A 55241-nucleotide genomic window follows, 5' to 3' on the forward strand; every position below is an offset into this window, starting at 1 on the left:
AATACCATCCATATATTGGATGTGTACATGGAACAGCAGACTTTCTTCAAAAACATCATTACAGCTCGGTTAAAGGCCATACTTCAATTGATATTGACTTCCTAGAGCAGTTGTTCAATGATTCGATCCTGCCATCTCAGGAAGAGTGCGCTGTTATTGAGCCACTAACATCTCGTCGAAAGTATTGTGGTATGTGGTCTTTTAACTGTTTGGAAACTGCTTGCGTAGTACTTATGAAATACTTAGATTTTGACCATATTCAAGGACCTGGCAGATTAGAACATCTCAAATGTGATGTCACTTTTACTGCACTGGTACCAGTTGATCCTCAAGATTGTCCTTATGTTGTCTTCACATCTCAGGGAATCCATAAACATCCTCCTCCTCCTCCACATAAGCCACCAGAGCTTATTCTAAGAGGGGTTCAGAACATAATTAGGCAGATGAGAAACCCAAGCCTAACTCGAGGTATATGTTAAATGATTCTTAACCACCATTAAACTGGTTACTAACCAGTTAATAGCTCAATTTCTGCGAAGTCCAGAACTAGAGGCTTTTTGTTCTCAGTATAATGCCTCTACACCTGCGGAAATACACACATCTTTTTCAAATCTAGATCGCATCTCTGCTATCATACAGAAACAACGACTGCTGTCATACCCAGCTGGTCAGGGCTACAATGGGGTCTTGTATATATATAATACAAATCCATTTATCAGGGTAAGTGCTTGCGAACCAGTTGTAAACTAGTTACTAACTCATTATAGGAATACATTCAAGAGAAGTATTTTGATAGTGAGGGTATAATGATTCTGTGTGCTTTTAAAGAGCAAATCCAGCTCTTGAGTCAATTATCTTCTTTTGAAGTTGACATGTCATACAAACGAATTCGAGAAAAAGAGATAAATGAAGTTGTATTTGCAACTTATCTTCATGAACATGGAAAAAGTAGGTATCCAATAATCAATTACTAGCTAACTAGTTACTTACTAGTTGTAATAGTCATCACCCTTTTCCGAGTTTTCACAAATCAGGAAACAACTGAGGGCTATTATCTCCTGTTTAAGAGAGTATTCTCTCTTATTCAAAAGGTCACTGGAGATGCTATTAAGTTTAGTTCTATACATTCCACTGGAATATATGGTATTGTTGTGGACATGGATACTAAACAGTATACTGGTAAGTAACTAGGTAACTAGTTACAAAGCATTTGCAAAGTACTCACTAACTGCGTAGGCCTTGGGCGCTTCCTTCAAGAAATTGATCCTCTCCGCCGACCGATACTCTGGCAATTAAAGGGAATAATTATTTTTTGCCGTGTTCATTTTTTTCGAACTATCACTGAAGCAGTGGGGAATAATAATAGAGGGTCAGGAATATGGAATCGAATGGCAGCTCTGATTGACTGCAAGTCTGAAGATGATTATGATCAGTTGTGTGATTTATTGATCAGTAAGTATTCCCCAACTGGTTTCAAACCAGTTAACAACCAGTCACTAACTGCCTTAGTTCATGAAGAGCCAAAGGTACAGGCTTGGGCAGAGCATAAGAGGCAACCAATTATTAAAGCTGGCCTTAATAAAAGCTGCTCTAATATTCCTGCCTCTATCTATGATTCAATTCGGAATCATACTAATTCAGCTGAACAATCTCATCACAAGGCTAATGCAGCAGGAAAGCGATTGACATTAGTAGCAGCAATCCAAAAGTAAGTAGTTGAGAACTAGTTTACAACCAGTTGAAGACTACATCTTGAGTGGTTGCTAATGATTTCTAGTTCTGCAAAACTTGATAAACATGATGTTCTTCAATATATAAATCGGACTCGCTTTGGGATTCACCATTCATATCGAACAGCAAATATGGAAGTTAATTATTTACGACACATGGCACGGGAAGGTAATATATATATATATCCACCATTTATGATGGCAATCTTTGCTAATGACTTGGAAATTGCCTAGAATCTCAAAAGCGTCGTCGCTCATCCTCAGCTCATTTATCAATGGACTCTCAACAAGAACCACAACCTCAAAGATTTCGATCCCAATCACGGGTTTCAGGGTACGCATTTTCTAATCAATCGATAACCAGTTACTAACCAGTTACAAACTAGTTCTGCCTCATCCACTTCACAAAGCCTTCGTCGGATCTCCTCGCAGAATATATTGAATATTGAGCAACAACGGCAAGCTTTAGAGCTCCGTGAGTTTGAGCTTCAATTGAAGGATAAAGAGGAAGAAATACGAGAGAAACAGCTCCAAAACCAGGCAAAACAACTTCTAAATGAAGAAAAAGAGTTGGAACTTATGGAACGGCGAGCAAAACTACAGCAAATAGATAATGATATCTAATGGTCAGGAATCTGTAAAACTCAGATGCCGGGTAATTAAAACATGGTATTGTAAGTGCCGGAAGCCGCTAAATGAGTCATGTGACTTACTAGCGCGGCACCGCACCTCTAGAACGATGCCACCCGACCTGTAACCTGGTCATCGACCCCAGCTGACCTGCGACCACTTTCCGCATTCGCCAACTACAACCGCCATTTTCGACACAACCATGCCCTCTAGAACAGCATACACAATTCTCGCCTTCGGCGCAGTCTCCCTACTCACAGGGATATATATCCTCCTCTCTCCTGAATCCATGTTATCCATGCTATCATTACCAAGCGCATCGCTCCCATCAATACGAGCAAATGCGTCAGCCGCCATTGCAATGGGTATATATTACACCCTAGCGTTTGTTCAGGATGATCGAACTTTCTTTGCGGCGACTATTCCGATAAGGATGCTTACTGCAGCTGTGCTTGGCATGCAGGGGGGAGCGTGGTTGTATGTGGCCCTTTGGGAAGGGATTGGGGCAAGTTTTACTGGTGTTATATTGGCGCTTGAGGGATTCCAATCGAGAAAGATTGAAGGGACTAAACAATATTAGAAGAATGGTGACAAATTACTCAAATCATGGCAAACGCATGCCTTCTGATTTAGGTGCGGCTGGCTTTTGTTTGCCATGATGATCTTTGCCACGGTGGGGATCTGAATTCCAACCAGGATGATTGGACCTTCTAAAAACACCTTGCTGGCGTCTGAATCTCCATGTGCGGTCTAAAAGTTATATACCAGCTAATAACAATCCGTTACCATAGAAGTGCAGACTATTAGATGGAGGGCTATATTCATGGCCATGAGTACCATGAGGCCAAAGAGCCACAAAGAGGTCCCTCACGATCAGTGACTGACCTTTTTTGTGGAAAAGTGCATGATCATCGGTATGCCCATCTTTTTTCTCTAGGTTGATTAACAAAGCTAAGTTGTATTTTCTAGTCACTGGTGCCGGAGATTGGACCATAGTCATCATCGACGCGATCCTCGAAAGGGGCGGGGATGTTGATTCGTCTTGATGCTAAAACTGAATTTAGAACGGGAAACTAAGGTATGTCGATACTGTCATACTGTGCGTTTTGATCTGGTCGACAATGCTAACACCGTGCTACCACAGAGAATTATGCCCGAAGAGTCGCGTATTACCCCTTGGATGTGACGGATGACAAGACACTGGATAAGATGTTCTCCAAATTTATCCCAACCCTCCGCCATTCCGTAAGAAGACTGGTCTCTGCTGCTGGAATGGCTTGTTTGGGGTCGGCTGCTATGTTTGAAGTGGCCAAATTTCGGCAAGTGCTGGATACCAATACCACCTGGACATTTCTCGTTGCTCAGGCGGCAGCCCAAGTGATAAGGAAGGATAATGTTTCGGTAGTATGATGTTTATCTCAAACATCGAGGGGCACAGTGTCTATAAAGTAGATACATTCTTGTCCCTCTTCTGCTTCATGAGTTCCATACTCACTACTCAATTATCGTAGACGTTTGACAGCCCGTGCTGGAACACTTCCAATGCAGCTTCTCACCAACTGGCCCACTCTCTCGTCGCCGAATAGGGATCCCGCTTGGAGATGCCGTTGATCCGAGTCAACACGCTGTCGTCTGGGAATATGCGGAAATCACCTACTGATAAAACACCAAGGATACCGGGCTTGGAGTCAGCGTGGTCAAACGAGAACATGTTGAACCGGTTGAGCACTCCGGGTGAGTATCGGGTTCCGGTGGTCTTTCCGTTAGGTGATGGCAGCAACTTTATGACCAGTGCGGATTTAAAGGTTGACGGAGGACATTGCACGTGGTGAGGGCTGATAGGGCTTACTTCACTGTTCTATAGTTTACTCTGTATTAAGCTTATCTTAACTCCATAATTAAAGGGGAAAGAAACACGAAAAATGGCTAGCATGCAAGACTTCGGTATCTGTAGGTGCTCTTTCGGAGATTACGCGGATACCTTGCCATATGCGACATTCAGATCCGTGCACGCTTGCCGGCGTCTGAAATTGAGTCTATCTGCTGCAGTATCATTCCACGACCGGCATATGGATTATATTTCCTTTCATGTCGAGTCCGGGGTATCTTGCTCTATGTCGGACTTTATTACTTTCAAAATTGTTCGAAGGAATGATTCTAGAATTATCTCATTCGGGCTCCAATATGATATCACCGAAATGGCAAAATCCCCGATCCTGATTGATAAGTTTATATCCGTAAATCCGCCATCAACTGCCATCGCCGAATCAGACTCGACAGTCAGGGGGCCGGCGGGGCTTTCTAGAACTGTCGTTAAAAGTTTCTGCTGCAAATATCACAGGACCCACGATAGCTTAGATGGCTCGAAGCCCGATAACGGGCCACTACTTGGATTCCCTTCTTACAAGAACCAACTCCCCGAAGCATGCACAAACAACCTACTTGTCACTCATCCAGCGCAGATGATGGCCTCTTCATCAGTGACGCACCATCTTGAATCCGAGGTCCCATACGATGAATCGAAGCTTAACCACGAGCAAGACGCCAATGAGAATGAGCCACAGCCCCTGGCTCGCGCGGAAACGTCACAATCAAACATCGGGCCTCCCGAGTCACTATGGCATGAGATTATCTTCATTACAATCGTGTGCATGGCACAGTTCATGACCCAGGCAGCTCTCGGCATGGGTATCGTCCCGGCGCACATCATCGGCGCCAGTTTCGGCACAACAGACCCCGGCGAGCTCTCCTGGTTCCCAGCCGCATATAGTTTGACAGTTGGCACGTTCATTTTGGTTTCTGGGCGCATGGGCGATATGTGGGGTCACCGGCTTATGTTCGTCGCTGGATTCCTTTGGTTTGCACTGTGGTCGTTGCTCGCGGGGTTCAGTGTGTATTCGAACCGGATCTTCTTCGACTGCTGCCGCGCATTTCAGGGTATTGGGCCGGCGATGCTGCTTCCAAACGCGGTGGCAATTTTTGGGAGGACATACCCGCCGGGGTTGAGGAAAGCTATGGCGTTTAGTTTGTTCGGTGCAACGGCTCCTGGAGGATATATCGTGGGTGCGGCATTTTCGTCGATCTTCGCGCAGCTTGTTTGGTGGCCGTGGGGATACTGGGTGTTGGCGATCGTATGCGTGGCATTTGCTGGGCTGGGATATATCATTATTCCCTTTTTGCCACATTCGAAATCTGAAGATGACCATTTGCCTGTGATGGTCCGGTTGGACGTCCTGGGCGCCACGGCGGGTGTTATCGGTCTGGTCCTGATCAACTTTGCATGGAACCAGGCGCCGTTGGTTGGATGGAGTAACCCATATGTATACGTCTTGCTCATTATTGGGTTTCTTTTCTTGTTTGCATTCGCCTTCGTCGAACGCTCTGCAAAGTGCCCTCTGCTTCCTCGCTCGATATTCACAGGTGATCTTGCCTGGGTACTCAGTTGTATTGCGGCAGGCTGGTCCAGCATGGGTATTATTGTCTACTACTTTTACCAGTTCATGCTGGTCATTAAGGGAGATACGCCGCTTCTTGCGACGGCTAAGTTCTCGGGTGCTGCAATTTCGGGTGCTATCGCGTCTGTCACGACTGGTATTCTGCTTGGCTATCTTCCACCGAGTGTCATTATGTTCTGCTCTATGAGCGCATACACAGTTGGTCTTTGCCTCGTTGCAACCTTGCCTGTTGACCAGATCTACTGGGGTCAAGCGTTCTTTGCCAGTTTGATTACCCCATGGGGAATGTGAGTTTTCCAATCTCTTCGCAAATCATAAACAGATGATCTAATGGCAAACAGGGACATGTCCTTCCCCTCGGGTACTCTTCTTCTGAGCAACGCCATGCCCCGCAAACACCAAGGTCTAGCCGCTTCTCTCGTCAGCACGACCGTTAATTACTCCATTTCCATCGGGCTCGGTTTTGCGGGTACGGTGGAATCGCATGTCAACGACGGTGGCGCAAACACATTGAAGGGATATCGTGGAGCGCTCTATATGGGTGTTGGCCTTGCGGCTGGGGGACTGGTGATCTCCAGTTGTTATATGCTCGTGAATTGGTTGAAGTATCGAAAAGAGAAGGGAGAGAAAGAGAAAGAGCAGGGTGCTAGTCCATGAGGTTTTTATTCTCTCTAATGCGTTGTTTAGTTACAAAATAATACCCATATATAACACCTTTGGATAGATTTAGATGTATAGATAGACAAAATAATGTTTTCTGCTTTTCTATATATCGAAAGTCAACCCTAAGCATGGACCCTTCTGGACTTGTCTCGAAACGACAGCTGCTCCGTGAGCTGACTACCTATGCTTCCTCTTGCTTCAATGCCTCCCGTCGACTTGTACTCTTCGGATCAAAATAGGGCTTCTCCCCTAGACCAACTACGCGATGGCCGGTTCTCGGACCAAGGTTATCGTAGTCGAACGTCGCCGCATGGTAGACGCTGCGGTTATCCCAGATAGCTGTACAAAAGTATTACGTCAGCCCCAGCTTCAATAAAATGAAGGAAATAGTGCTACTTACCCAAATCATTCGGATCCTGCCACCTCAGACGAGCCTGCAAATCATGATTCTCGACGATTAAAGTCACAAACCACCTCAGTAAATGATTGCTTTCCTCCTCAGAAAGATCATTGATTTTGGCAACATGATGTCCCACAGCAAACACGCTCTTCCAGCCCGTTACGGGGTTAGTACGGATAACAGGATGAATAGCTTTCAACACCTCCCCGACATTCTCTGGCGCTCCCCGAGGACCAGTGAAGATATCAAAGTTATTCTCCTTGGCAACCTGGTTGAACTCGGGCTGGGAGTATGTTGCCGTCAAACTATCCAAGAACTTTTGGTATGGCTTCGAAATACGATCATAGACCTCATATCCAGAAGCCCAGAGTGTATCTGACCCATTTGATCAGTACCAAATCCCCCACTCGCGATACTCAGTTTGACTTGACTTACCACCACCAGTCTTGGGCAGCTGCGTCAGGCGCAAAACGGTATAATCGCTAGGAATAGGCTCAAAGGTGATATCACTGTGCCATTGCTTTCTGCCACTCTGTGTTATCTTACTATAACGATCCCTATACAGTTTCTCGTTATCCTTAGAGGTGATAACACTAATCTCGTCGTCTTTGGCAGCATGTTCACGGCTTGCGTTGTGGATTGGGTGCACATGAAGACCGGATGTACTGGGTTTACCGGCGAGAAGGCCCAGGCGCTGGATGAGTTCTTTCTGTAACTCGTCGTCTAGGTCATCTTGTTTGCGAAAGAAGACAACACCGCGCTGAGAAACTAGAGTAACGTTAGTTGTGGGTTTTTTTTCAATTGATGTGGTACCGAGCGCATTTGATTACTGGTGATGGCAAGATCCCTGAGTAATTCATCGGAATTAGGGGCATGTAGCCACTCTTTCAAGTTGACTGTTGGAAATTCCCGGCCAATGACGGTGGTAACGTCGAAGGAATCGAAAGGTTCTAGGGCGCCGCTCAACTCCAAAGGCTTCCTATGGGGCGACTCCACTGCCGGGACAGTATCTTTCGCGATTGGAACCACTGGGGTTGGAGCGCTGTCGGCAATAGAGGGGGCCATTGTGAAAGTACTCTGTATCTGGGGTCTTCGTCTATCTTTGGTTGACTGGATATGTTGAGCAGTATATGGAGTTCTGACAGCCCTTACTTATATGCACTGTCTGTTTATAAAGTTGGCATTTGAATTGTGCCGTACTTCCGGACCCCTCATTGCAAGAATTTGTATCTCGCAATGCATACTCAATGACCATCTGAAGCACAAAGTGTGAAGTTGCAACCCTGACTTGGAATTATGCAATATCTCGCCATTGCATACTGTTGCCCGATAGCCGATCATATCATTTGCAGGCCCAGTTACGCAACCCTTGGCAGCTCTCACATGACTGGAAGCCTCCTAACAACTGTAATCCAAAGTATTTCACCATGTTTTAGTTGAATTGTGAGATTGGGTTCAAGGGTCGAGGGCAAAGTGAACATTTAAGCTGCCCTAATTGCATGGTCGCTCGTGCCCGCCAATCTAACTCGACATTAGCCGCCCCCTCTCCCCCAAATTTAGTCGTTATCTCTGTTCAATCAAATTAATCGAATACTACAAATTTGGATCTTATCTGCGGGGTGGATGTATACCGCCGTGCTTCAGTGTCACGTCTGGTATCGCCTATCCCAGCCACATGTATGAATCAAAGTCTTCCGGATGATGCAAGAGCTTGCCAAGAACGTGCAAGAAGCTAGTATGGGCTAGATCACCCTCAGTGAGGTGCCTCAGTTCTGAATGCAATAAACTCTCGAGTATATAGCTGTATGCCATTGTCCAATATAGATCATTTACACATAGTCTCCAGGAACAAGATTTTGTCTATCAGACCTTCCGAAGATGCCTACAGTTTACATCCCAAGCGCATCTAAGAAGGCAGCCACCCAAACGGTCACATCTCTACCGAATGAGGCAGACCAATCCAGCGACCGAGATATTCCAGCTCTAGGAGAGCAAGGAAGCGGGCGCAGATTCTGGTTTCAGAAAGGCAAGAAGTACGACCCTAACGCCATCGCAACTCAGCCATCAGTCTACGACAATCCGGATATTGCGAAGGAATACCTGCCAAGGGACGACTGGGAGAACTTACATCGGTTTGACCCATCTGCAAGATGGACCTGGGGAGAAGAACACAAACTAGTCCGCAAGATTGATCTTCGGATCATGGTGTTTACCTGTATTATGTTCATGGCTTTAGAATTGGATCGCTCAAATCTTCAACAAGCATTGACCGATAATTTTCTCGACGACTTGGGTCTCACTACCAATGGTTAGACAACATCAGTCTTCGTTATGGTCGACTGCTGACTCCATCCAGATTACAACTTGGGAAACACTGTCTTTAAGCTCTCCTTCCTTTGCGCTGAATTGCCTTCGCAACTCGTCAGCAAGTGGATGGGGCCAGACAGGTGGATTCCTATGCAAATGACTCTTTGGTCAGTGGTTAGTATGGCCCAATACGGCCTCAAGGGAAGGTCATCCTATCTTGCTTGTCGGTCTCTTCTCGCGATTATACAGGGGGGATTCATACCCGACGTAGGTTTCGCAATCCACCTTCACACATCCACCTTGCTAACTTACCACGATAGGTGATCTTGTATCTATCGTACTTTTACAAGTCTCATGAACTCTCCATTCGGCTTAGCTTTTTCTGGACAGCTTTACATCTGGCCGACATCCTATCAAGCTTTCTAGCCTTTGGGTTGTTGCATCTACGTGGTGTCAATGGCCAGTCAGGTTGGCGGTGGCTATTCCTCATTGAGGTAAGTTATGAGGTCTAACGTTATCGATTGGAACTAACAGAAACTCAAAGGGTCTCATAACGTTGGTGATTGGCCTTTCTGCATTTATCCTCATGCCCCCTGGACCCTGCCAAACTGCCAGCTGGGGCCGGGGCAAGAAAGGTTGGTTCAGTCCACGGTGAGTCTTTGCTTATACCTTATCCTATTTTCACTATGCGATAATCTAACACCTACCAGCGAAGAAACGATAATGATCAACCGCGTAATTCGCGACGACCCAAGCAAAGGAACAATGCACAACCGCGAGCCAATAACACCTAAGCTCCTGTGGAAGAGTTTATGTGACTTCGACCTGTGGCCACTATATGCCCTGGGCCTCACGTTCCAGATTCCTCACCAGACACCCTCGCAATACTTGACACTAACATTGAAGGGCATGGGCTTTGGCACGTTTGTCACTAACCTTCTCACCATTCCTAGTCAAGCTGCGCAAATCTTCACCATGCTGGCATTGACGTGCGTGTCTGAAATACTCGGCGAGCTGACCCTGACCGCCATGTTTCCTCAAATCTGGTCTTTGCCGTTTGTCGTATACTTGTATGCGGTTGATATTAATTCTATCAATAAATGGGTTGCATGGGTTATCATGACATTGTTTTTGTCGCTTCCTTACTGTAAGTTCTGATCTAGCACAGCCTTAGTTGACGAAATTGGGTACTAAAACAATTGATGGCAACAGCACATCCGATTCAGGTCGCGTGGAATTCAAGGAACTCAAACACTGTTCGTTCGCGCACCGTTTCTGCCGCCATGTATAACATGTGTGTGCAGGCGTCGGGTATCATTTCTTCGAATATTTATCGAGCAGGTAGAGACCTCATTTCTATCCTATCACTTTACCCTGATCTAACTTAGAATAGATGATTCACCTCGTTATAAGAGAGGAAACCGCGTTCTTGTTGGCTTGGTGGTTATGAATATCTTCATTTACTTGTTGACCAAGGTATACTATGTCTGGCGTAATGCCAGCCGCGATAAGAAGTGGAACGCCATGTCAAAGGATGAGAAGATTATTTACTTGGCTACGACGAAGGATGAAGGGAATAAACGGTTAGACTTTAGATTTGCACATTAAAAATATATTTTTATATATGTCATTTTGGGGATTATTGTGATAAATCGCATTGGCAGTAAGCTGAATTGAAGTACGAAGCCACACTATCTCTTTTTAGCAACCCTCGGTGCCTCTCCTGTTGTTTCCATCCAGTAAACCGGACGGTTGAATTGGTCGTAGATGACTGGCTGTGACAGGAAGGATGTCGTTATGGTGCTCTTTTCCCAAACGCAAGCCATCTTTCCTGGGTCTTTTTGAGGAACATTTTCAACGCCATGCAATGTCTCAACGCAGTTGGATTATTTTCCAGGATATGTATGGCTCACTAGACTGTCGACTGGCAAGTTTATTTAGTCTCCCTTTGAGCTGTAGAAACCACATGATCGATCTCGGATCACGCTCTGCCTGGCGCCTCTCATTTTTTATATCGTGTGTTCAATATGGAGTCACGAGGCCTGGCCGTTGGAGAATGAACAGTTATATCAAATATTGAGGGATTATCAGGAGCTTATTTCGGTATAGATGAAACAATTTCCCAGATCAAACAGGTAATGTTGAGCATTCTGTAAGCAACAATCGTTGTTGACTCATTCCAGCCCCCCTTACTCAGGTGCGTAGATATTACGTTGACAAAGGGTGCAAAGAAATACAGTTGAAGTGGATAAAAATATTATTCTCTTCCATAAGAGGTAACACTTCTGGTTGCGAATACGGCCTGGGTGAGGCATTGAATACTCTCACACGGTCACTGGCAGCATTCGGACTCTGGCTTTTGTACCTCCTATCTGGGAGGTTTACTCAAGCTCTTTCTGGCACTTGAAAAGCTTAGAGAGCGCCTTCGCAAAGTAGCCCTTTGCAGAATATCCCTCAGCTATACCATGCCCACAATTCAAAGCACTTGGTTCCTGCAATCTATTACATATGACGCCCATGATGTATATTCAATTGCAAGGGAGTGCAGTATGGTGTCCTATAACGGCGAAGTGCACATTAAAGACATTTCGTCCAAGCTCAATTTGGCCACGATGGACATGCGGATGACAGGGTCGGAGTTAATCAGGGCTGGTATGATTTCGCCAATGGGGGCAAAGAAATGGGCTTTCAATGATGTAATCTAAAAATAATGGTTCTATTTGTTTCGTTTTGAAATTGCTCCACGTGGTGACATGAGTATTTACAATTGTGGTAAGCCATCGTATCTTGCATGGTAGTGTAGTGTGTAATCTCATTCTCATAAAAATCACTTTCAGTACACCTGGGATAAAGCAATATATAAAAAGCCATATTTATTACCTGTCAATGCCACGATGGACAACTCAGGCAGCCTCGCATCTGATTTTGCTCTCGAATCATGGGTACATCAATATCAATATACGACTATCCATATTACATACCCAAGTCTATTTGTCTTACATAGGCGATATATAGTTTCTTAGCATGGCCTCATAAATCCGAGTGTTCACTATCGACCACCTACCTGTATATCTATCTTCTGCATATTCACAGTTTTGGCCTATTGGATTTTAATTCATCAGTAAATTGTTAGTAATTTATTTCTGCCTTTGACTATGGTAACCTTGAGCCATCTTCATGTATTAAGGACTTGTGAGAAGGCCAAACTTGATTATTGGTGTCTGGGTGTTTCATGAGCACAAAGCAAATAAGTCATGTAAGAGAATATCAAATCAGGGCCATGCAAGACCACGTGGATAGTGCATGATCTGACATCTGAGTCAGGTACATGGCCTATTACCAAGGCGCTTGAAGAAATGCAGGTTAATTTCCAGTTACAACATATATGTACCACAAGGTCGTTTCTCCATGCGCTACAACAATGTCCTCTTAATTCCATTATTCGTCTTTAACGCCCGCAAAACCTCTTCATTCCAAAAGACTACTGTTATTATCATTCTACAGTCTTTTCTAGCACTTCTCATCATGCCTGAGAATTTCGGTGACCACATTCTCGAATTTTATGGGAAGAAAAACGTCTCGCATCAAGAGAAACCCTATATTCTCAGGCGTGCTACCATGCATCCAGATACTAAAAATCCCTTCTTCGCGCAAAAACTCCGACGAGGTAATGCAAGCCATCATCATGTACGAGCACCTTGCCAAGTATGAATCAATTGAACATGTAATTACAGCTTGATTCCTACACACAATTTTTGTTTCTGATATATATCTAGGCATGGGCTTGAAAAGTTCCCCCTGATGGATACACTGAGCAAGGACATATATCTGCCGGGCAAGTCTAACTGAGATGGGCTTAAGAGGTAACGACAGATGTTCCCAGGCATAACGCGTAATTCGTACAAGTGAATATCCCGTTTGTATTCATCGTCTCCTTAGCGGTGACCGAATGAAACAAGAACTTATTCAAATAGGGGAAATGGTCAGTGTAACCTCAATCTTGGCCCTGAGCGAAATGAGTATTAATTTTCACCACCGTGACCACGTTGGTTACCGAAATATCGGGCCCTGCATCCTTGTTACACATACAAATGTAGTACAGTTCACAGTCAGTCTTCACCGGCATACCTAACATCTTATCACAGCCTCGTTCGGCTCGGCGTCAACTTCGGGCCAGTTGCCGGTAAGCATATTGGATCCCGGCAACTTTTGCATGTTTAAGGTTTCTCACGATATCTATCTGAAACTAATATAAGTGAACTTAGATCACTCGATACCGTTTGCACTCTGACAAGGACTTTTGTGTTGCGGCAACTTCCGTTCTTTCGCATCTAGTGCCTAACGTTAGCAAAAGCAAACATGTCCGATACGGAATCGGATCCAATCATTATATATCCTACATGAACCGGGCAAACAAATTTGAATGCTCGGAAGGCCGTCTGGTCTGATTGTATATCTGGAGTTTTACTTTTGCAAGAATCCTAGAACAATGCGCATTCAGTCTGACATTTGAACTAATTCAATCGATTATTACGGGGCTTTCTGGAATTGAGATGGCGTCAAATGCAGGTTCCCGAGAGTCAGTTATCATGAATTCATTGCTCGCCCCGTGATACGTTTATATAACGAACCTTCTTCTTCACTCGTTAATTCCTTCCTCTTCGAACCATCATACATTTCATTGCTCATCACCATATTCAGTCTGCTACACTACCGAGCCAAACCAGTTTATACTACGGGTCAGTCATATCTTTGCTCAACTACTCTCACCATGCCTTCAAGTGAAAGCAATGAAGCACCTTCCGCACGAATTCTCCGAGAGTTCGGCAAAGAGAATGCCACGCTTGAACAAAGACTCGGTGTTCTAGTGCGAGCTAATCGACACCCCGAGATATATCATTTATCATCCCTTCAACTCAGAGAGATTCGGGAGACAATCAAGCAATACGAAAGGCTCTTAGTGAATCCTTGATGCTTACTGTAAGTGAGGTTTGCTCGCTACTTCCTTTCTTGATTTCTTTTTTTTTCTTCTTCCTAGCTAACCTGAAAGATCATATCTGTCTAGGATTCGGATCCATCTGATGGGCGATCTAATCTGAGATCCGGCATTGGCACCAACCACCGCGCCGCAGGGACCGCATGGCGTGTCTGACAATCGGATTATGCATGTATATTGAGGGCGAGGGAAAAGGAGGTGGTGGGGTTGTAGCCTCGTCAGGTAGCTTGGGTTACTTTTCTGGAGTGAAGGAGATATTTAGGTCATCCTTGCGACCTTGTATGATAGACTGGAGTTCATGTATTTAGATTGCGTTAAGCTTAAATTTAGATGAACCACTAGTTCGGTACTGAACTTTCTTTTTGTTTTTTATTCTCTTAAGTCTAAAATTTCCCCTTTAGCTATATTGTTTAACTTAGTCTATACTTAGTGTCTTGAGCTTCCGGCCTCCATCCATACTTGCACGCGATATCAACAATCAGCGTCCTCTCATCTCCCTTCCTTCCTTCAATGCTTCCCCCACCGGATTCTCAGCTCTAATAATACTATTCGTTTTAAACCTGTCCATGTTAGCCTACGCAATAAAACTAAATGGCTAATACTCACCTTTGAAAAAGAACAAACAACCTCTGCCTCACGATCCATCTCTTCATCTGTCATCTCAGGAACATCTTCATTATTTTCCGCACTCCTTCACTGCCCATCACAGAATTTACATTATTCGAAATGCTCACGCTCGATATGTCCGAAGTAAGTGACATACCGAGAACCCACGAGAAACCAGACGCAAACCCATATCCAACATTATACATGAGCAATTGCGGGTTATTATCCGACAACTCAAACGGGAGAGCAGGGATAAGCACCTTAAACCGATCTGCCGCCATTGATATGGTAAGCCTCAGCAAACTTGCTGATAACAAGGCACCCGTGCCAAGTATGTCCTCGCGATCTTCATTTATTAATAAAAGGACGTTTTGCAGACGTGCTCTAGCGTGTGGGGTTGCGTTCTACGCAGCTTGGAGAAGAAGCCTGACGAGTGGCAGGCCGTGAGACTACATCACATTTCTGAAACATGGTGATCGCGAATTACGCCTCATAGCTAGTGTTTACGATTTCAAAGGTGATAACACAGGACGACTTGGGGAAAAAGGGAGGCTCCGGGTGGAGGTTTTGTGTTACTTGGCTTCTATTTGTTATTCCTATCCCTGCATCTGCGCGTGGCTCAACTCATGCAATCCGCGTAATTAGATCTAGTGTAATAGAGTATATTATGACAAACATAAAAATATAAGGAGCACATTTACATCCTATGCGACCCCTGCAACTCCGGAATAGGCCGCTGGCGCTGTTCCAGCTCCACCGGCACCGATACTGGCACATTCTGAATCACAGGCATATAAGAGTCAGGCTTCATGACCGGCTGATACGCCGGAGCCGCAGCAGCTCCGGTACCCGCACCCAACGCCTTCTTCCTCTGTAACCTCTCCCAGATAGCCCAGGCAATAGCGGACGCCGCAATGACACCCAGCGGAACCCCGACCCCGACACCAATGGCGACTTCTCTCTTGTTTGATGATGACTTTGGAGCGGTCGTCGTGGTGTTCTCCAACGCTGCGTAGCCGTACAGCATCTCGCCACTCTCCACAGTAAAGGGGGTACGACCTCCATCACAGCCTATGGTTCCATTCTCGGCGACCACCGGCTCGCCACAGCAGTAGGTAAAATAGTTGTTATCGCCATCTTCAGTGGCGAGGGATATTGTGCTGCCGCCGTTTGGATTATCTATTTTCGCCGAGGCAGAAAGTCAGCTTGACCAGTATCAGTACCCAAGGCATGCTTGACTGCATACTATAATGGCACTTATTTGTGCAGGAACTACCTGTTTGCCAGGCTTTATCTGTGCAGCTTCGTCTTGCCAGCACGTATGGTTGATGGCCGGTGTTCATGCATAACCCGTTCGATAGGCAGACTTCGTTTTTGGCACAGCAGTGGGTGTAATATTTGCCGCTGCAGGGCACGTCGTCTGGTGCTAGACGATCGTTGAAAAACCAACATTGCCGGTCTTCTTCTGTTGTTGCTGCCAAGGCGATCGGGTTTGCGAAGTGTAGGAATATTCCTAGCAAGATTAAGTAACGCATCATCACGAAGCTGCTGGATCTTGAAAGCAAGTATCACGATATTCCACGACAGATATGGCTGGAGAAAGGAGGAGAATGCACAGAATAACAGAAGAACAAAAAAGATGTTCATTTCAGGCTGACGGTATTTTTCAGCATCACGGAGGAAAGACGGGAAAAGACATTGTCGATCCCTCGTATACGAACCTCTATGCCATATCACGAACAGATATGATCACCTGATCACCCGCGGTGGCAGTACGAGGCAGACAGCGAAAGTGGAGATAACTACACGCAGCGCCAAAATTCGTGAGTACCTGCTCATGAATTCCACGCCAGCCACCGAGTACAGAAGCATTGCAATTGCCAACCCTATGCATGGTATCAATATGGGGGAAGCCCCGGGCGCCCGCGAATCCCCGGCTGCTTCCCCCCGGGAATCCACCACCCCGAAGCGACCGCCCAAACGACTGAGACCAGAAACACCAAAGGGGACCACACAACCTGCTCCTACCCTCGGGAACTGGCAATTACCTGGCCAGTCTGTTCAGGACACACCCCCAGCATCCCCTTCCCATGAAACCCCCCAGTGCCAATTGGGCCTCGAGCTCCGAAGCCACATTGCAGCAGTGGTAGCATCCCGCACAGCGGAGATAAAAACTACAGGAGATGAGGTCCTGGACCTTGTGTCTATGATCAGTCAGAAAGTTTCCAGTTGGGAGGAAAAAGGCCTTAGGAGCACAGTAGCTTTGGGCAAAGACTTTAGGACCCTGGTCCTCAATTTAAGCAAGAACTTGGCAACCGGGGACACCACCAAAGGGGAAGAGAAACACCAGTGATTTCCCTCTGCGCACAGTGGCTATGCCGAAGCTGCTAGAAAAGCCCCAGCTAGCATCCCTAAAACACAACCAAAACTACATGAGACTCCTCACAAGTCACCACAACTGGAGAAGCCCCCCTGGATTTTCCTCTGCTTCCTCAACCATGCTAGAGAGACTATCTCATTTACAGATCCTCCAACTCAACGTTGGCTGTAACTGGGAAGCGCATGAAACCGCACCTCAACTGGCTTTTGAAAACAACTGTCATGCAGTGCTAATTCAGGAGCCCTGGACCTTTACAGACCGCTCCCGTCAAATATCTAAACACACACCATCCTTTCACCAACTCGCCCTGATTGAAGATTGGTTAGCTAGACCTTGGGTTCTCACATACATACGGAAACACCCACACCTGAAAGCTGAACTAGTTCATTTCGGACCATTATCTAGAGACTTCCTAGCTGTCCAAATCAACACCCCCCAGAAGACAGCATTCTTGGTCAACATCTATAACGCTTCACGTGGAGCAGTTGATGAGGGACAAGGTTTGGAGTCTCTCATATCAGACTACCCCATCTCTCCCCAGCCTGTGATAGTCTCGAACAATATAAATTCATTGGTAGACTCTGTCGAAATACTAACATGGAGAAGGAAAGAAAGAAGCTGGGCCTGCCAGCGCTGCGCTATCTAGTGTGCGAAGGGGATTCTTGCCCTGTGTTCAAACAGGTCAAAGTATACAAACGTCTTGCGTTGTTGGTGAATGCCCGTACTCCGTGACAGAACACAAAACCCTGGCTGCAAAAGCCAAGCAGACAGCGGCTGGTGTCAGAGCATTAGCCAACACAGTTAGAGGGACTAGGGCACACCTACTGCAACAAGCTACAGTCACCTGTGTTATCTCAGTCCTATGCTATGGAGCAGAGGCCTGGTGGCCAAGTCGACACAGGCCCTGGAATCAACACATGATGTGACGACTCATATATGACGGCTCAACATTGCAGCAATGAATAATACATCGCAAATGCTGCTACTCACTCATGTCACCAACAACCTCTATAAAACCCCTTCATTATCTAGATAGACTTCCTCTTCTCTTTTCTTCTCCAGATTCGATAATCTCGTTGATGGTTACAATAGATAGGAATATTGGTTCATTGTCATCTACCATCCGAGCCCGTGACACATGGTTTCAAACCAAGTTGACTCCTCCCTTTTGTCACGGCGCTCTACTATGATAATGGAACAACCAACTCATGGGTTCTACCTATGTAGCTATCGACGAGAATAATCAACACGAGGAAGGAAGAAAGAAGGTGACGCCGTATTTATCAACAAAGCAAACAACTGCATCTCACGTGTGGCCAGCCAACGTGACCAGACCGTCACACCTTTCTCACCTTAACCGGGTACTCAGAGAAGCCCTCCGGGGAACTCTTCCAGTATACCGCACTACCCCTATCTCAGCTCTTCTCCGGGAAATTGTCATTCCCCCGATGGAGATCATTCTCGACCAGAAACGCGCCGTCGCCAGGCTGTGAGCCTCCAGGTTAGACAACCATCACCCTGTTTCCAGGCATTTATTCCAACATGACCCTTTCCTGCAAACACACGCCTAATCCAAAATCACCTGACATGGCTAGAGGGGGTAGAACAGACTGACCCTCTGATATATCCCCCTCTGGCAAGCTGAGGACCTTGGAACTAGCCAAAAAATTTGCTCTACCCGAGACAGGCCAGGTATGACCTTACAACAGTGGGCTAATACATGCCCTCCACTCCCATGTTCCTCTTCACTGATGGCGGCCGCTTGAGCAGCTCTGATGTTGTGGCTGGTGTTGGATGGTATGGACACTGGGCTGCTTGGAAGCTAGAGTCCACCTGCGGCCACCTCTGCCTCCCCCGGCATGAAGTTTTTGATGCAGAAGCCACTACAGCTACTGAGGGGCTGAAAGCTGTCCTCAATAGTGTCCAGGCCCCCTGCACACAGAACTTATACATCCTTCTCAATAACCAGGAGGTAACACGACAGCTAACAACAGGCTCTCCCACAGGCTCTAGCCAAAGCACCATCCTGACCTTCCAAGAAATCGCGAACACCTGGCCCAATCGGCCCCTCAGATATGAGACTATCCTTCCTGGACAAGTGCATGTCTGCTGAATCCCTGGGCATGCTGGTATTACAGGAAATGAACAGGCCGATGAACAAGCGAAGAAAGGAGCTAGGTCAACCCCACAGACCAACACGCCCCCAACAAGATATGCCTGGGCACACCAGGCTCTGAAGGAGGTCTTTTGGCGATGATTCCAATCACACTGGACTGAGAATGCGCTGCAGAAATATCAGGACCTCTCCATTGGCCTAGATAAACGACCCATGAACTATCTCTCCCCAGAGCCACCCTCGGTCGACTCCTTGCTGTCCGGTCAGGCCATGGGGACTTTGCCTCATATCATGAGCGCTTCGGGCATGAAGATGCCAAGTGAGAGTGGTCATGTGGGCGCCTAAAGAACCCCAACCACTTCTACTACTGCCGGAAAGGCCATAAGACCTCCCCACAGCCATGGGGTAACCGACAGTTGGATGAGATTCTGCGCTCTAAGTCAGGAACAAGGGATCTCTATGAATGGTTATAGAGGTCTCAACCTTACAGCAAAATATGCCCAGCACATTGACCTCAAACCCCCTCCCCCTAAAAAAATCTCTCTTCCTCTCCCTTCTTCACATCTTTCTCTCCCCTTCCCCCCCCCCCCCCCGAATGAATGTATAGTGCTGTGTGACGCAGCCCAAGAATTTTCAGCAGGCTCCTGCGAGGGAGGCTCCGCCAGCGTGTATGATAGAATTAGCTTAGCTACCAGATAGGCGGTTTACGCTCCGCCCGTCGTATGTTCCGTCTCAGGACCCCGCGTATAGAGCAAGCATCTTTTGGGTGTCTCAACTCCTTTTCGCAGAAGATGTCGTGGCCTTAGCCATATGCTGTGTCATAGGACAGGACTGGTCTCCATATCGCTATGCTTTCATAACCCCATAACTCACTATATATCCCGATGCAGGTCAGATTGCAACCTAAAATTCTTTGAGCGGGGACTTGCTGAGCTTATATTCAGGGTCCCATATCCCACAGTTCGTAGTCATTTATAGTTTTGCATCGCTCAGAGTACACCAAGCCGTTCCTTGATGAGGTGATGAACGAGTTTGTCTCTAGTCACATGACCTGTTATTTTGGAAGGCGACAAAATTAAGAACAAAACGAGCAAACGGTCTTAGATAAAGCTGAATGAGTTCTTCAAAGTGCTATAGTGGAACAAAGATATTATGCTCACTTGTCCGGAGGGGAGTGACCTCGAAACATGTCGATCCATAGTGGGAACAAACTGCCGTAGTACTACAAGCAGATTCCAAGTAATCCCATACACACAACCATCCAATGCCATTATTTAGCCATACCAATCCTACTCTACTCACAAGCCACAAAGTTATTCCCACTAGCCCCCGAATGCGTAATCACTCCCGCCAGCTCCCCATCCTCATTGAAAATAACCCGATCCGCGCCCGGCGAACCACCCGAGTATGTCGACCCGCCGCTCAAGATCGGAAACTCATAGTACGTCGGCTGCACAGGGAAGTCAAAGTCCTCGTAGTTGTTGTAGACGTGCGGGTAGCTGCTGCTGCCGGCGTGGCCGCCTTGCTCGACGTAGTTGTAGCCGGCGTTCTGGGCAGAGGAGACGGCGCTGCTGGGGTAGCAGTTGCTGCCGCAGGTGTAGTCACATGCCCGAGCGACTTGGGGCTGGGGGGCCGGGGCTGCGAGAGAGGTTTGGATGAAGAGGAGGGTTGTGAGGGTGAGGTACTGTGGTGTTGATGTTGATTAGTTGGGGATTGCGGGTGGAGAGAGATATGGGGCGTACCTTTGTGAGCTGCATTTTGGCTTGGAGATTGTCAGTTTGGGAGAAGGGGGGCGTGTGGTTATGTGTTCTTGTAGTAGAGATGCTGATGCAGTCACGATGAAGCCTGGAGTTGTCGTGTCACAATGACCAGCAGATGACGGGGTTTAAGTATGCGAGCAGTCATCGCCCAGCATCCCTAGCCTCCGTGGTCTTCGTGATCTCAGCTTTCCAGACTACGGTGTACAATTAGCTATCACGGACATTTAATGAAAGGTTACATTGTCCTCGCACATAACCGCGGCCACCACAATTGGCTGCTCGGGTGTTGTAGATCCCCGCCCGGCTGTAGATCGGCCAATCGTCAGGCCGGGGGGACGTGTCTGATGAATCGATTGGCGGTCAATTGAGAGCTTCTCAAAAGGGTCTGTACTGTTATTGGTGAGGGTAAAATCAACCTCGGCCCCTGAATATCTACTTGGATGCATATCTGCCAATCAGGTGCGCATCCAGTATCACGCTTTGCGGGTTCTCCGGACATCATGGCGGATATCTCCGTCTGCATAGCTATGCCTGATATGGGGGAATATCTACTCCATTTTGTCCTGCGTATCTATATTAACGTCTAACACCTGGCCAATGTTTCGACTGCTATGATCTATCATACATCGGAGTACCCCGTTGCACTCCTGTATCAACGTCAATGTTATCTAATATGTACATCGTATCGAGGCGCCTACGGAATCCGCAATACCGCCCTCCCCTCTACTTCAAACCGCTGCAATCTCGCAGCAACCTCGTTGATTTCCTCGAGTTTGAACGTTTCATACTGCGTGTTCACTCTTCCCTCCGCCGCCATCTTCAGCAACGCCTGCATTTCGTCTTCTGTTCCCACCGCGCTACCTACAATGTGGTATCCGCTATTGACGCAGTGAATCGGCGAAATGGGGATGTGGTAGTCTGGACGAGGGAGACCAACGCAGACCAGGGTTCCGACGGGGCGGAGGAACTGGACGCTTTGTTCGTAGGCTTTTTCGAGGCCGACGACCACGATGACAGCGTGAGCCCCGATGTTGTCGGTTAAGGAGAGAATGCGCTCTCGGGCCTGGCATTGTTAGCATCGTCTTAGATAGGGTGACCTGCAAGGGGGCGTACGTTGTCTCTAAAGTCGACAAAGGCAGTTGCGCCGGAGCTAATGCAGATATCTCGCTTGTTTTCGCTATCGACAGCGATGATGCGGTATCCCAGCTCTTTTCCGATCTGTACTCCCCTACATATGGTCAGATATGGCGTACGCAGCACTGTAAGCCAGGGTTGACATACAAATGTCCAAGTCCACCACCAGCACCCATGATAACCACCCAATCGCCTGACCTACATAACCTTTCAAGCTTATTTAATGCGCCATACATGGTCAATCCAGCTATACACATTAGTCCATATCAGCCACGTTATCAGTATATAATAACATACCGCACAGCAAAGGCGCAGCTGCCTCCGGCTTGAGATCTTCCCGAATAACGGAAACAAAGTCGGCAGGTGAAACCACATATTCTGTACTCGTCAATGCCAGCACATTCCAGTTCAAATGATAAACATACGTTGAAAGGTCCCCGGAACGTTCTACCAGTCATTAGTATTTGTATAGACCATCACATATATTCCAAAATGCTTACTCTTCCCGAATTGCTCTGATTGGCACAGTTCGTATACTGTACCTGGCATGTCGGGCACTTTCTGCAGGTACTATACAGCCACCTATTCCAATTAGCATGACCCTTACTTCATCAGATACGAGTACGCACTTTACCCCGACTTGCTTTCCCATAATTTCCGGTGCGGTATCGGGACCAACTAGTAGCCAATAAGATGAGCTTCCAATCCACAGGACCGGAATGAATAACGACAAACCTTTAACAACTCTCCCTATCCCTTCATGGCCCGGGACATTAGTAGTCATCGGCAACTCTCCGGTCAGATTATGTAGATCCGAGTGACTGTCACTTAGCGTCTGTCCACATAGGTATATTAGCTCAACTGCAACACATACCAGAACCCAGTCCATTCCATCTTAACCAACACCTCGCCAGACCCCGGCTCCGGGACAGGGACATCATGGCGGATCTCCAGCCGTGCGCCGGGTCGTGGCTTGTCGATGCACGCGGCTGTTTGGTACTTGGGGATTTCCATTTCTTCAGTAAGTCGCGGTAGTGTTCACTCTGTGCTTCGTGCGTATATGGATAGAGAAGATTAAAAGGTTTGTTTAACCCGTAAACCCGCCCGTGGTCTATCATCGGCTCAGGCCGTTGTGGGGGTTTTCCGAATACTACTCCGTAAAGAGTCAATTCGGATTCTAATTGGCTCGACCCATAGCACATCACGTGGAGTTTATACATTGAAACGGATAAGCCAATAAGGCGGTTAAACTCCAAGTCGGGGAAGTCGGGGAGTCGATTATCCGGACTGCACGAGGCTATATATGAAGAGGAAATTTAGATTACACGGAGAGTGGCATTGATATCTATAGACACCATAGATGGTAGAATGAGTGCTTAGCTATCTAAACGAGTCTGTCCGCATATGAGGGATCTGTCGGCCTCGGTAATCGGACCAGCTATTAATCCATCTCAACTTTCATCACTTCCCTTCGTACAATCGCTGCATGTACAAATCACTCAAATAATGATCTGGCAGTCTGATAAGCAGTGGTTGGACGCATACTTCCACTTCCATTTGTGTTGAAAGTTTCTCCGAATTCTCCCCTTTAAACCATGCCCAATCTTTTGACAAGTCATTCTTGGGCTCGTCTTTGTTAGAGCATCAGAAATCATCTGATCTGTAGGCAGATGCTCGAGGCGGACTTCACCATTACCTATATGATCCCATATAGCATGGTAGCGCACTGTGATATGCTCGGTCTTCGGGTGGTTAATCGGATTGTCGGCTAGATTGATAGGTCCTTGATTGTCTTCATATATGGTGGTGGGTGTGCTGCTATAAATGGATGACTTCCCTATCGCGTATAGGAAGTGTCGTGTCCAAATCACTTGTTTAGGAGCTTTTGAAACTGCCATATACTCAGCTTCAGTCGTACTCTGCGCAGTAACTGACTGTTTCCGGCTTGTCCAGGTAATCGGTGCCCCATCAATCATCAATATGAAGCCTGTGGTTGACCGGCTCTTTGCTGCATTAGCATATGCAGAATCTGCATATACAGTCAATCCATAAGCTATAGTTGCTTTGATATATTGAAGTATATGTTTGGCGGCTCCAAGATGGATTCGGCGCGGTTCAGCAGGATATTGAGACAATTGGTTAACCGCAAAGGCGATATCAGGCCTGGTAGCAACTACCATGAATACCAATTGTGACTGTCTCGAACAATATAAATTCATTGGTAGACTCTCTGTCGAAATACTAACATGGAGAAGGAAAGAAAGAAGCTGGGCCTGCCAGCGCTGCGCTATCTAGTGTGCGAAGGGGGTTCCTGCCCTATATTCAAACAGGCCAAAGTTTACAAACATCTTGCGTTGTTGGTGAATGCCCGTACTCCGTGACACCAATTGTCCAATCAATTTCTGAAATAATTTGTGCTCGCTCTGTCCAAATTGTGGTGTGTCCTCCGAATTCAACTTCACACTAGGGCTAATTGGTATGTCTGTAGGATTGCAATCACCCATGCCAAACTCCTCAAGAATCTGACGTGTATAGGATTCCTGGTCTAGGCAAATGGAACCATCTCTTTTCCATGAGAAGCGGATTCCAAGCAACTTTTTGACCAATCCACCATCAGACATTGGATGAAATTCCTTCAGCTTCTCTTTTACTGCGTTAATTTCGCCCTCATCCATGCCAAATATAACTATATCATCCACATACAGCGCAATAATCAGTCGCCACTTGTTGATGAAGATACTTGGATCCGCAGCAATGGGATTGAAGCCAATATTCTTCAAAAATTGACTGATCTTATGATGCCACAGGTATGCAGATTGACGTAGTCCATATAGAGACATCAAAAGTTTCAGGACCATGCCTCCCTTGGCGTCTGGATTGAAATCCTGAAGACCTTCTGGAATCTCCATACAGTTCGGCTTGTCAAGTTTAGATCTAGCGAAAGCGTTTAACGCGTCCATTACATGCGCAATCAGCTCATATCTGGCTGCTATTGCACACAAGATCTGCAGGCTATCGAGTCGAAATACCAGCGCAAAAGTCTCATCAAAATCATCATCTGATTGCTCGTTTTCCCTGGCAACTAGCCTGGCCTTGAACCAATCGATCTGGCTGTCCAAGCCTAGTTTCACATCAGACACCCATCTGCAGGTTGATATATTCCCTTCAGCTTGCTTCCGGGGTATGACTTTCCAGGTTCCAAAGCTTATCAGGGTGCTTAGCACTTTATGGATAGCCTCTTTCCATATAGCACCATATATCAGATCATTGATGTCCTCTCTGTATGATTTTGGTATCTATATGCCTGCTTTCTCACGCTCTTGATGCGCAATCTTATATTCTTGGTCACCAATCAGCAATTCAGTGGCTACTGCAAGTCTCGCAAAATGGACCCGCATGCACTGAGCTTGATGATCACCATCCTGCTCTTCTTCAGCTTTGCGCTTGCGGCCATATACCTTCTCACTTTGGTGGCTCTCCATCAACGCGCTCGAAGGCTGACGCGTACGAACAGAACAACGTTCAGGTGGTCCATTTGGCATGCTCTCATCAGCATCCACAGACACCTCTTCAGTCTCTTGTGGGGTCTTTTCAAAAGCACTCTGCTGCTCCACCAACCCTTCTGGTGGTAATTTGTCACACCGTTTATTATCCACCTCAGTTGTGGATTCAGGTTGCAGCTTGTCTTTATCCATATTATCATCCACCTTATGCATGGATGGTAGTGGCTGTGACTCCGCCTCTTCTGATTGGGTATTGGGAGCGTCTTGCTGGTCATCTTCTGTGTCATCCACTAATATGCTTGGCTCCCCTTGCGGACGTACATAATCCTTAACAGACTCTGTTGGATGTTTGTCAGGGCCGCTCGATACTCCAGCCTGTGGATTCTCAGGCAGTTTCTTGCTGTTGATAGTTGTTGACACTTGCATATTGGTTGACAGCATGTCATTCATATTGGTGTTTATCACCTCAGTCAAATAAACATGTTCTCGCTCTCGGAAAGTTGGATTGGCTACCAGCTATATATCACTGGCTCCCTTGGCAGTACATGATACTGCTTGTCACTCTTCCAATACAATAAGAAGGTTTCCTCCATAACACGACTTTCAAGCTTGTCATCAGACTTGTGGTGATAAAGTACCCTGCAGCCCCAAACTTGCAAGTGGGCTAAATCCGGCTTATGCCCATACCATAACTCAAATGGTGTTTTATTGTCACTTTCCTTGACAAATGTTGCTTGACTTCGCAGGTAATTTGCAGCCACCACTGCATATTTCCAATATCTCTTGCTAACACCTGAATGAAATAGGAGAGCTCTCGTGATCTCCAAAATGTATTGGTTGAATCATTCGGCAACACCATTCTGAGGATGTGTGTAAGTCTCAATGTACTCAAGTTGGATGCCTCTCAACAGACCCCATGTTTCCAAAGCTAAAAACTCCTTCGTATTATCAGTCTGTATGACCAACAGCATCTTGCCAGCTTCTCGCTCAATCTGGCACAGCCATACCTCCAGTGTATTCTGTACTGAGCTAGATAACTGATTCTTCTTGATAAAGACCCATGAATGCCGCGTGTAATCATCTATCAGTGAAAGATAATATCATTCTTCACCTATGCCTTCATCATATGGACCCAGAAGTCCATATATAGTTGTTGGAGCGGTCTCTTTGCTTTAGGAACTGGAACATGGTTCTGGTTCTTCACTTGCTTCGCTTTGACGCATATCTCGCAATTTTCTTCTAGCAGCTTATCTCGTTTGCCAACTTTCGATTGATCCATGTCCAAGGCTTCAACACAGCTGTTAAAGCGTCTCTTTCCAGGATGTCCAAGTTATTGATGAATAAGTTGCCGGCGTTGATTGATTTCATCTTCAGTTTCAGCTCTGGCGGCTTGTCCGCTGAGCAGTTGAATCACTGATTTCTCATCTGGCCTTCCAATGAATTCAGCACACTTTCTTGCTTGCTCTTGCTTTACATACAAGGTGTTCGCATGCGTGACTCTATCCAGGTAGGTCGATCGTCCGATTCGCTTTCCTTTGACAACCACTCTATCATTCTTCAATAGTGTGTATCTTCTGATTGAGCCCTTTGACTCAAATCCCGCAACATGGAGTGCTGTCACGGGCTCGGAATAGTAGATGAATCAATGTTCCTATCTAGACTATTGCAACCATCGACGAGAATATCGAACCCGGAGAAGAAAAGAGAAGAGGAAACTTATCTAGGTAATGAAGTGGTTTTCTAGAGATTGTTTGCGATATGGCTGAGTAGCAGCATTTGCGATGTATCATTCATTGCTGCAGTGTTGAGCCGTCATATATGAGTCGTGACAAGTGCCTTTAATGACAACAGGTTCTCTGCCAGACCCGGTACATATATGACATTATTCAATCGGAGTGTGGACTTATTTAGCAGGCTAAATTTGACTGTTCCCCTGCCCAAAATAGGCATATGAACTCCGCTCGCTATAGTTAGAGTTCCGCGGCTCTTTTGGTCCAATCTCTCGAAGATATCCTTATTACCGGTTGACATGCTTGTTTCTCCGCTATCAAAACACCATACTGATGGACTGCTGCTTGCTCGATTTCCCTTTTCTCTTATAAATCGGTCCATTTCCGATTTTTTTACAGCGTACGAGCTGAATTCATCCATCTCATATTGGTTGGCGTCATCATTGCTGCTCTGTGCTCCAGCAAACCGACTCTTTTGCTTTGTTGATTTGCCTTGTCGACTTTTGGATTTTGGATGATCCTCATCGTCATCACTCTCATGCTTATTCTGGCCTTCCGTCGCGAAATGCCCTGCCCTCTCGCAGATATAGCATTTGGATCCGTTTTTCTTCTTTTGCTTACCATCTTTGTAAGCTCAAGATCGTTTCTCACCTGCAGATCCTCCTTTCATCTGCATAAGGTCTTCAACTCGGCTTAGGACATATCCCTCGTCCAGAGTGGCGTTCGAACACATCATACATTGACGTTCTGGCAGCATAGATGCCTATTTCAGTCAATTTCTCACATCTCTCACGGAAAGAAACGAATAGCTCAGCAATCTTTCAAAATGAACGACCCCGCCAATAGAGTAGCTTGGATACGAGAAATCCTCGAACAAATCCTCGTCCACACAGACACATACCCTACTAACCTCGGTTCAACGCGTCTGCCACCATTGGTACGACCTAATTCAAAACACAGATGACCGTCAAATCGCTCTCTTCTTCAAACCAGCCAAAGAATCCCATCGCTACGGCCGCAGCTGCGTTCAGAATCCCCTGTTCAAAAGCCACATCTGGCCGGAATATTTCCGTAAGTGGCTTTCCAGCAAAGACCGCCACAATGCATATTCCTCTTGCAACCTCTCACTACTCGATGCCCCGAAGAGGATGCGTATTTAGGCCCTGAAGCTGGCTGGGGACGTATGCTCACCCAACAGCCTCCGTCAAAATTTTTTGGTGGTGTTCGAGACATGGATTGATCTAGAATGGCCTCTTTTCACTCGGATTCTTATTCAACCGAGTGATGACTTCCTCTGTCGACTCGGAATTCTTGACGAGGCAGTCAACAATTATAGGCTTCTCATGCCCGGCCATGGTCCTTTTGTTTTCTGGATTGGTCCTCATTCTTTTAAATGCAAGGAGTGGGAACTTCACGCAGAAAAAGGGCGACTACAAAATGCATGAGTACCATGTGATTATATTTTGTGGAAATTACCATATATGCAAATGGAAGAAAGCACATGGTTTCTTAGATCACTGAATTGTTTCTCTGGGCCGTCACAGGCGTGTTTGCGGTCTTCTTCGGAAGCCTATCTAGGACGACTAGTTTGCCTTAACTTGGCAATGGTCAGTAGGTTCAGTGATTGAATCGATATTGGTGAGTTAGGGGTTTCGCTCCTATAATTTTTCTAACCCGAAGTGCAGCGAATCCTGCTCAGCCATTTCAGACAAAGGGTTGTAGATTCACGGTCCATTTGGCAACCTCCGTAAGTTGCTGGTGCGTTCACTTTGAGACAAAGAAAAGCAGCGCTCGCTTAGCATTAGTGTAGACGTTTTTGCGATATAAATACTACGCCTTGCCCAGCTTTTTGCATTGATCGAACAACACTATCAACTCTAGATATATTTAGCTTCATCTTTCCTTTCTTCAGCCACCAAAATTTGCCTTACTTTCCCGCATCCCTTTCGTACAGTCAGGAGAACTGCAATCAGTCATCATTGTGGTTTATTCCTCTGTTTCCTCTTCTACCTCCTCCCCATACAGCTCAATCTCCACTATTTACCTATCTCCAAAAATGCTTGAAATATTCATAATCGAAAGAAATAACCGGCGCTTGAGAACGTCATGGAGAACGAAGGCCATCCGCCCATTCCGAGCCACAGCAGACTCTCGCACAACATACACGCTCACGCGATGAGACAAATTATCGGGAAAAAGAACCCAGCAATTATAACAGAGCGCAAGGAGACGGCAAGCGCTGTAAAGGGTGCATCTGGGAACAAGCCCTAGACTGAACGCGCTACCGAAGACTCAGTCTGAAGGGTATCGGGAGGTGCTCTGGATTCGCAGAAGGTAATAGGCCGTTCTGGCTCCGCCAGCCGGTTCCTTTGAACCGTGATGGCTGTCTCAGTAAGTATGCAATGCTTGGCTTTTTGGAGCTTTCTTAACAATATTAGAATTTATTTTCGATCTGTACCGAGCACTCAGCGTTATGAATCGCATGAGCTAAACGCCATAGTGCAAGCCAAGAAGAGAGTTCGTGCTAACGATGGGAGATTATCTAAAAGCAAGAGACCGCGGAAATGGCGGGATGGCTGTGAGGAGACAACATGCAAATCAGTCTCTTAAACGAGTAGTGAGTCAAAACTTTTCATGTTATACTGTTCTTGCAAGGTACTAGCAACATCAACCGGCTTTCTTTGGCAGAAGACTGCCGCGAGTGATACATATACCTCAAGAGCTGAGAAGTGGTGTTCCTGTCACGAGACATGGACACTCGCTAGATGTGTAGCATGCTTGATCACTTTGGTTTGTCTGGAGTAAGGCATGAACTCCTTGCACATACTAAACAGCCCCTCGCCGGCAGGCCCTGCTTTTTCGTTTCTCTCCTCATGTTAGAATTTCGTCAGATAGTCTACCAATAGACTCATATTGAATGAGACCGCCACAAAAAGACGAGTACTCCAAGGTATGAAAGCCTCCCACCTCAGAAGCTGGCAATATACATGACTTACGATCCTCAGTGGACAGTGAAGGCACCGTGTTAAATCAATGGGTTTGACGGAGCAGGTTGGAACTCTTGGCATTACGGAGAATGCTTTAAAGCTTCCATCCTCCCACCATGAACGGATTCTGATCCTAACCGATCCAGGCCAAGCTCAGACGTGTGCAACCTATGTCTCGACTTCTTTATGGATTAGGATTTGACATAGCCAGATGCAGGCGAAGGATCGAGTTTCCTTGGTTAGTTGCGGTTGCATGAATATTGGAATCTGTCCAACTGCTGTCGTTCAGTAGGTGATGTTGATTGAATGGATAAAGCGAGTTTTCGTGCTTCAATCAGCACATGTGTACAGTGTCACGGAGCACAAGCGCTCGCCAGTGGCATGGTATGCTTGACTATTTTGGGTGTGACGGGTCAACGCCAGACAAGCATTGCCAACATGTCAAGGATGCCATACAAGCAATATGGGCAAACAAGGGCTTAATCTGCACCACACAAATGTCTAGAGACTGTTCCTCGCCCAGATAGATCCTTTTCTTCTTCGTTCCCAGATTCGATATTCTCGTCCGTGGCTACAATAGTTTAGATAGGAACGTCGATTCATTATTATCTTCTATTCCGAGCCCGTGACATTTGTCCTATTTGGATATAGGGCAGGAACCCCTTCGCACATACTAGATACCTCACCGCTAGCAGACCAAGCTCCTTTCTCTTCCTTCATATTAGTCTCGTCAGATGGTCCACCAATAGACTCATGTTGTTCAAGACTATCGCATACAGTCCATGGAAGTCCGACGAGGACCGAATTTAATCTACACGGCTACTCGTCTCTTGCACATCTGCTGTTTATCTAACATCTATCCCTACCGCAGATGCAAGTTGCTAACAGCATATCACTTCTGCCCTGTACTATTTATGGAAGTTCAAAAGCTAGCTAGATGCCTATCCGACGAGCCCGATTTCTAGTACAACTCAGTGTTGGCAGATTGGCGTTAACCCATGTTTCCGCCGGTCTGTACACAGTTCCCAACGCAATGACCTTCATCATCATATCCGAATCAAACATCCGCTAACGCCTATTTACCATCGAGCGAAATCAAACGTAGACATCTCCCGCCGAGACGAGCGCTAGTACCGGCTCAATCCTCCCTGCCAGTTCCCCAGAAAGGTCATGAACAAGAATAATATGGATTAGACGGAAACTTCAATGGCGAAGATATTACGGACTGTCATCGATGGCCTTGTCGATATTCTATACCGAGTTTTGCGAACACTGACAAAGCTGATTCAAATTCATTCAAATTCGATATCTAACAAAACCCAATATTCGACTTCAGAGGGACCCGAAATGAGGAAATGGCGTTCATAGCCGTCTTCGACGGTAACATCACACATAAGAGCTGTATATCCAATCATCATCAGTCGAACAGTTGGGTCATTATAGCCGTCCAAAAGCGGACTAGAAACAGCAGAAAAAGGAAAAGCGCCGGAACAAAAACAAATTAACCAATAAGCAAACACGAGCAAGTTCTATATACTGGATGGACCAATCGGATGTGTGATACTACATAAAGCAACACAGATATCCTGGAGGCAATTCTGCTCATGGCAATTGCACTGTCAGTGAGGCAGTTGACGAGATGTTGTTTTGCAGATGGAGGGATTTATCTTTTCCGCGGCTAAATACGGTGTTGTGGAGAATAGGGCTATTAGGAATGCTAAGCGGTTCTTGGCGTTGGCCATGTATATGAGGCACCAGCGGAGAAAGAACGATGGGTAGACACAACCCTAAAAAACGGTTTATTAAACTAGCTTGTTATTGATATGGTATGAGATTCGACTTCAGAAAGAAGGAAAAGATGCGTATGTGGTCATGGTGCTGGTGTACAGGGTAGCCATGCTCTCGGTCCGTCCTGTTCTCATCACTGGTCGACTTCAGATAGATGCGACTGCGGCCATAGTACGCTCTTACGGAATGGAGTACTTTATTCAGCACCGGTCTGATGGTTTCTTGTCTGTTCCACCATATTACAGATGCACATACCGGTGTCCAGCAGAGTACGGATATCTCACGCTGCGTTTCCATCAATCGTACTGAGCTTACTCGGGGTACCTGTCTTGGTTGAATTATATCCATCGAATTGCGATCACAGCACTGTCCAAGGAAGGAGGAAGATATTTGAATTATTGCCAGTCAGATAAAGTCCTGGGTATCTTCAACATATCATGGATGCATGTCCCATGTCCAGCATCCAACACCGATCGTACCTCATTCGAATCCTTCCCGGCTTCTGGTTCAGTCAGCACGGATTACCTATCACGTGATTCACGATTGACATTGCAAAAGGATTCGATTTCAGATAGAGACGGGCATAATCGCAATCATGACATGATCAATAGGGTCTTGGAGATCCAACTATACCTTGAATTGAGGTCTCAGTGTCCAAACAATCAATATCCTGTAATATTTCTCCATCCACCCATTCCAATATCTCGCTCACACTTACCAAAGAAGTCTGTTCGACTCACAGAGCAGAAAAAGCGAAAATCAACAGGTCATAGCAGCCCGACAGCAAGAGACCGACAGCAACAAAAACAGTACCAATCAAATACCCACAAATTTCAAACGAAACACCAATCAAGAGCAAAGTAAAAACCACGACAATCCACGATTGCACCAATAAAAGTATATACCGTAGTGCCGGATTGACTGTCCTATCCTCGTACTGAATGGTGCAGTTAGTCAGGATAATGGTCCAAACGTAACAGACGTGCATTAGGAATAACAATAAGTTCCAAAAGACGACCGCAAAGGCGAGCAAGAGGGCGTACAAAGGACGAAAGATGAGGAAGAGAAGGAATAGGATCAAAAGGATGTGGATAGGAGAAATAGTTCGTGCTCGAAAACCAGAAGTCATTTCTGAAGAAGCTTTTATGTGAGAGAATGGTCGGATTGTTTTGGTCACTGTTGGCCGGAAGCTTTTGTAGTTCATGAAAAGAAAGGAAGGAGAAACGCGTTTTGTTTATCTGTGATTGTCTCGCTTACGAGGAAGGGAAGATGCCTGGCATTATTTTATTAGTCGTGTGGTTGTTTGTAGGGTTTCTTTTTCTTAGTTTCTATGGGAGCATAGTGAATTGGATGGGCTAAAGTGCTATAATGACAATCTGTCACACGCCTATTGACTTGGCGGGCCAGTCTGATTTATATACAAAAAAATATAGATAATCACAGCCTCCTCGACAAGCTATCAATGAACTTCTTTCCCCATTCAGCGCTAAAAACAGTCAGTATAACCCCGTAAATCAATATAAAGGTGCTTCAAGCTCACCTCGTGTTAGTATTGATAAATTCACTCAATTTCTCATATCTTTCCTTACGCTCCTTCCCATTCATCGTCACGGCCTTGTGGATTGACTGCGCGAGTTCGGATGTATTTGCCGGATGGAAATTGACACTTCCACCCTTCATGAAGACGGATGCTCCAGCAAACTCAGAAAGCACAAGTACTCCGTGGCGCTTTGCCTGGCACGCGACGTACTCGAAGGATACAAGGTTCATACCATCTCGGGAGGATGTAAGTAGGCATACATCGGCGATGGAGTACATGGCTGTTAATTCTTCAAATGGAATTGAGCGGTGCATGTATAAGAGGGGGGAAGCATCTGGTGTTGCTGTTTGGTGTCAGATTTGGTCGTCGTTAGAAATCTAGGATGCCCTACCGTGCTTCCCGTTAATCTTCCCAGCAATTGTGCTAAGCTCCGTCTCCAAATCCTGGTACTCCTTGACATCTTCACGGCTTGGGACCGCCACTTGAATCAACAGAACCTTATTCTTCATTTCCGGATGGTCATCAAGGAACCGATCATATCCTTTCAGCTTGTGGGTCAATCCCTTGATATAGTCCAATCGATCAACACCAATGATGACATGGACGTCCTTGTATCGTTCTTCGAGTTCCTTAATCCGTGTCTGTACCTCAGGCTTGTTCAAAGTATCATCGAACTTCTGCGGATCAATCCCGACAACGAATGTTCCCGCCTCGACCAAACGATTCTTGTACTGAATCTTATTCGGTACCCCGGTTTGGGCGCCCCTGTCAAGTTAGGTCAGTCTGATCGAGTCATGATCCAAAGAACACTCACAACAAATTCACGCAGGTCCCAATGAAGTTCTGCTTATATTCATCTGTATGGAACCCGATCAAATCGCTCGACAAGAGACCTTCGATCATGGCGTTCCGCACCGGAAGTGCTCTCCAAAAGTCGCTTGCAGGAAATGGTGTATGTAGCGAGAACCCAATCGCGCAACTCTTGCCCTTGTTGACTAACCGCTCGCGTAGGAGCTTGGGGAGGAGCATCAGGTGGTAGTCGTGCACCCAGATTATATCTCCCTTTCTCGCTTCTTTAGCGACGGCATCGGCGAAGAGCTCGTTGACTTTTTGGTACGCTTGCCATGGCCCGTCGTCAAAGGTCATACCAGATTGGTAATGGAGAATTGGCCATAAAATGGAGTCTATGCCGTCAGCAAACGTGCTAAATCATGCAGGAGAGTGGCATACTAGAAAAATTATTATAGTGCGCGTTCGCCAGCGCATTATCCAGGAAGATCCCCACAGCATTATGCTCCGCCAAGCTCTTCGACACCTTCTCACGGTCGTTAGGGTCATTCACCTCGATACCAGGCCATCCAAACCAGCTGAATTGTGTCGACTTGGTCAGACCGGACAGCGACGTAACAAGACCGCCACTTGAGAGGGAGGACTTAAAACCGCCGTCATCCCGTTTTACTGACAGTGGAAGACGGTTGGAGACGATGATCAGACGTCTAGGCTCTTGCTCGGGTGCCATTGTGGACTATCTGCAGCTCTACGGATGAATATCAGCAAGTAATACAGTTTTTGCTCTGGTCAAAGGAATATGAGCGAGGTGAATATCGATGCGACGGACTTTATTATATCCCCCGCCCCACTGCCACCACTTTCAGACGTCAGAATGAATAAAACGGACATGGTGATCTGCCATGGAATACTTGCAGCGTTACAGGCGATGTTGTAGTCGAGGCAACGTCATATCGAATCATTGCCGAAGACGCCAAGAAGTACAATAAGCGTTCCCAATTAAGTGGAAGAGGTAACCGTTACCAGGGGTAGGGTTTTATCATTATGATTCCTTGGGTGTATTGTCTCTTTTAGTATATACAGGGGTAGATACTTGTATACATCGGCCTCCATGGTGTGGTGTGTTAGGAGGAACCAGTACGGGGAATATATATACTAGGAGGTTGCCGCACGCACTGTGAGAAGCATAATTAAACCAAAACTACACGATAGACATGGAACGCTCTTCAAGATAAAAGGGAAGGATTTCATGGACTTTCTTATATACTCCGATAAACATTTGGCGGCATTTTGTAGTTTTAAGGCTTCCCAGTTCGCAAACAAATATCGTGCTTACTGCTAATCGCTGCACAATCCTATCATCTACCTGTAGTTCATCCATACCATGACCTCTCCCCTACGATGGACCAGAAATATCTTTCGAGAACCTCCCCTCGCATCCCTCCGTTCCCCGACCACTGGCTGGAAAACAGTCCCCGCATCGCTGTTCCTCGACGAGGAACACATCTCCGAATTCCAGAAAGGACAATATTACCCTGTAAACATCGGCGACATTTCTCACTCTAGATACCGGGTTATTGGGAAGTTGGGATTCGGGCGTACTTCTACAGTATGGCTTGCGCGGGATATGGAGTAATCGCCCTCTTCCCATTCTTGGGAGAATAGACAAGTCAATGCGGTTAGGGGTCATGCGTATGTGACGCTAAAAGTATATACGCGCGATGAACACAATATCGATGGATTCCAGACCCACAAGTATATAATAACCAGAAAGAAATTGTGACACCCTCGAGTACTCTTATGTACGAACGGCCATCATATGTTCCACGGTAACGATCCATATAAAAAGGTGTATACCACCCGTGCGCACCTAGCAGAAGTTATTGGTATGCTAGGACCGCCTCCGTTGGATATGGTTAGGCGCAGGGGCCGGAATCCTGAGCTTTTCACTGAAGACGATGCGTTTTACTTCTGAATTTACCTGGAATGTTGAACCTGACAGTTTGCAGGGAAATGGAGGCATGACACGGAGATATCGACACAGCAATATGCTAATCTGAAAACATCAGAAGGGTATCTTGAGGGAAAGAATAAGGAAATATTCCAAATATTTATGCCAAGGCATGTTTCAGTGGCGACCAGAAGATAGAAGAACGACAAAGAAATTGTTGAATGGCCATGGTTGAACTATCAGATACGTTGATTTCCGGCGCTTTTGAAGACTGTTACCTCGACTGCATACGGTCTAGATCACGAGAAAACATATTCTTCACCGGCAAGCACCCGGTTAGCAGCACCAGGAAGCCAATATATGCCGTTTTGAAGACCAGGATGTATCTTTGTATTCTTGGTATTTGATCATTCTGCGTGCTCCTGCAAAAGAAGGAGCGATTACTGCAGCTCATAGATTTGGGCCAATCGAATTGGATCATTATGTGATTACATAGATGCTGGAGCGTCTTATTTGAGGGACTTAGGGCCAGAAACACCACTAGCTCTATAGTAAAGCAAACGGCAGCTGGTTGAAACGAAGCCATCTTTGCCAAAGAAAATTGAGCCGTTGAACATCATTATTATTATTTAATCAGGTTTATTGTCCATACTGAGCCCTAGAGCTCTGACAGACCATAATTCGTGGACTCGAAGCCAGCAGCTATTCTACAGTCTCTTGTCCCCATAGGTTCTTGGGGCAGCAACCCCCCCCTCCCCCCTCTATAATCTTTCTGGTCCTTTCCCTCGCCCCAAGCCGCCTGTATGCGCAGGGCTTTCGAGCACAGTGCTCTCATTGTGTTTCGGAGCAAGATGGATGTGCCTAGGCTGACTCTCAGCTTAGGCTACCCTCCCTGCTAACCCTCTTCTATTCTAACTGCCTTCTCCAATGCTTCCAGTCCCCATTCGTCATCTCTACGGGCCCTTTCCGCCATCCGTTGTAGGTGCGCCCTGGGTAGAGCTATATTGATGCTGGCTAGGAATTGTAGCAATGCTTTTGTAGCTTTGGCCTCTCCTAGAAGTCGTCCTTGTGGATATTCTTCTGCGGTAGTGGGTCTCATGACTCCGTCTGTCTCTAGGTCTTTGTAGAGCCTGTTTCGTTGGTGTCGCCATTCCCGACATTCAAAGAGAAGATGGTGTGTTGTCTCCCTTGATATACCACATCCTTCACAGGTTGCATCCTTCTGGACCCGGATCCGATGTAGGTATGCTCTATAGCTGCATGTCCTGACTTCAGTTGAAAATAGCGGCTTTCTAGGTGCTTGGGAGCCATTGCAGCTGCCGGGTCGAGCCGCCAGTTCTTCTGTGGCCTGTATATCGTTGACCTTGTTGGGACCGCTGTCCAAGCTCCTTAGTGAGCCATCTCTGCTTTTGTGTTGTAATGGCTTCTGTTCGGGCTCTACAAGCAAAGGCCAGAGAGATCTCTCTTGAGCCTTTTCCTGGAGGCTTATTAGCTGCCCGCTTTGCCACCTGGTCAGCTCTCTCATTTCCTTCAACTCCTACAGTTGTTGAACATTCTGTGTATAGATATAGAGAAAAAAATTACGGCAAGACAGGGGTTCCAACCAGAACCCTGCGGCCTGCGGGGATCAACCATAATGTCCACCGTACAGCATTAATACGGCCATCACCACTATAGGAAGCGCAGACCACTGGACCGTTTTTCCGTAGCTGTTTAGACGTGTATATTATGTGGTAGACTATAAGCCTACCTTGGTTAAGTACCAATTAAGCCCGGCAACCACTGGCCCTACTCCGCAAAATTCGTGCACACCTAGGATCCATTCTAGACTTCATTGCAAGATAGCTGTTTTCTAGAACTGCGCAGCCTCAGAATGCACTGCATCTGCTTCGGCATGAATTAGGTTGGTGTTGTCAATATAGTATCAAACAAAGATACGTTCGCCAATATGTAGGAAAGGTCCATCAGGAACAGCCATGAGACCAACTCCATCAATATACAGTCCGGTATCTTTTTCAACATGCCATAGATTATACATAATCTACAAAGGACTTTATGAAGCTTGCATCATTTGGAACAGCTACCAAAGCCCAGCGGCATGCGCGCGTGCACCTTGTCGTGTAGGCCACTGTTCAGAAACTATTGGTGTCATCCAACTGCTCTACACCCGAGTAACTCTCTTGGTCAAAAATATTGCCCCATCGTATGTAGATGAAAGCCCAAAAATCGCAACGAACTTCCAATATCGCTAACGTGGGTCGAACCGCTAGTCATGCTTGAGTGGAAGAGGCTTACTGTAGTAAATCAAGAACATCAATATATAGATCGCCAAATAGGCATATTGCCTCATTAACATGCACAAGTATCATTTGTTGTAGCAGTGACGGTCAGATTGTCATTTATGTGCTATAGAAGCCCTGGATTTTGAATCGCATAGTTGCATGCCTCACAATATGACGATTCTGTACTTGTGTTGTTCTGGCCAATAGAAGACGTATTGAACTAGCAAACAGACTTGCCACAGGGGCAGACAGCTATAGAGAGGTATATACCCGCTCACCCACTCGTCACTGGCTATTTCTTCTTATACCAGCGTTCTTTCTCACCAGGCCCTTTTGTATATTTTTTGGGCATATCGTGGGACATGGGAAGATAGAATCGACATTCACGTATTTGATGTCTCCCCGTAACCCTAGGAGGATCTAATGAGCCTAAGTCAAGGTCACCGTTGACTCTTACATTCTTGGACAAAAGTCCTTTGTCGTTAGGAGGCTTTTGGAAATGCCCGACTCAAATCGTACAGCCTAGCACAACAGAATCCATATCTTCGTACTAGCGATGCTCTCCCCGAGAGGTCGAAAGATTATCTGCCCTCGTGATGACCACCAAGCTTGTATGACCTCCAAATATGGCCAAGATAATGTCTTCAGTAGGAACGGAATATCGCGACGAGCTGGCATCTTGCAATCTTCTGGTGGCATATTTGCAGCAGCTGTTTCTCTGCCTCGATACAGCGTGCTGATTATAGACGGTCTCTATATTTACGACCCCTAGGAAGGCCGCGAGCCGGGAAACACCCCATTAACGTTGGGAAATAATCCGATGGCTTGATAACCAAGCAGTGGGCAGTTTCCGTAATATCATCGTCTCTTTTCATTCTGGTTGATCGAATGTGTACATTGCACACAGTTCATGTCAAACCAGCGTCATGTAGGTTTTTGGTCGATGGGCTAGGTCTAGCAAGGATGGTGCGCAATTGTGTGGAGGATAGTGAAAAGGAGGCTGGGACTTGCTGTATTACCACTGTAGAGGCAATGTGAGTTGAGTATCACTCACTGTATATCAGCGAATACCAAATGAGACACAAAAGAGCAGGTAAAGATGATCGTAGGAAAGGCTAAACATGCCTCCGGTTGACTGCAAGTATACCAGGACTTACTAGTAAAAAGACTTTAATTTCTACAGGTATATTCTGCTGTGTACATAGAAACACCCACGCCTTTTCCGTAGCCATCACATGCGGGCTATAAAGCTTGAAAAATACATTTAACAGAAGGTATAATATAAAATAAAGTGACTATAAAGTTAATGAAAACGCCATATACCCCGACCATGCTTTACATTGTGTCGTACTGCAACGCATTAAAGCAAATTGCGCCGTTTGACAGGACTGGGAGACCGCAGTTGAATCTCCCGATCGCGATTCCGCCCCGTCACATAGTTCATCCTGGGGTGTTCCAGTAGCATTGAACCATTCTGCTTTTCGTCCAAGTTCGGGGCAGGTGCGAGCTTCTGCTCCTGATGATCAAGATAGCTGTAATGGTGGCCGTTCTGGTACTGTCCTTGTGACGAGGCAATGGGAGCATATTGGGCCGAGTTCTGGCGGGAGAACGAGGAAGGGTGAGGATGTGGGTATTCGTGCTGGTTGAGACGGTTTCTGAAGGAGCGGAAAGACCAATTGCTCACGACGGTGACAGTTGATATCGTAGCGAGGAAAAAGAGCTGTATTTATTAGCATCAGACAGGATTACAGGATAGAGAAGGGAGGACATACAATTGCCTTCCAGCTGATAGGATCGATGAAGCTGTTAATGATAACCGCCATCGTATGTGCCGACACTTTTGCTCGTCCAACCTTCGCCGGATCGCGGTTCATACAACGCTCCCAGTTCTCGCACACCGTTTCCAGTGCCGGTAGTCGATCATTTCCCGCGCATCTGTTGTCCACGTAACTCTTCGCACATGTAGCCATCTCCGCTAATATCCCATCCGACACCTCCTCAGCTGCCTGCTCGAATTCAGCCCGAATGGCCGACACAAATCCAAAAACCACGTAAACAGCCAACGAAAATAACGACAGATTCACCACCAATTGTGCCCACCACGACAGAATGCTTGGAACGTAAGGATGCGCCTCGAGAAGGGCAAAAAAGTCGGAAAACGACGTCATTCGCGACACAGAAATCTCTTGCTGATTCGATTGTCCCTGCCCCTGTAACTGCTTCTGCGTATTACTCTCACTACTCGTCGGCCGATCATCATCCTCATCATCACTATCCCGTCGTAACCGCATATCCAGCGCCTTATCCCTCCTTCGTCTCTTCTGCACCCGTCTTGCCAGCGCATTCGAATAGTGGCCAACACGCGGAATCTCACCGCGACCAGGACTAGGCGCAGGCGCCGGCGCAAACCGTCCATACATACTAAACAAGGAATTTCGGTGTGCACCATTCTTCGCGGGAGTCGGCTCGGGAGTATCTTCGTTATCTGCATTTTCAGGGGAGGACATGTTCTCCGCGCCGGAAGAGAAGTCGAGGTCGAATTTGCGGGGTGTCATGAAGGCGGGTTGGTTGAAGGCCGATTTGGGAGTTCCGGGAGGCTGAGAGAAGAGGAAGGGCTGGGAGTTAGGTTCGCGGAGGGCAGGCATGGATTTCTTCTCGGGGGAGTCAAAGGTGCTATGCGGGCCTGTTTTTGTCAGTATTTATCCTCATTAGATTGGCTTGGACGAGTTGTGAACATGGGTCACGCACGCTTCTTCTGGTTCTCATGTTGCATGCTGAGCTGATAGAATGGGGAAGTGACATCGCCAGGAGCCCTGGTTTGCCATTCGAAGTCCATAGGACTTTCTCCGGATCGTTTGTCCATCTTGTACGATGGCTGGCGAGGGTGAGGGATCGGAGGTGGTGGTGGTAGGAGTGTGAAGGAAGAAGCGGCGACTTTTTTTCTGTTTTTGTTTGGGACGGAGTAAACAATCACCACTCAACTATCCAGTATGGACAAAGAGCATAGCAACGACTCTGTTTTTGCTTTGAAATTTACACCATTTTATGCCGAGTTATTTTCCAAGTTTTTGTCAATTGGATTCGAGCACAATATGGGCCGTGCCAGAAGTTGCGCGGTCTGTTGCTGCAGTCCACCATATTCATGGAAAGCTTCAAGATTTCCCAAATGGTCAAGTCGCTCTACTCACGGAAGGATTCTACAGACTACCATTTGCGACCAGAAGTTGACTCATATCAATTATAACAGACGACATCATATCGAGATACATTATGATATAACCAAAACTAATAATATAATAATAATAATAGCAGGATGCAGTCTAGGAATGAAGCAGCGCAGAAACATCATCGAGATCATCATCAGCGCCGACCAAAAATCACCAAAACTATAACCAATATTCACAAGCAGACCAACCAACTCCATGCAGTGCCAAAGTACAAACGAAACAGGCAAAATACCGATGACAGGATCATGCGTGGACGTGGACATAGTCAACCAACTCGAAGCCTTCATCCTCCGCCGGATATCCCATGCCTATCTCGCCATCATGCGACACGACTTCGTACTCCCTGACCAACTTCTCCGTTTCCTTCGTCTCGTACCTCTCAAGAGCTTTGTCCACGGCGTCGCAGAGAATCGTCTGGCCGGATACTTCGTACGGGATGGGGGAGCCGTCGTCATCTAGAGCGGTGGTGTCGACGTGGCCGGGGATAGCGTTCGTGGTGATGGACTCGTCGGCGGATGAGTCGGAGGACTGGCCGTCATCGTCGAGGACCTCGCGGGTTTCCCAGCGCATAGCGACTTTGGCGCCGTTGGCCAGCTTATTCAGGTTGTGTTGGTTGTCACGCTTCAACGCCCGTGTCATACTAGTATGGTCAGCCTGTCCGTCTATCTGTGTGCTGATAAGGACACGTACCCCGCGTAATGAGACCCGGGCAATGCCGGGCGTGCTGTGAGATCGATATAGCGCTCAATGGTCGGGAAGGATGTCGGGCGCGGCAGGTGTCTCGCACTGCGGCCTCCATAAGCCCATTTGGCCTTCTTATCATTGTAGCGCTTGACTTCGACGCCGGGACGACGGAAGTCACCAGTGATGGAGAGGGATGCCATAGTCGGATGAATACAGGATACGGTGTATGGTATAAGGTATATGGTATATGGTGTACTTGTATAGAGGGAGAGTCGGAGACTGCGTTTATGGGAAAGCAAAGAAGAGATGGACAGGGGAAAGAACGACTTTGTTTGCGTAGGACAACAGAAGATACCAGTGGTTCAGTGGAGAGGAAGGAACGAGGAATAACACTGGCCAGATAATATACTCCGGAACAGAAGTAGTACTAGAACCCCCTACGCATTCACCTAATCGCATGCGCCCCAATCAGCACGAGGACGCGAGGTCATCTTATGCGAGCGACTATTGAGTTACCTATTCCCTATCAGTTGCGCCACGGCGAGCCCAGTCCATTGACTCATGGCTTCCATGGTACTCTGAATCCCTCCTTTGAGTCCCCGAGGCTTATCCATACAAGAAGGCACGTTGCAGTCATTGTATTGCGTGACTCAGTTTAGCGCTTATCAGGTTCCTTGTCCGGATGACTGACTATCACTGTCATCTGCAAGGTGTCCTTCACGGTGGCCAATCTGTGTTGTTATCGCTGGACTTGGTCCCCCGTGCTGTACGAGCCGCAGTGATAGCCGAGGTACTCCGCCTGAATGGCCTGGAGTGCAGAGTATACGAATATACGAATACTTTCTGATGTCATATCCAGGGAACTATGTTGACATCAAGCAAGGCTATAATCTGCTTTTCATCATGACATACCGGTATCTACCAGGGTAGTAATACATTATCCATGCAATTATTAGGTGCCAGCACCTGTACAAGTAGATCACCCCGGAGTGCGGAGTACCCAACACACCGTAACTATTCATCCATCTGCCACTGGTACTCCAAAGACTCAATCCTCCCCTTTTTATTCCTCGACGCAAACCACTCCTTTTCAAACCCATTCCCCCGATCAACCCCATCCCACCGATGTCCCGGCCGAATCCCATACCGATTCGGCTGGAAGCTCCCCTTATACAAAGGCTTCCCCGTAGTACTCGCCCCACCACCTCCAGTATTCGTCAAGAACGCCGCCGCCGGATCATCCCATCGCTGTCTTCCCTTGAGCTCCTCATTCAGCGACTCATCCTCCACCGTCCGCGCCACCGGCATCGCCCGCACTTCTTGTAGTTGCTGTTTGCGCTCCTGGCGCTCCTGGCGCTGAACATCACCCATAAGATCCTCCTTAGCTTGTTCCTCCTTCTCGCGTTTCTCCTGTTCCGCACGTCGTGCTTCCGCACGCTTCATAGCAACGTTGATAATTCGTCCCGACGCATCACGGTAGATAGTTTCTTCAGCTTCCTGCGGCCTCTCCTTGTATTTCGCAGCCTCGAGTTTCTTTCGTCGTTCCTGCTCCGCGACCATCGCAGCCGTCTGCTCGGCAGTCTGTAATCCCGCCCTTGCCCCAGACTCCATCTTCATCCCCTCATCCTGCTCTGCCATCTGCCCCTCAATCATAGGCTCATCCTCATCACCCCCGGCCTCCTTCCTTGCCGCATCCCGTTCTGCCGCCGCAGACGCCAGAATCGCATCTGCTTCATCTTTACCAGCTGTTGGTCCACCGATAGTCTTCCAAGCAGAGTTCTTTGCGCGTCGAAACTCCGCGCTCCGCGTCCCCGTTACCATCGCAGGCCTGTCTTCATCGTCATCGACCCCCGTTTTAGTGTTTCGTAGATCCGGGGGGTCGTCGTCGGCGATGATGAGGCCGGTGCTTTCTTCGGTGGATTGTTTGGTCTTCTTTCGCTTTTTCTTGGGGCGTTCGGGTACAGGGTCAGCCGTGAGGTAGTTTTTAGCGAGGTAGTCGGCGAGGGAGGAGGGCATTTTGTTTTGTGTGGTTTTGGTAGTTGGGTTGGGTGGTTTTTTTGAAGGAGCTTGAGCTTGGCTTGAGATTGTTGTTATCGGGCTGGTTTGATAACGGAGATTTGTTGAGCCGGTATCTTCTGTACTGTGTCTTACATTTGTGAGTGGGTGATACGACTAAATACATGTAATTGACGAGATGTCCATCGATTTATCACGATGCTCTGGCAAACACCAAACGCTAATACTCATCCAACATAATAGACAGTGAGATGCCTTGAAGACACTTCAGTAATCAGATGGTCTATGGCTGTTGTGGTCTAGGTATTTCCTCGAACACCTGGTAACCCAATCTATATAGTTTTCTTAATGACAGATTTTGGACCAGGGCTCGTGTGGCTGTTTCCATCTAGGTTTCATGCCAGAAAAGTAAGTTGCCGTCGGAACACATATTCAGTAGTGTAGTGTTTGATATGACATATCTAGTTGCATGTGGATCTCCAGGGCGGCGCCTGAATCGCGCCAGACGATACGCTGTGGACGGCCATGGATGTGTTGCACTAAGAACATATTCCCGAGCAAAGCAGCGGAGGCCAGAAACGTACGGTTGTTAATGATCCGTTTGACCAAGTACATCAGCGTTCCCACCCCGGATCTGAGGAGACGGAAAAGAGCTCCAAGGAATGGGGAAGTGGCATTTCCTTTTACTCGTCGATCAGCATTGTGAAGGACGTTGCGTCAAAAAGACCGCTCCGTTCCTCCAACTTCTTTGTACCGAAAGGTGAACTTCGTGTAGGATGTGTTTGATGGAACCGTACTGGTGTGAGACCACAGATAGCCTGCTGCAATAAGTCTTCATTCTCATGAGAGGGAAACGAGAAGATTTCTGTAAAGCTTGTTGGCAAATGGAAAATCCCATGGTTCACTAGCTCCATTAATACCACTCGATTTTTTTGTTGCTCGCTACAGAATTCGGTTTTGCCAAAATTTATGGACGTAGACTGCGTTTTATGTTCTCATTCTCCCATTCCATCTTAGTCCAGAACCACAGATTCCCATAGTGGCACGTTCGGTAATCAAAGGTCGATCTCGTTTGTATTGACGTGAGGCTGTTATTCCTATTATACGTCTCTAAAGGCCCGGCTAAGTTCTGGGTAACAGACGGCCTTGGACTAAGCGTGTACATTGAGTTGCGTGTGACTACCCCCCGGGGTAAGCCTATGTTCAGTTAAGGTCATGTTAGAGAGATACACAGTGTTCATAAAACAGAAGGTTACTACTTGCCATTAATCGACACAAATTTTTGCTCCGACATTTGTGTTAATTGGGGTTTAGAAACCAGCGGCCGTAGCGGTAGGTGCGCAATGATATCATTTCAAATATCTATGGCGGTGCTATATCATTTCTCCGTCACCTATTATAATGGACATATAGCAGAGCCTTCAATTTCTTGAAGCCATAGTGTGCGTTAATCCGGGTGGGGTTTCTGTCAGCACCATCAAAGACAATAGACAAAATAGCCTATGAGCTGGCTATGTCCAGATTACCTCCTGCTGGTCGGAGGATGAAATGCTGATTTCGGAATGCTCACACTCTGCAGGTTACCTTCGTATTTAATAAATCATGGAGCGCCTATCATAACGACGGCTCTTAGATCGAACGTCAGCAAAGCTGAAAATACTCCTCATATTGAGGACCAGAAAATAAGTTCGTAGTGAAGTTCATAGCTTCTCTGTAACCACCAGTCCGTGTCCGTGCAAACCCGGGCAGACTCGGACACACTCGACTCAATTACAAACGTCAGTCCAGCATATCGAAACCTGGCTTGCATCTCGTAAAACGACTAGTTCTCCGGAAGGTCTCACTTCTGGTCGGAGCCCTAACTAAGAGCCAATTTGGCTAGCATCTACCATGATGGCCAGTGTTGAAATATGGTTGCAGTAAGCTTTGGCAGGCGTCAGATGAAGTATGGGACAGACTTCAGCTCCGTCACGTGTATGTGCAGGGTCTTACCTTAAGATTCCATACACCAAACACTGTTTCATGTATCGTGAAAGGTCTAAGCCCATTCAGCCCAAGTATTTCTTCAAGCAGTTTGGAGCCAAAGAATTTCGATCTTAGTGGTGCGTCCTCGACTGTTTCTCATGATATCGAGCGGCATTGAAACGTGCCACTACATGTTACCGTACGGTGCTGAACTCTCTGCAAAACTTAGCGTACCTTATCAAGGTACTATGTTTTTCATATAGATATTACCATCATAGACCAGAGATGAAATCCATGTCTTCTGTTTGGGGGTGTGAAAATAATAAATTAGTTCGAGCATGGCAAAGAGGGCTTTCTACATCTCTTCACTCGAAGAAGCACAGTTGGACATGCAAAAAGCAGTACCGCGTAGTTCGACTTCGAAGTACTCATAAAACAGCTGGAATGTAGTCCATTTTGAGTGCAAAGCTTTCGCAGAAGGTTCGTCTCACAACCAGGGAAATACCATCAGTGAGACTCTTTGTTTTAGCATGAATGGCATTAAAATTGAACTGATCCTGACCGACAATCGGAAGATCAGTCAATTACAAGACCAGAAAGCTCTGTTTCTGGGGCGTGGGAATGATGGATGTGCCTGGAGCTCAACAGCGTATCTATTAATGGAGATATATTGCCTTTATGTTGTCTTCCTAGTCTTTCGGCGGCTGTCTCACTGAATTCGAATGTCGATTCCTCTGTTCTTTGTACAGGTACCCGACGACTCTATTATTCCAGCAGTGTAAGCTGGTTGGTAAAGCTGTGCTATTCATGCAAAAAGAACCACTTTCTTAAGGAGTTAGCATCTTCATTGTCGACATGCAGATAACTTGGATGTTGCCGTATGTCCACCCAGATGGCGCATCATGCTTTAGGCATCTGTCAGAAATAACTGGTAGAAAAATGGATACCACTGAATCCGTCGACGATACTTTGTAACATCAGAAATTCATTCAAAACCATCCGGGGATGGTACACAAATCGACACAACATAGCTATTTTGAAGCCACCAAGTCGTATCCTACCATAGCTGAAGCACAACACAACACAACCTTTGTTTGAGAACGGATAAGGATTGCCGGAATACAACCACAGACAGACATATATTCTGCGGAAATCTACCATGTCCACATTTAGTATAAAGCATCACGGCAGAAACCAGCCTGGCATCTCCGTGTGAAAACTTACTTTGTAGCCCCAACCTGATGCTCCTGGCGGAATGCTAAACTGTTGATCTGTGCATAAGTAATTCCCTGTTTTAGTACCGGGACATCTGTCGAAGCGAGCTTCGTCGTATGGAAACGCGACGTGTAGGATGCAGCAAAACCAAGCAAGAATAATCGTCTGTTGAGGTAGTAAGAATCGCAATTTCCGGGTTTCCGTTATCCTTGAACAGTGAAGCATTACTTTCGACTATCAGCATTACCTCCCTTCACCTATCAACGGCAAATGTGCCAACAAGGTTGGGGATTGTCAGCCGAATGATTCCTTAGTAGATAGGGTTTGATCATGGGTCGACCCCAAGCATCGCGTTGGCTTGGTTGTGTCTGTATACACTGTATTTCAACACGGCAGAGACCAACCCGGCAACGTATAGACAACCGTTGGTCACCCGTGATCTCCGATGTATAATTCAAGCGGGTATGTCTCATCCATCCGACGAACACTGTCCAGGCATTACAGCCAGACACTGCACGCGTTTACTTATCTTGATCGCTTTTCGTCCAGAGCTCTCGAAATATGTCCCCAGAAATATGAAGTTGTTCTCCGCGTTACTCTTTGTGAATGAAAAGACATACCGGGGGTTCTTTTTACTGCGCTAGATAGTCGGTGACTACCCCTGATCTAGATATGTGCCTGTGACATGCAACGACGCAGATGAATGCTAGAGGGTGAATATTCGTCATGCGTCTTAATTTGAGACGCTACCATTAACACGGCTACTCGGTAGGTAGCTCACCGAATCCCAGGTGGTGGTCATCCCCGAGGTAATATATATATCATAGCAAACTTCAATTCGTGGTTCTCATAGTGACGCGTAAAAGAGAGGTATGATGGTATACCATATTTGTAACTAACGTCATGACGTGGAAGGACCATTAGGTACGCCACAATACCAGTCTCGTTATTAAGGCGAGGGCACTGGGCAGGGTATCTGTAGACGGCAATGTGCCACATTGTGCTCATTTGGGTGTCGTTCCAGTTTTTCTGGGGAGAGATTCAAGTTCTTCATGAAGAGCCAGTCTTGTCAAGGCGAGAACAGTGAGTCCTGATGTCAAGCTGGGTTGCTTTTAGCAGATGATGCATAAAGGTTGGTTTGAGTAGAGAGAAGTTGTAAATAAAAGCTATAGGGAAGCTCGCTTTCGTATCAACAATGGCAGTGAATGGAGTATAGATATCAGGATGCGGAAGATTTTTATTGACTGTATTCACAGATATCTGGCTAAAAACCAATAAAGACGACTTCCGTAGGAGGATGCAATTTTGATACACATAGCCCATTATATACAAACTAGTGATTACAATACAGGCGCATTCGGAACTTCATTCAGTCAATGTACGGGCATCTACATCCTACAGTCATGGGCATGCAATGGAAATCCGGGCAGAAACGAGGCATCCGCAGGGACAGGGATGCCTATAAGTCCACCACAAACGGCCGGTTCCCCAGTCTCCCCGAGTTGCGATACATACAAGCCGCGTTCACAAACCACCCACACCCTCGGTTCTCGCCACCCCACACCTTGGCCCAGACGATGCCCAGGACGCCATACGCAACGACACGAGCAGCATCGACCCACCCTGTTGGGTCGAGGAGATCACGGAGCAGTCCGCAGAAAACGGAGACAAGCCGGCCGTCGCGGGCACGCACCCGTCTTGTGGCACAGAGCCGCTCCCATGCCTGTTGTGCCTCGTCCCAGTAGACGGGTTCGTTGCCATAGGCCTCGTGCAGGTGGCCGAAGATGTGCAGGGAGGGACGAACGCGCCAGGCTTCAGAGAGAAGGTATGGACAGCCGGCGGAGTAGACGGGTGAGAGATCGAGGTGGCCTTGCGGCGGGGTGTGGGTGATGAGGATGTCGGTCTCGGGTGGTACGGTGCCGGACCAGGCATCGTGGTGGGGGGAGTAGGTGAACGCGTGCTCAGAACCGAATGGGACGATTGCGGGAATTTGAGGAGCGCCGTAGAGCGTTAGGGTGCGAACGGAATTATTAGACGTAGAGTTGGTGCTAGTGGATGATAAAGAGATGGCGCTAGTGGGCGATGATGGCTGGGGTGGGAATGAGAGGGTCACGGAGGTATGCTGTAGGTAGTGGATATCTCCCCAATCAATTCGATGACTGTCGAGGTCTTCGAGAGAGTGTAGAGATGCTGTCGACGCTGACACTGCTGCAAACGATGATGAGGATGGATGATCACGATCCTCGTCGCGGCGGGATCGAACGTCAAAGTAGCTGTCGTGGTTCCCACACACGACAACCTTTTGTGGATGAGGGAGTTGTTGTAGCCAATCTACCGCCTCTTGAATCTCCTTGATACTGCCATCGTTGCACAGATCCCCCGCGTGGATTAGCAGGTCGCCGTCAGGGACGTCGGGATATTGCTGGGAATGGGTGTCGGAGATGCAAACGACGCGAATTGGCCGGACGCCAGGAGGTGGTAGGCGGGGAGGCCCTCGCAGACGCAGGAGCGCCTGGTGAACGGGATAGAGGAGAGCAGTGAGGGGAGAGGCGAAGAAATAGTCCGGAAGAGGTCGACGATGGAACGGAGAGGACATTTTGTTGTTTGGATATGAGAAGAGGGGGAGGTGAAGTGAGGTCGAAGTTGAAGAAAAGAGGGGTGCAGGGAAGAGGAGAAAAAGAAAAGCACGTGAAAAGAGGTCAGTGACATGGAATTGACCCCATCTGGACAGGGAACAGGTTGAATGGTCAATACAAGTGAAGGATTATGCAGAGAACTGTTTGAGTGAAGAAAAAGACGCAGTGGGAGATTTGGCGGCGGTTTATGATATCGGGGCGAGTGCCAACTGACATATATATAAGAAATATATTATAAGAACTGCACACAGGGATTGATCTCTACGAGGATTATTCTCGGTCTTTTTAGACTATTCTAAGCCGTTTTCTATGTGTATATTCTGTACAATGCATGGAACCCTGTCGTATACTCGCCACGCTGCTTTCGGACATTCCTGATTTCCTAATTCAGATATCTGAACATTTATATACTCTCTTCTCGCATACTCTGTATTCATTTCTATTCCATTCATTTTGTATTCTCTGTTTCTCTATCCTATTGTATTCGATGGGCTTATTGTACTAAGTATTGATTTCATACAACCCGTTGCGTCATATCAACCACTACTAGTCTGTTCTCAGTCTTCGGGCGAGGAGTATTGTATATTCATTCTGATATTATCTCACTATTCCGTACCCTCTTCCTATAACTATTCTTTGCATATTATTATACTCTCTTCTACATCTATTCTATGCTGTGCGGTCACCGACCAACCAACCCCTCCAGATTCGCTTCTCCGCCCACACCGTCTGGACTCTTCGCTTTCTTCCATCTTTCTCGCCCCATCAACGTCAACTTTTCTCTCTCTTTCCTCCCCTCTTCTCTGTATTATTTCTTTTATTCTCATCACAATATCGACTCCTGATTATCCTCATCCTCTTGTCTATATCTTTTTCGCCCCCCCGTACTCCCCTATTCCTCTCCTTCGACCCTCCCTCTACCCGACCTCCCCTCTTCCTCCTCCCGCCGCCAAAACAATGGACGGTGTTGACATCACAAAAGCTGTCCTTAACAAAGGAAAACAAATGGCCAGTGTCGCGGCCTCTGCAGCCAATGGCAATGGTGGAAAGAAGCGCAGAAAGGGAACCGATTTGAAACCCATCGTCACCAATGATCCCAGTTCCCCGGCCGTCGACCAGCCCACCTCGGCTGAGTATGTTTTTTTTTCCCGCATTCATCATTGATGTGCATTTTCTGACCCGACAACAGAGCGGCCTTGGCAGATTCCGCATCGCGCTCCTCCTCCTCATCATCATCCGAAGAAGAAGAAGTCGAAACTACCGCCGAAGAAGAGGATTCCGAAGACTACGTCAAGGGTGGTTACCACCCCGTTAGCGTCGGAGAAACATACAACAATGGTCGCTACGTGATCATACGCAAGTTGGGCTGGGGTCATTTCTCAACCGTCTGGCTGTCGCGCGATAATATTTCCGGCAAGCATGTCGCCCTTAAAGTCGTTCGCTCAGCCGCCCACTACACCGAAACCGCCGTCGATGAAATTAAACTCCTCAGCCGCATCGTCAAAGCCAATCCCTCTCACCCCGGTCGGAAACATGTCGTGAGTTTGCTCGACTCGTTTGAACACAAGGGTCCCAATGGCACCCACGTCTGCATGGTCTTTGAGGTACTGGGTGAAAACCTGCTGGGTTTGATTAAGCGCTGGAACCACCGCGGCATCCCCATGCCGCTGGTCAAACAAATCACAAAACAAGTACTTTTGGGTCTGGATTACATGCATCGGGAATGTGGCATTATTCATACCGACTTGAAACCTGAGAACGTCTTGATCGAGATTGGCGATGTCGAGGAGATCGTCCAAACTTACGTCAAAGAAGAAGCCAAGAAGGAACAAAAGGATAAGGAAGACAACCGCAACGGCCGTCGGCGACGCCGCACTCTTATTACGGGGAGCCAACCGCTGCCCAGTCCGCTCAACGCCAACTTTTCCGACTTTAAGCACAGCTCGCAACATTCCCAAAGTAGCCTCAGCGCGATGATTGAGGAACCGCCTGGTAAGTCACTTTCCTTACGCCCGTTTTCTGCATGTCCCGTTAACGCGTTATAGAACCATCAGCAGAGTCTATAAAAGATGCGCCAATTAATGAAGATGAAAAACAAAAGCAAAGAGAGAAGACCACGTATGTGAAACACTTTTGCTTTAGTCCCCCGGGTAGTGCGACTGACCAGATGTCTAAACAGAGATTTGTTGGAAAGAGAGGTATCCGGAATCTCGCTAGAAAAGACGCCCTCCAAGAGCTCGAATAAAGAACCCGATAGTGAGATGATTATCTCCGTGAAGATTGCTGATCTGGGCAATGCGTGCTGGGTCGGGCATCACTTTACCAACGACATCCAAACACGGCAATACCGCTCGCCAGAAGTCATCTTGGGTTCCAAGTGGGGTGCGAGTACAGATGTTTGGAGTATGGCTTGCATGGTGAGTGACTTCGACCTAGTCTGAAGCCGCATTATATTAACGAGAATAGGTTTTCGAACTTATCACCGGAGACTACCTATTCGACCCTCAGTCCGGTACCAAGTACGGCAAAGATGACGACCACATAGCTCAGATTATTGAACTCCTGGGGTCATTCCCCAAGTCCCTGTGTCTCTCCGGAAAGTGGTCGCAAGAGATTTTCAATCGCAAGGGCGAGTTGAGAAATATCCACCGACTTCGTCACTGGGCATTGCCGGATGTGTTGCGCGAAAAGTATCAATTCTCGGGTGATGAGAGTATGCAGATTAGTGATTTCTTGCTTCCTATGTTGGAGCTGCCTCCAGAGCAGCGCGCCAATGCTGGTGGGATGTCATCACACGAATGGATGAACAAGACACCGGGCATGGATGGAATCGCGCTTGACGTTCGTCCAGGAAGTAGGGGTGAGGGGATTGAAGGATGGGCGAGTGAAGTGAAGCGGAGGTGATTTTTTTTTTGATTTTTACGCGATTATTCTGAGCGAGCTTGCGATGAATCGAAATCTTTTCAACGCTCTTGATCTCCGGCCGGCTTTTGTGGATTTATGCTTTTATTATCTTTTGGCGTTTTACTTGGGTTGCTTCCTTTGCCACGCCTCCCCTTTGATCTCATAGACCCCGATTATCCGAACTATCTTGGTGATTGGTTATGAACCCTCCACTGTTAGACGCAGCCGTCTCGCAGATCATCTTACACCGCGGTGCCAAATTTTCCTTATCTATTTCTTGTGAGTTAGTTATCTTGTTTGCTCGATTTCTGTTTACGGAGTCACTACCAGTGGGATCTGGTGAGGAGTACTTGTTCATTCATGGTCAGTGGAATACGGACGCTTGGGTCTTACGAATGGAATGAAACGCGTTGTACGAGATTTTTCTATGGCTCTTCTTCACTTTCAGTCTCTGGATTAGGAAACCAGCCATACCGGACTAGATCCACGTAAAACTCGCCCATCGCATCTGTCTCTACCTTCACGCCCTCCCCGCGAAGAACGTCTGCTTGTCGCTCTGCGCCTCCAGGTTCACTGTATTATTAGCCCATATTGAACGATAATGATTATTTAGAGATACATAAGGAAAAAATACCGGTGCGAAATCATCCCCTTTGAATTGATAACCCTCTGCCACGGCACATTTCCCGCATGAAAGTATTCCCCGGATTCTTCCGCGGGTAGATGTTTCAGTGCGATTCCCACCTGGCGTGCTCGTTTTGCTGCCTTCGTTTCAGCCCCAAGCACTTCACTTTCAAGGCATAGAAATAAATGGAAGTAAAGAGAATGGGGAATGGGGAGGGAATGGGAAGGGAGAGGGCGTACGTTCACCGAGATATAAGGCGATATGGCCGTAAGTCGTTACCGTGCCGGTGGGGATGAGTTGGACGGCTTCGTGGACGGCGTTGATCCACCATTCGGCTTCTTCGGAGCGGGGCATCTGTTTCTATTGTATGTGGCCTGGGTGTTGTATTAGAATTTATGGGGAGGGATTTGTTATTGCTGAGAGGAAAGTGTATATTGCATGGGTATTGAGTTCGGGGAGGTGTTGACGGGTGGTCCCCGTGGGGTTGCGGTGGATATATGTTTCAGGGTTATCCTAGCAGTGATGTTCTAGACCGACAACCCTAATTAAACACCATGTAAAGCTTTCCGGGGTAGTATGTAAGATATCTAATGTGGTGAATATCATATCTGGTATCTATATAACGTGACCCACATGCGAATGTCACACACGGGCGAATGTCACACGAAATTGCTCCGACGCGACTTCTGACTTCTATCACAAATATCACCACAACCAAATATGCGTCAGAAAAATGATGAAAGCCAAGTAATATTGGCCCTTCAAGCTATGCAAAATGACAAAAAGCTGAGCGCTCGAGCAGCTGGAAAGATCTATCACGTGGATCATGAGAAGCTTAGTCGCCGCCGGCGTGGCATGCAATCACGATGCAATATATCAGCCAATTCACAAAGACTCACTGATTTAGAGGAATCAACGATTGTTGAACACATACTTGATCTAGATTCCAAAGGGTTTCCTCCTCGGTTGTCTGGTGTGGAAGATATGGCCAACCGATTACTTGCAACACGCAACATGGGATGTGTTGGTGTAAACTGGGCCAGCACCTTTGTTAAACGGCACCCAGAGCTCACAACTCGTTTTAGTCGGAAATATGACTATCAGAGAGCTTTATGTGAAGATCCAGAGGCTATCCATCGTTGGTTCATGCTTGTTCAAAACATAATCGCGAAGTACGGCATCCAGGAAGCAGATATCTATAACTTTGATGAAACTGGGTTTC

General features: G+C 47.0%; 21 protein-coding genes across 21 annotated transcripts; 9 read left to right on the forward strand and 12 right to left on the reverse strand.

The window, feature by feature from the left end:
- Positions 1–2101, forward strand: EURHEDRAFT_466851 (uncharacterized protein; the record flags this gene model as incomplete). Its single annotated transcript, XM_040785134.1, has 9 exons — positions 1–189; positions 322–468; positions 524–720; positions 768–866; positions 975–1179; positions 1237–1452; positions 1510–1708; positions 1778–1899; positions 1965–2101. Coding segments are annotated over 9 exons (1511 nt in total), but the record flags the coding sequence as incomplete, so codon positions are not given.
- A 402-nt stretch (positions 2102–2503) lies between these two features.
- On the forward strand, positions 2504–3201 carry EURHEDRAFT_286571 (uncharacterized protein). Its single transcript, XM_040778214.1, has 2 exons — positions 2504–2993; positions 3152–3201. The coding sequence occupies exon 1, from the start codon at positions 2563–2565 to the stop codon at positions 2938–2940; it is 378 nt and encodes a 125-aa protein (XP_040634272.1). The 5' UTR covers positions 2504–2562; the 3' UTR covers positions 2941–2993; positions 3152–3201.
- Positions 3168–4192, forward strand: EURHEDRAFT_519011 (NAD(P)-binding protein; the record flags this gene model as incomplete). The annotated part of the gene is made up of 5 exons (XM_040786740.1): positions 3168–3252; positions 3312–3399; positions 3521–3761; positions 3872–3934; positions 3962–4192. 5 exons carry the CDS (start codon positions 3168–3170, stop codon positions 4190–4192), a joined length of 708 nt encoding a protein of 235 aa, XP_040634273.1.
- A 630-nt stretch (positions 4193–4822) lies between these two features.
- Positions 4823–6472, forward strand: EURHEDRAFT_519012 (MFS transporter; the record flags this gene model as incomplete). Its single annotated transcript, XM_040786741.1, has 2 exons — positions 4823–6102; positions 6157–6472. The coding sequence occupies 2 exons, from the start codon at positions 4823–4825 to the stop codon at positions 6470–6472; spliced, it is 1596 nt and encodes a 531-aa protein (XP_040634274.1).
- A 187-nt stretch (positions 6473–6659) lies between these two features.
- On the reverse strand, positions 6660–7964 carry EURHEDRAFT_510269 (TauD/TfdA dioxygenase family protein; the record flags this gene model as incomplete). Its single annotated transcript, XM_040785942.1, has 4 exons — positions 7709–7964; positions 7314–7646; positions 6879–7253; positions 6660–6817 (listed from the first exon to the last, which is right to left on the reverse strand). Exons 1-4 carry the CDS (start codon positions 7941–7943, stop codon positions 6660–6662), a joined length of 1101 nt encoding a protein of 366 aa, XP_040634275.1. The 5' UTR covers positions 7944–7964.
- A 792-nt stretch (positions 7965–8756) lies between these two features.
- EURHEDRAFT_466847 (putative MFS transporter) lies at positions 8757–10793 on the forward strand (the record flags this gene model as incomplete). The annotated part of the gene is made up of 7 exons (XM_040785133.1): positions 8757–9186; positions 9235–9452; positions 9506–9679; positions 9730–9836; positions 9896–10332; positions 10398–10526; positions 10579–10793. 7 exons carry the CDS (start codon positions 8757–8759, stop codon positions 10791–10793), a joined length of 1710 nt encoding a protein of 569 aa, XP_040634276.1.
- A 4541-nt stretch (positions 10794–15334) lies between these two features.
- Positions 15335–16641, reverse strand: EURHEDRAFT_417239 (uncharacterized protein). Its single transcript, XM_040783149.1, has 2 exons — positions 16034–16641; positions 15335–15966 (listed from the first exon to the last, which is right to left on the reverse strand). Exons 1-2 carry the CDS (start codon positions 16323–16325, stop codon positions 15485–15487), a joined length of 774 nt encoding a protein of 257 aa, XP_040634277.1. The 5' UTR covers positions 16326–16641; the 3' UTR covers positions 15335–15484.
- A 49-nt stretch (positions 16642–16690) lies between these two features.
- Positions 16691–17140, forward strand: EURHEDRAFT_381806 (uncharacterized protein; the record flags this gene model as incomplete). Its single annotated transcript, XM_040779459.1, has 1 exon — positions 16691–17140. The coding sequence occupies one exon, from the start codon at positions 16691–16693 to the stop codon at positions 17138–17140; it is 450 nt and encodes a 149-aa protein (XP_040634278.1).
- A 1762-nt stretch (positions 17141–18902) lies between these two features.
- Positions 18903–19628, forward strand: EURHEDRAFT_381807 (uncharacterized protein; the record flags this gene model as incomplete). Its single annotated transcript, XM_040779460.1, has 3 exons — positions 18903–19265; positions 19317–19409; positions 19458–19628. 3 exons carry the CDS (start codon positions 18903–18905, stop codon positions 19626–19628), a joined length of 627 nt encoding a protein of 208 aa, XP_040634279.1.
- A 474-nt stretch (positions 19629–20102) lies between these two features.
- On the reverse strand, positions 20103–21234 carry EURHEDRAFT_390211 (extracellular guanyl-specific ribonuclease RntA). The gene is made up of 2 exons (XM_040779822.1): positions 21026–21234; positions 20103–20967 (listed from the first exon to the last, which is right to left on the reverse strand). Exons 1-2 carry the CDS (start codon positions 21038–21040, stop codon positions 20578–20580), a joined length of 405 nt encoding a protein of 134 aa, XP_040634280.1. The 5' UTR covers positions 21041–21234; the 3' UTR covers positions 20103–20577.
- Positions 21235–21583: 349 nt separating this feature from the next.
- EURHEDRAFT_390212 (zinc-dependent alcohol dehydrogenase) lies at positions 21584–23284 on the reverse strand. Its single transcript, XM_040779823.1, has 9 exons — positions 23052–23284; positions 22913–22998; positions 22807–22855; positions 22678–22759; positions 22603–22624; positions 22475–22555; positions 22325–22424; positions 22157–22271; positions 21584–22106 (listed from the first exon to the last, which is right to left on the reverse strand). The coding sequence occupies exons 1-9, from the start codon at positions 23189–23191 to the stop codon at positions 21738–21740; spliced, it is 1044 nt and encodes a 347-aa protein (XP_040634281.1). The 5' UTR covers positions 23192–23284; the 3' UTR covers positions 21584–21737.
- A 2189-nt stretch (positions 23285–25473) lies between these two features.
- On the reverse strand, positions 25474–26130 carry EURHEDRAFT_406745 (uncharacterized protein; the record flags this gene model as incomplete). Its single annotated transcript, XM_040780479.1, has 1 exon — positions 25474–26130. The coding sequence occupies one exon, from the start codon at positions 26128–26130 to the stop codon at positions 25474–25476; it is 657 nt and encodes a 218-aa protein (XP_040634282.1).
- A 7408-nt stretch (positions 26131–33538) lies between these two features.
- On the reverse strand, positions 33539–35244 carry EURHEDRAFT_510276 (trehalose-6-phosphate synthase; the record flags this gene model as incomplete). The annotated part of the gene is made up of 5 exons (XM_040785943.1): positions 33539–33671; positions 33726–34068; positions 34117–34490; positions 34540–34909; positions 34956–35244. The coding sequence occupies 5 exons, from the start codon at positions 35242–35244 to the stop codon at positions 33623–33625; spliced, it is 1425 nt and encodes a 474-aa protein (XP_040634283.1). The 3' UTR covers positions 33539–33622.
- A 654-nt stretch (positions 35245–35898) lies between these two features.
- On the forward strand, positions 35899–36297 carry EURHEDRAFT_466856 (uncharacterized protein; the record flags this gene model as incomplete). The annotated part of the gene is made up of 2 exons (XM_040785136.1): positions 35899–36146; positions 36198–36297. 2 exons carry the CDS (start codon positions 35899–35901, stop codon positions 36295–36297), a joined length of 348 nt encoding a protein of 115 aa, XP_040634284.1.
- Positions 36298–37324: 1027 nt separating this feature from the next.
- On the reverse strand, positions 37325–38006 carry EURHEDRAFT_549127 (uncharacterized protein). Its single transcript, XM_040787497.1, has one exon. It carries the CDS (start codon positions 37988–37990, stop codon positions 37361–37363), a length of 630 nt encoding a protein of 209 aa, XP_040634285.1. The 5' UTR covers positions 37991–38006; the 3' UTR covers positions 37325–37360.
- A 2101-nt stretch (positions 38007–40107) lies between these two features.
- Positions 40108–41610, reverse strand: EURHEDRAFT_406747 (putative nuclear envelope protein Brr6; the record flags this gene model as incomplete). Its single annotated transcript, XM_040780480.1, has 3 exons — positions 40108–40467; positions 40520–41430; positions 41496–41610. 3 exons carry the CDS (start codon positions 41608–41610, stop codon positions 40108–40110), a joined length of 1386 nt encoding a protein of 461 aa, XP_040634286.1.
- A 349-nt stretch (positions 41611–41959) lies between these two features.
- Positions 41960–43205, reverse strand: EURHEDRAFT_417252 (uncharacterized protein). Its single transcript, XM_040783150.1, has 2 exons — positions 42665–43205; positions 41960–42614 (listed from the first exon to the last, which is right to left on the reverse strand). Exons 1-2 carry the CDS (start codon positions 42856–42858, stop codon positions 42218–42220), a joined length of 591 nt encoding a protein of 196 aa, XP_040634287.1. The 5' UTR covers positions 42859–43205; the 3' UTR covers positions 41960–42217.
- A 467-nt stretch (positions 43206–43672) lies between these two features.
- On the reverse strand, positions 43673–44674 carry cwc26 (putative cell cycle control protein (Cwf26); the record flags this gene model as incomplete). The annotated part of the gene is made up of 1 exon (XM_040785138.1): positions 43673–44674. The coding sequence occupies one exon, from the start codon at positions 44672–44674 to the stop codon at positions 43673–43675; it is 1002 nt and encodes a 333-aa protein (XP_040634288.1).
- Positions 44675–49051: 4377 nt separating this feature from the next.
- Positions 49052–50679, reverse strand: EURHEDRAFT_417255 (metallophosphatase domain-containing protein). Its single transcript, XM_040783151.1, has one exon. It carries the CDS (start codon positions 50448–50450, stop codon positions 49314–49316), a length of 1137 nt encoding a protein of 378 aa, XP_040634289.1. The 5' UTR covers positions 50451–50679; the 3' UTR covers positions 49052–49313.
- Positions 50680–51447: 768 nt separating this feature from the next.
- EURHEDRAFT_406751 (serine/threonine-protein kinase) lies at positions 51448–53394 on the forward strand (the record flags this gene model as incomplete). The annotated part of the gene is made up of 5 exons (XM_040780481.1): positions 51448–51623; positions 51680–52482; positions 52536–52608; positions 52670–52907; positions 52957–53394. The coding sequence occupies 5 exons, from the start codon at positions 51448–51450 to the stop codon at positions 53392–53394; spliced, it is 1728 nt and encodes a 575-aa protein (XP_040634290.1).
- A 425-nt stretch (positions 53395–53819) lies between these two features.
- On the reverse strand, positions 53820–54478 carry EURHEDRAFT_510294 (MGMT family protein; the record flags this gene model as incomplete). The annotated part of the gene is made up of 3 exons (XM_040785944.1): positions 54259–54478; positions 54029–54155; positions 53820–53967 (listed from the first exon to the last, which is right to left on the reverse strand). The coding sequence occupies exons 1-3, from the start codon at positions 54371–54373 to the stop codon at positions 53820–53822; spliced, it is 390 nt and encodes a 129-aa protein (XP_040634291.1). The 5' UTR covers positions 54374–54478.
- Between the last annotated feature and the right edge of the window lie 763 nt (positions 54479–55241).

The sequence above is a fragment of the Aspergillus ruber genome (assembly GCF_000600275.1).
Source record: "Aspergillus ruber CBS 135680 unplaced genomic scaffold scaffold00046, whole genome shotgun sequence".
NCBI classification, from domain to species: domain Eukaryota; kingdom Fungi; phylum Ascomycota; class Eurotiomycetes; order Eurotiales; family Aspergillaceae; genus Aspergillus; species Aspergillus ruber.

What these genes read in the sequence shown, in the direction of transcription:
- EURHEDRAFT_286571 (XM_040778214.1), top strand. Translation starts at nt 2,563, where the DNA reads ATGCCCTCTAGAACAGCATACACAATTCTCGCCTTCGGCGCAGTCTCC.
- EURHEDRAFT_417239 (XM_040783149.1), bottom strand. Translation starts at nt 16,325, where the DNA reads ATGATGCGTTACTTAATCTTGCTAGGAATATTCCTACACTTCGCAAAC. An exon ending in CACAAATAAGTGCCATTATA is followed by an intron (nt 15,967 to 16,033) that starts GTATGCAGTCAA and finishes CGGCGAAAATAG; the next exon opens with ATAATCCAAACGGCGGCAGC.
- EURHEDRAFT_390212 (XM_040779823.1), bottom strand. Translation starts at nt 23,191, where the DNA reads ATGGAAATCCCCAAGTACCAAACAGCCGCGTGCATCGACAAGCCACGA. An exon ending in GATAGGGAGAGTTGTTAAAG is followed by an intron (nt 22,856 to 22,912) that starts GTTTGTCGTTAT and finishes ATTGGCTACTAG; the next exon opens with TTGGTCCCGATACCGCACCG. An exon ending in GGAAAGCAAGTCGGGGTAAA is followed by an intron (nt 22,760 to 22,806) that starts GTGCGTACTCGT and finishes TAATTGGAATAG; the next exon opens with GTGGCTGTATAGTACCTGCA.
- EURHEDRAFT_549127 (XM_040787497.1), bottom strand. Translation starts at nt 37,990, where the DNA reads ATGAGAGAGCTGACCAGGTGGCAAAGCGGGCAGCTAATAAGCCTCCAG.
- EURHEDRAFT_417252 (XM_040783150.1), bottom strand. Translation starts at nt 42,858, where the DNA reads ATGGCATCCCTCTCCATCACTGGTGACTTCCGTCGTCCCGGCGTCGAA. An exon ending in CCCGGGTCTCATTACGCGGG is followed by an intron (nt 42,615 to 42,664) that starts GTACGTGTCCTT and finishes TGACCATACTAG; the next exon opens with TATGACACGGGCGTTGAAGC.
- EURHEDRAFT_417255 (XM_040783151.1), bottom strand. Translation starts at nt 50,450, where the DNA reads ATGTCCTCTCCGTTCCATCGTCGACCTCTTCCGGACTATTTCTTCGCC.